Source organism: Pelobates fuscus, chromosome 4, assembly GCF_036172605.1.
Source record: "Pelobates fuscus isolate aPelFus1 chromosome 4, aPelFus1.pri, whole genome shotgun sequence".
Lineage (NCBI taxonomy): Eukaryota > Metazoa > Chordata > Amphibia > Anura > Pelobatidae > Pelobates > Pelobates fuscus.
This window is the reverse complement of record NC_086320.1, coordinates 135,731,411-135,803,499: the sequence shown is the minus strand read 5'-3', so window position 1 is coordinate 135,803,499 and position 72,089 is coordinate 135,731,411. Positions and strand designations below refer to the sequence as shown.

General features: G+C 40.7%; 1 protein-coding gene across 1 annotated transcript; it reads left to right on the top strand.

Annotated features, from left to right (window-relative positions):
- The first annotated feature begins 39,068 nt into the window (after positions 1 to 39,068).
- CBLN2 (cerebellin 2 precursor) lies at positions 39,069 to 44,420 on the top strand. The gene is made up of 4 exons (XM_063450475.1): positions 39,069 to 39,211; positions 40,017 to 40,497; positions 43,218 to 43,337; positions 43,524 to 44,420. Exons 2-4 carry the CDS (start codon positions 40,150 to 40,152, stop codon positions 43,719 to 43,721), a joined length of 666 nt encoding a protein of 221 aa, XP_063306545.1. The 5' UTR covers positions 39,069 to 39,211; positions 40,017 to 40,149; the 3' UTR covers positions 43,722 to 44,420.
- Positions 44,421 to 72,089: the final 27,669 nt, after the last annotated feature.

Sequence of the window (72,089 nt, the reverse complement as noted above, 5' to 3'; positions counted from 1 at the left end):
CTTAGCAGGGGTTTAATGTGGCACACTTTCCATAACTGCTGTGTGAGTAAGGCAGTGAATTGGGTTCCCTGATCGGATAGGATCTCCTTAGGGAACCCCACTCTGGTGAATATTTTAACCAACCCATCGGCTACCGTCTCAGCCTCAATATTCGACAGAGCTACTGCCTCCGGGTACCTGGTCCCATAGTCCACCACAGTAAGAATGTATTTCTTACTGGACGGACTAGGTCGAGCTAAGGGGCCTACAATGTCGACGGCGACTCTATAGAAGGGTTCCCCAATGATCGGCATCGACATCAATTTAGCCTTAAGGTGATCTCCTCTCTTACCTACCCGTTGACAGGTGTCACAGGTTCTGCAGTACTGCCGCACGTCCCGGTTAAACCCTGGCCAGAAGAAGTTCTGGGTGATCCTATGGGCCGTGCGATGTACTCCTAAATGGCCAGCTAGGGGTACATCATGGGCAATTCTCATGATTTCTTGCTGATACTTTTTGGGTAGCACTAATTGCTTCCTAGGTAAGGGGCCTTTACCCGCTGCGGGTTCCTGGGGAATCCTGTACAGCCCCCACCCACTCGTAGCTTTCCCCATCTACTCCTGGTTCCTTTTTATCAGCCCTATCCCTATACTTCCGTAGGGTGGGATCTTCCCGGGTCTCCCTTCCAAAGGTCTCAGGGGTATCCCAGTCTAAAGGGGTCTGTCCTAACGTCACAGTCAGAGGGTTGGTTCTTACCTGGGTCTCCGCGACAGGCTGGCCGATTCCAATGGCACGGGTCTGGGCACGGGTGGTGACTGGGCAAGCTCCAGCAGGACCCTGAGGGGCAAAAGCAGATAGCAGGGGGGCCAAATCATTCCCCAAGAGAACCTCAGCTGGTAATCCCTTCATCAGGCCCACATTCACCTGGCCGGCCCCCACCCCCCAATCCAAATGCACCCGGGCAGTGGGAAGGCAATGTACAGCACCCCCAGCAACTCTAACGGCCACCGTTTGTCCAGTGTGCTCCTTTTCCGGAACCAGGTCGTGCTGTATCAAAGTTAGTGTGGCACCAGTGTCTCGTAACCCACTGACAACTTGTCCATTTACTCGGACGGTTTGTCGGTGGTTTTGACGGTTGTCTACGGCAGCTGCATACAGGGGGTTAGCTTCATGCAAAATTTCCCATTGTTCTTCCCCCATGGGTCGGGCTTCAATGCAATGGGCCCCTGGGGTAAAGGGCCGGGTATTCCCCTCGGCGGGCTTTCTCCAGGAAGTTTGTCGAGCTGGATCCAGGGGGCATTTATCTCTCAGATGCCCAACCTGCTGGCACCTATGGCACCGACGGCGGTCCGTGGTGCTGGGCTGGGTGAAGCGAGAGGAGCTGTTGTAGGTAGGAGGGTTAGCAGGGGTGGTTGGAGTAGTACTTATTGGACGGCTCTCTACTCGTGGGGCTGCCTTTTGGACAGAGGGATCTGGTTTGCGGGCGTCCGCATACTCGTCTGCCAGACGGGCGGCTTCGGGTAGGGTAAGAGGTCTCCTATCCTGGATCCACTCTCGGATCCCTTTATCCACTTTCTCAAAAAAATTCTCCAGCAAAAACAGCTGCAGTACCTCCTCTGCGGTGGTAGCTTGGCACCCATCCATCCAGTGTGCAGCCGTGTGTTGTAATCGGCAGGCCCACTTGATGTAGGAATCACTGGTTTGCTTTTTAGATTCCCGGAAGCGTCTCCGGTATGCTTCAAGGGTTACAGCATAACGGGACAATAAGGCTTCTTTAACCAAACGATAATTCCCCACTTCATTATCAGGAATTGCCCGGAAAGCATCACTGGCTCACCCGGATAATTTGCCAGATAGGATTTTAACCCACTCCTCATGAGGTACTTTATGCAGGGCACATTGTCGCTCAAAATCAGCCAGGTACTGGTCAATCTCCCCCTCAGCTTCCACAAACTTTTAAAAGCCGCAAAGTGTACCTTTCTCCTTTCCTCTGGAGTTTGGAAATTCCCAGCAGTTGTATTATCCCTGGCTGGAGTCTGGCGCCGGTTCGCATCGACCGCTGCGATCACCTGGGTAACGATCTTAGGTGAGGGATTCGGTCCGTAATGAGCCAATCTTACCCTCACCTCATGGTCGAATAGCTCATCTACAGGGGTTCGGACCAACGTGGTCTCTGGTTCTGCGTTCAGTTCGACACTCGGTTCGCCATTTTGTTCGGCTAAATCCAATGCGACCAACTCTGCCAGAATGTCTCTTTTCTTTTTGTTGCTAGCCGAACGACCACGGCTCTCCAACAGGTCTTTAAGCGTAGATCGTTTCAGCCTTCCATAGTAGGCTTCCATCCTGATTGCTCTCGGTAGCTGTCCTTCTGGGGTGAAAGAACAATCCCGCCGCTGCCACCAATTGTAGCGGCACCCCGGTGTAGTAGGGGTTTACGCCGCCAAGAAGGAGTCCTTTCCCCCAAGGTGAAGTCAGCTGCAACAAACACGTCCCAAGAGAATACGAATCAGCTAATAAATATCCCCTCCAAGCACGAGACAAGACTCTGTGTTGAGGGTTGAAACAGGAATAATGTTTATTCTGCAGTTAGGGCTTTTATGCCGTACAAAACTCCTCCCCACATCCTGGGGAGATAATACATTTACAGTGGGAATCCCTCCCACTGTACTGGGCAGAATATTCTACAAGTTATTGCACTTTTAATAGCACACACAATATTTAACTAAAATGCACTGTACTTGGTGTATTAGAGAACGGAGATCTAGGGGAACAATATATGTGAAAATCACCTAGATCGGATGAACCGTTCGCTAGATACACGTTTGTACCATTTACACTAAAACCACATTACATAAACAAAATCTCTCTTGCGGATCTGGTGTCTCTGGTTCGGTACTCTGGACCTGTCGAACAGCATGGACGTAGTTTACCGGAAAGGTAGGAATTCACTGTGTGGAGAGTTCCATAGTGTTCGGCTATTAGTTCGTGCGGTCAAAATAGCCGCGACCCATTGTTCTCCCCACGTGGGGGCGCATACTGTACAGTTCCAGAAGTAACCGAAGTCCAACAACTACACGAGACAGAAAGCAATTCTCCAGGATAGTATCTCTCACTCCAAAGGGGTCTGTCACAATACGTATATATATCACTATATATATATACCTATATATTAATAAAAATATTTTTTAAAATTATATATATATATATATATATATATATATATATATATATATACATATATAAATTCTACATATATATTTATGTAATATTTTTATAATATAATTAATTACAATTAGCGGGACCTGCCTGACAACCCATGCCGAAAGTAAAGGGAATTTAATTTGCTAGCACTATATTTAACCCTATAACTTTCCAAGACACCATAAAACCTGTTGTAGCGGATTGGTACCGGGCTGTCCCACGACATGTATGAGAATAAGTGTATTTGGTCATATGGCTGGTTTAATGTGTATGTACATGTATAGAAAGCATGGTATCCGGGTATAATGACAGTTAAATGTATGTAAAGAATTGTATTCCTCTAGTTGTTCGGTAGAATCATTCAAATAAAACAAGGGAATGAAACTACCGAACAACCAGACCACCCAGGAATGAGTGTGCCTCCAATTACCGTTTGCAACAATGTTGCAAACAGGTAATTGGCAATCAGTGCAGTGTGGTCTTTGTCCTCTGGGTGGCCGCCATTCGGGAAACAAACACATGGCGGCGGCCATCTTAAACTACCGAACAGCGGTGTTTTGCCGTCGAGTGTCTGGAACTAAAATCGGACACTTGACTAGGCAAACACCGCTGAGACCTCCATACTGCCAGAAATTCGTATGGAAACTACCGAATGACCCTCCGTTCGGTAGAAAGAGCCCCATAAACAAGGGAATTCATTCAAACCCTCTCCAGGCTCTATAACACAGGCAATTCGCCTGTTTTCATTCCCTTGTTTGTGACCGACCGCAGGGCCAAAATGCATGGAACTGTTTTCGGATACTTTACCCATGCGGTCGGTCAAATCTTTGGAACCCCATATCTCACGAACCATTCATCCGAATGGGCTAATTTTTAAGTATGTTGGTCCCCCAGAATAGAGCTATCTGGGGATGTTGGATTTGTGGATGTACCCCAAGTATTTAGGGTACATCCAAAACTCGGGGAAAACTGTGTACACAATAAGGGGATTATGATGCTAGAGGAGGGGAGGAGATCTGTGGGAGGTTACTACTTAGAGATTGGATAATGTCTTAAGTGATAGAACCTCCTCCCTTGCATGGGAGAGGGCTTTATAAGGAACTGTGGAATAAAGCTTGTCAGTCTACTCCTGAAACTGTGTGTCGTCCAGTTATTGGGATTGCGATGGGGATACTGCTGTATTACTTTACCTGCTGGAAACCTTGCCTATGGACTTAACATCACCTTGTTCCTGAGCCTCACTGGAATCTCTAGTGGAGAATAGCTGTGCAAGATCGGCTCTCCGCTACATTGGTTGGCAGCGCTGGGATCCAAACTCACAGAGGAACAAGCGTAAATGGAGTACGGATGGAGATTTATTTTTCTGCGCTAAAACGCTCCACGCTAAAGGACCTCCTAGAGGCAAGGGGTATACAAGCCAGCAATAAGAAGAAAGCAGTACTTGTTACAGAACTCATGGCAGAGTACAGAATGGAGGGCGATTCAGTTCCGGCACAGAGGGAGCCGGGAGGAACACCACAAGGATCGGAATTCCAGAGGCAGGTTCAGTTCAGGCTATCCTTTTATGGGGAAAACCCCCCAACAGAAATTGTTACCAGGACAATGGCCGAGGTACAAGAATTCATCCTAAGGACACAGGCACCAGAACAAAGCTCTGCAATTAATGTGCCACAGGAAGGTAAGCCTAAAATACCATACCAGGCTTTTAAAACATATGTGGAGGCAGAGGAAGATATAGACGCTTTCCTGCAAGACTTTGAAAGACTGTGTGCACTGCATAAAATTAACGCAGAGGACTGGGTACCTATTTTGGCCGGAAGGTTAACCGGGAGGGCAGCAGAGGCATATCGGACTGTACCTAATGACGAAATAAGGAATTACAGTAAAGTGAAAGAAATTATACTCGCCAGGTATGCTATAACACCCGAGGCATACCGGCGGAGGTTCCGGGATCTAAAGAAAACAGAGAAGGACTCGCACGCAGAGTGGGCATGCCGATTACAGGGGGCAGCGCTCGGGTGGGTGCAAGCTAGCAAGGCATGTTCTATGGAGGATGTAATACAAATGTTGCTGATGGAGCAGTTCTATGAGGGAGTAACCAATGAGGTCCAGGAATGGGTAAGGGACAGAAACCCTACTTCCCTTACCGAGGCGGCTAGGAAAGCGGATGACTACCTGGATGCACGCAGGTCACAAAAACCTGCAGCTCCAAAAGCAACCTTTAAAACATTCGGGGGAAACAACTACACCCCAGCTCCACCGAGACCGCTACCACCACCTCCACCACCCGCTGCACAGCCCCGGTTCCGACAACCCACCGCTGGCCCCTGTCATCACTGCCAGAAGTGGGGACATTATAAAAGGGAATGCCCACAGCTACGGGACCGTTCCACCTGGATTCGTCCAGGCCCACCTCCACCCAGGGCGGCCGCAGCCCACCACTACCAGGACCTAGTCACCACCCCATATGGTTCCGCAGTCCCCATTACTACTGTGGAACAATGGGAGGTACTGCACGAGGCAGATCCGGTCCAGGCCAATGTGGATAATCTACGGCACCATCGACAGACGGTATATCTGAATGGTACAGCAGTCCGGGGATTACGAGATTCGGGAGCCACCATCACTTTGGTACAGAGCCACCTGATTTCAGATCAGGCAAAACTGAACAAAACTGTTGCCGTCCGGGTAGCTGGGGGAGCAGTGTACCGGCTACCTACAGCAAGGGTACATTTACATTGGGGAGCGGGGGCAGGGGAAGTGGAGGTGGGGTTGATGCCACATTTACCGGCAGAGGTTTTATTGGGGAACGATCTGGGGAGGCTCACTTCTGCTTTTGAGCCCCAGTCACCCACCACAGGAGAGGTCAACCCTGTAGTCACCCGACAACAGGCCCGCACCCAGGACCACAACACACTGCCGGAGGTCCAGGTAAGCAACCCTACCCCCCCTCTAGAATGTGTCCCCTGGGCTCCACCTAATGAATTTGTAGCTGAAGTCGCAACAGACCCCACGCTTCAGGTGTATAGGGACAAGGTTGGCACGGGTTCCCCCGGGGCGGAGGGAGAGAAGTTTATCTGGGATAAACAACTTTTATACAGGGAAACAACCAAACAGATTACGGGGTTAGACCCGATAGCGAGGAGACAATTAGTGGTACCACAGCGGTACCAGGCTGAATTACTCCGGATAGCGCATGATATTCCGCTATCCGGACATCTAGGGGTTAGTCGCACCAGGTACAGACTAACCCAGAGTTTCTTCTGGCCAGGGATTAGCCAGGAAGTACGCAGATATTGCACGACTTGCGATACCTGCCAGAGAGTGGGAAAAAGGGGGGATCGCAGGAAGGCTAAACTTCACCCCTTACCCATAATAGAGGAACCTTTTAGCCGAATAGCGGTGGATCTGATAGGCCCCCTCAATAAAGTTAGCCCGTCAGGAAAACGGTATATTTTAACGGTCGTAGATTATGCCACCAGGTATCCAGAAGCAGTGGCTCTGACCAACATCCACGCTGAGACGGTCGCGGATGCCCTCATGCGGATATTCTCCCGGATGGGATTACCCAGGGAGATTATCTCGGATCAGGGTACCCAGTTTACCGCAGAATTCACCCAACACCTCTGGAGGATCTGTGGCATTAAGCCTATTATCAGCGCCCCTTACCACCCCCAGACGAACGGGCTCTGCGAACGATTCAATGGTACCTTGAAGCAGATGCTCCGAACCTTCGCAGAGACCCACAAGGACTGGGAACGATTCCTGCCGCACCTCCTATTTGCATACCGGGAGGTGCCGCAGGAATCCACAGGGTTCTCCCCGTTTGAATTATTGTTTGGAAGGAGGGTCCGAGGCCCATTGGATCTTATTAGAGAGCATTGGGAGGGAGACCGGAGCACAGATGGCACTCCCATCCTACCATATGTGTTGGCCTTTCGGGACCGCCTAGAAGCGTTGACCAAGACGGTACGGGAAAACCTTCAGGAGGCCCAGACCCGCCAGCGTACATGGTATGATCGGGGAGCCAGGGACCGTAGCTTTCAGGTCGGGCAGAAGGTACTTATTTTAAAACCTGTCCGACATGATAAGTTACAGGCCGCCTGGCAGGGCCCATATAAGGTGGTGGAGCAAAGATGCGATACCACCTATATTATCGGCCCCTGCACAGGGACTGGGGGGCGACGCATGCTCCATGTGAACATGCTGAAGCCCTACCACGAGCGTACTGAGGAGGTAACCGCCATCTGTGCCCCTAACACGGAAGAGTTTGACAGCTTACCCCTCCCCGATTTGCTGGGGGATGGGCAGCTGTCCGGAGATTTAGGGGAGGTTACGCTGGGAGATCGGCTGAGCCCACAGGAGCGGATCGAGGTACAGCAACTATTGGAAGAGAAACGCGACACGTTCTCTAATGTACCTGGATACACGCCTCTGGCAACTCACCGGGTCGAGACCCCAGGGCAACTACCCATGCGCCAGACGCCATACCGCATTCCAGAAGCGGTACGGGCAAACATGCGTAAGGAGATCGACGAAATGCTCCAACTGGGGGTGATTGAACCCTCAGACAGTCCTTGGGCATCTCCTGTAGTCCTCGTACCAAAGCGAGACGGTACGACCCGCTTCTGCGTGGACTATAGGAGATTGAACGAGAAGACTGTATCTGACGCCTATCCGATGCCCCGGATAGACGAGTTACTGGACAGAATGGCCAGGGGCCAATACCTCACCACTATTGACTTGTGTAAAGGGTATTGGCAAATCCCCCTGGCCCCAGACGCCATCCCGAAGTCGGCCTTTGTCACCCCATTTGGCTTGTACCAGTTTAAGGTCATGCCATTTGGGATGAAAAACGCCCCAGCCACCTTCCAAAGGATGGTGGATCGACTCCTAGATGGATTCCAGGACTATACATGTGCCTACCTGGACGATATTGCTATTTTTAGCAATACGTGGCAGGAACACTTAGCTCACATCGGAGCTGTACTAGATAGGATAAGGGAAGCAGGTCTGACCTTGAAGCCGGCCAAGTGTAGTATCGGCATGGCTGAGGTACAATACCTGGGACATAGAGTAGGGTGCAGTAAACAAAAACCCGAACCCGCCAAAGTAGAGGCTGTAGCCCAGTGGCCCACCCCTAGGACTAAGACCCAGGTTTTAGCGTTTCTAGGGACAGCAGGGTATTACCGGAAGTTTGTTCCCAATTATAGCGCCCTGGCCAAACCCCTCACTGACCTGACCCGTAAGAACCTTCCCCGCCAAGTAAACTGGACCCCGGAGTGTGAGCAGGCATTCCAACAATTGAAAAATGCACTGATAAATGCCCCTGTCTTGGCAGCTCCCAATCCAACTAAACGTTTTCTTGTTCACACAGACGCTTCTATGTTTGGATTGGGGGCAGTACTGAGTCAAGTTGGGGCCGATGGCGGGGAACATCCAGTGGCTTACATCAGTCGCAAACTGTTACCTCGAGAAGTAAGCTACGCCGCCATCGAAAAGGAATGCCTGGCTGTGGTGTGGGCCCTAAAGAAGCTACAACCCTATTTATATGGACAGCCCTTTTCCTTGCTCACGGATCACAACCCGTTAGTCTGGCTGAACCGGGTGGCGGGAGACAACGCCAGGCTGCTGCGCTGGAGTTTGGCGCTACAGCCTTTTGACTTTAATATCCAGTACCGGCCGGGTAAGCAGAATGGAAATGCTGACGGGTTGTCAAGACAAACTGACTTAGAGAAATGATCCGTGAGCCCCCGGACATCCCCAAGCCGATCCGTGTTGGATCAGACTGTGTATGCCGGCTTGTGGGCAAGGGGGAGCAGTGTAGCGGATTGGTACCGGGCTGTCCCACGACATGTATGAGAATAAGTGTATTTGGTCATATGGCTGGTTTAATGTGTATGTACATGTATAGAAAGCATGGTATCCGGGTATAACGACAGTTAAATGTATGTAAAGAATTGTATTCCTCTAGTTGTTCGGTAGAATCATTCAAATAAAACAAGGGAATGAAACTACCGAACAACCAGACCACCCAGGAATGAGTGTGCCTCCAATTACCGTTTGCAACAATGTTGCAAACAGGTAATTGGCAATCAGTGCAGTGTGGTCTTTGTCCTCTGGGTGGCCGCCATTCGGGAAACAAACACGTGGCGGCGGCCATCTTAAACTACCGAACAGCGGTGTTTTGCCGTCGAGTGTCTGAAACTAAAATCGGACACTTGACTAGGCAAACACCGCTGAGACCTCCATACTGCCAGAAATTCGTATGGAAACTACCGAATGACCCTCCGTTCGGTAGAAAGAGCCCCATAAACAAGGGAATTCATTCAAACCCTCTCCAGGCTCTATAACACAGGCAATTCGCCTGTTTTCATTCCCTTGTTTGTGACCGACCGCAGGGCCAAAATGCATGGAACTGTTTTCGGATACTTTACCCATGCGGTCGGTCAAATCTTTGGAACCCCATATCTCACGAACCATTCATCCGAATGGGCTAATTTTTAAGTATGTTGGTCCCCCAGAATAGAGCTATCTGGGGATGTTGGATTTGTGGATGTACCCCAAGTATTTAGGGTACATCCAAAACTCGGGGAAAACTGTGTACACAATAAGGGGATTATGATGCTAGAGGAGGGGAGGAGATCTGTGGGAGGTTACTACTTAGAGATTGGATAATGTCTTAAGTGATAGAACCTCCTCCCTTGCATGGGAGAGGGCTTTATAAGGAACTGTGGAATAAAGCTTGTCAGTCTACTCCTGAAACTGTGTGTCGTCCAGTTATTGGGATTGCGATGGGGATACTGCTGTATTACTTTACCTGCTGGAAACCTTGCCTATGGACTTAACATCACCTTGTTCCTGAGCCTCACTGGAATCTCTAGTGGAGAATAGCTGTGCAAGATCGGCTCTCCGCTACACCTGTACATGGGGTGTACTGTGCTACTCGGGAGACTTCACCGAACACAAATATTAGTGTTTCAAAACAGTAAAATGTATTACAACGATGATATCGCCAGTAAAAGTGAAGGTTTTTTTGCATTTTTCACGCACAAACGGCACTTACACGGACAATATTATTGCTGCGATACTTTTTACTGTTTTAAAACACAAATATTTGTGTTCAGCGAAGTCTCCCGAGTACAACAGTACCCCTCATGTACAGGTTTTATGGTGTTTTCAAAAGTTACAGCGTCAAATATAAGGCTTGTGTTTCATTTTTTTCACATTAAAATTCGCCAGATTGGTTACGTTGCCTTTGAGACCCTATGGTAGCCCAAGAATGAAAATTACCCCTATGATGGCATACCATTTGCAATTGTAGACAACCCAAGGTATTGCAAATGGGGTATGTCCAGTCTTTTTTAGTAGCCACTTAGTCACAAACACTGGCCAAATATTAGTTTTTTGCTTTTTTCACACAAAAACAAATACTAACGTTAACTTTGGCCAGTGTTTGTGACCAAATGGCTACTAAAAAAGACTGGACATACCCCATTTGCAATACCTTGGGTTGTCTACTATTGCAAATGATATGCCATTATGGGTGTAAATGTTATTCCTGGGCTACTATACAGTCCCAAAGGCAACGTAACCAATCTGGCGAATTTCAATTTCAAATGTAACATGCTATATTTGACCCTGTAACTTCCCAAAACACCATAAAACCTGTACATAGGAGGTACTGTTTTACACGTGAGACTTTGCTGAATACAAATATGTGTATTTTATTGCAGTAAAAGCAAACAGTATTATGACATTGACAGTTAGAATGTCATGTAGAACTAAAAAAATAACAACATTTCTTATTTTCTCCCATTTTTTTCATATTAAATTATGTTTCATAGCTAAATATTTGATATTATATGAAAGCCCTGTTTTCCCTGAATAAAATTATATATAATAAGGGTGGGTGCATTTAATATGAAAGAGATGAATTACGGTTGGACAGACATATAGCGCAAATGCCAGGTTTTGTTTACGTTTTGTTTTGTTCACGTGTACATTTGGCTCAGTCCTTAAGGGGTTAAAAAGGGGGAAAGGAAAGTGCATTGTAATGTAGGAGTTATCGGACCACATATCAGGATCAATAGTGGTGGAGATCATATGTGTTAAATATTTCTTAGTCATCATAACAAAAAAAAATTGGAATGCTTTCTGTAAGTTATAATAAAAAGTATAGTTACAATCATCTGAATTAGACAAACTCCAGCATTTAAGTAAGCCAGCACTCCTAAGAATCCTATTCATTTTACATAACGTTTGTTTTGTTCACAATGTGTACATTTGGCTCAGTCCTTAAGTGGTTAAAGGACCAGTGACTGCACTACCTACATGTGTAAAAGATTCTGCTGGTGTGATTAACTGATTGAACAGCATGTCAATACCAACTATTGGGGTTTACCTAGTGAGGATGAATGTCTCACGTTTATACACCATCATCCCCAGGGCCGGTGCAAGGATTTCTGCTGCCCTAGGAAAATATCCATTTTGCCCCCCCCCTTATGTCACTCACTCACTGACAGACACACATGCTGACACACATACACTCACTCACTGACACACACACACACACACACACATAAATTCACTGACAGACATACACTCATTCACTGACAGACGCACACACAGACATACACTCACACAGACATTCACTGACAGACATACACACACACTCACTGACACACACACACACACACACACACAGAAACTCACTGACAGACATACACTCACTCACTGAAAGACACACACACATACACTCACTGACAGACATACACTCACTCACTGACAGACAGACATACACTCACTCACTGACAAACACACACACACACACACTCACTAACAGACATACACTCACTCAATGACAGACACACACTCACTGACAGACATATACTCACTCACTGACACACACACGCACACACACAGACACTCACTGACAGACATACACTCACTGACAGACACACACACAGACACTCACTGACAGACATACACTCACTCACTGACAGACACATACACTAACTCACTGACAGACACATACACACAGACACTCATTCACTGACATACATACACTCACTCACTGACAGACACATACAGACATTCACTCACTGACAGACACTTACTGAAAAACAGACACTAACTGACAGATATATACTCACTTACTTACAGACATACACACACACACACACACACAGACACTCACTCGCTGACAGACACTCACTGACAGACATACACTCAATGACAAACACACACAGACACTCACTCACTGACAGACACTCACTGACATACATACACTCACTGACAGACTCACAGACAGATGCACACACTCACAGACACTCCCTCACTGACACTGTCAAACACTCAAGCCCTCAACTCCCTGGGGTCCAGTGTGAGGCAGCTCCTCACTCCTCCCACCCGCTGTTTAGTATGCAGGGGCCGGAATTACATCATATTCCGGCTCCCAGCATCACAGAGGGCATGCAAGGGAGGAGTGAGAGACTGCAAGAACAGCCTCCCTTGCCGCCTGTATTCTCCTGGTGAAGCAGGTGTGGCGAAACCGACCTCGCCACGTGTCCTTGGAGGGGGCTGATTGCCCGCCTCTTGCCTTTGGACTATGGCCCTGGGAGATTGGGCCCTTTACAAACAGTATTCGGCCCTAACAGAGTGCATGTCACTCATTCTGGCCCTTTAAATACAGTGGGGCCATTCGGTACTTGCCCTGTGTGAGCAGTGATACTCCCCAGATAGCTATGCCATGGAGCCTATTCATATAATGAAAGACTATGGGAAAGACTTTGGCTCCATGGCAATTAAACTGTATTTGTGTGGTCTGCGTGCCATTCACCTAATAATGTGCACGCAGACCTGAGCTATCTGGGGATATGTTAAATGTCTGTGTTTAATGTATAAAATGTGACTTTATGTATTTTAAAGAGTTTTATGTTGTTTTGCAACCATGTGGTTAATGGAGTCTGCCTCTAGTCCTGGATAATTAGATTTCTTCTCCAATTATCTCCAGGGCAGAAGGGAGGAAGCCAGGATGCATTGTGGGGATGTTTTACTTTTACTGTTTGAGCCAGGGGGAATAAAAGATACTTTTACTAACTTTTTAACCCCTGGTCTGATTCATGCCATTTTGTAATATGTTGTTCCCCTGAATGGATTGATTGTGAATATGTATTTTTATGTGAATGTGATGTATGGTTTTAAAGTTATGAAAGTTGTGTAAAAGTATATTTTGAACTGTACACATAATGGGATTATGTGTCACACTAAGGGGAGGGGATGTGTGGAAGGTAACATCTATGTCATTGGTTCTTTTATGCCTCCCCCTGGGTGTGGCCTGTATGTGTGAGTTGGAAATAAAAGCCAGGCTGGATGAGCCAGTCCAGAGTTCCTGTTTTAACCTCAAAGTGATGTGTCGTCTCATTATTGGGGGAAGGATTGATTGTATGCTGTTCCAGTTGACTGCTAGGAGTACAGGCCTATTCGTATGGTTCCTATTCAATGGTCTACAGCATTCATACGCTTGGGAGAATTTAAAGGTTTCTCGGATTCGGTGATTATGGTGTCTGCCAGAGTGCTTGGAGTCCTCAGGAAGCACTAGGAGCATCCATTAACGGAGGTACCAAGTCGGGGTGCCAGGTGATCCGTTACATTGGTGGCAAGCGGTGGGATGGCGTCCTAGTGCGAGGTAAAGCAGCTCAGAGACACTGTTTGGATTTACAAATTGAGGGCAACGCTAGCACTCGTGCAGCGCCCCTGGGAGCAGACTAGTATGGAAGGTTCTGGCTCTGGAGATGATTGGCTGGCCGAGGTGAGGCAGCGAGTGGCCGAGTATGGGGATGATATACCCATGGAGACACGCCGAGTGATCTGGAACCAGGTCATGGCCGAGCGAAACACAAGGCTGGACCGAGAATTCCGGTTGGCGAAAGAGAGGAAGTATGCTCAGCAGCAGGAGCGTTACAGCAGCCGAGTAGAGGCTGCATCCGAGGAGGTTAGCCGTCTTTCCCTGAGGCGGCGGGAGGAACCCGAAGTGGGGGTCCTCATAGACTGGTCCTGTGAGGAACCACAACAGGCAGGTAGAGATGGGACCAAGGTCTCTCCACCGGGATGCTGGGCAGCCGGCCCAGATCCCCAGCAGCAGCCAGAGTTGCCAGGTGGGGAAGCAGGTGGCCCTTACTCACAAATGTTGAGGGGCCTCACGGATTGGTCCTGGGAAGACCCACAGATGGCAGGTGGAGATGGGACTGCGGTCTCTTTACCGGCCCTACAGGGATGCTGGGCAGTCGGCCCAGATCCCCAGCGGCAGTGTGCGTTACAGGGAGCTGAAGGTGCCGTTCTTGCTCCTCAGCGGCAGTCTACGGTGCAGGGAGAGGAGCCTGTTATCCCCTCTCCCCAGTGGTTGAAGGTGTGTAAGGGAGAGGAGTTTGTTATTCCCTCTCCCCAGCGGCAGCACAGCTCACCAAGGGGAGAAAGTAAGCCCCCCACCAGCGCAGATGGGACCGTGGTCTCTGCGCCCTGCCTACAGGGAGTACAGAGGGTCAGCCCTGCTCCCCAGCGGCTGAAAGTGTGTAAGGGAGAGGAGTTTGTTACCCCCTCTCCCCAGCGGCAGCTTAGCACACCAAGGGGAGACAGTAAGCCCCACACCAGCGCAGATGGGACCGTGGTCTCTGCGCCCAAGTTACAGGGAGCTGAAGGGGCCGTCCTCCCTCCCCAGCGGCAGTGTGATTTGTTGGGAATTGGGAGCCCAGTCTCCATTCCCCAGCGGCAGAGTATCCAGCAGGGAATGGAGAGCCCAGCCCCCTTTCCCCCTCAGCAGGACTCTGTGCTGGAAGGAGAGACAGTCGGTCTCCCTCCACAGAGACGGGAAGTATGTATGGGAGAGGATATTGTTACCACCTCTCCCCAGCGGCGGATCATTAATGTACAGGGAATAGAGAGCCCAGTCCTCATTCCCCAGCGGCAGAGTGTTCTAATGGGAGAGGAGCTGGTTACCACCTCTCCCCAGCGGCAGCTTAATGTACCAGGGGGAGACTGTAAGCCCCACACCTGTGCAGATGGGACAGTGGTCTCTGCACTTCCAGCACAGGGGGTAGGGACGGTCGGTCCTGCCCCCCCACGACAGGGCTGTTTAGCCAAAGGGGAGACAGTCTGTCTCCAGCAGCAGAGCTGTGTACCCAGAGGGGAGACGGTCGGTCTCCCCCTCCCACAACCAGGCTCCAATCAGGCTACTTCAGTGGTAGCGCTGGCACCAGGGCAGAGTACCGCTGGTCTCTGCCCACTCAGCAACCCACCAAGGCAGACTACCAGTCCCCCACACAGCCGTGGTGAGGCACCTGGACCTGGACAAAGTTCTCCTCTACCCAGGTGTAGTAACCAGTTATTGTGGGTGGGAGGTACTGCTGTTTGTGCTTCATGGGTGGGTTGCTGGACTAACCAGGGCACTGACCGGCAGGAGGTCAGATACCCTGTTAGTCTGGGGGGTAAAGGGGAGAAGTGTGGTGAAACCGACCTCGCCACGTGTCCTTGGAGGGGGCTGATTGCCCGCCTCTTGCCTTTGGACTATGGCCCTGGGAGATTGGGCCCTTTACAAACAGTATTCGGCCCTAACAGAGTGCATGTCACTCATTCTGGCCCTTTAAATACAGTGGGGCCATTCGGTACTTGCCCTGTGTGAGCAGTGATACCCCCCAGATAGCTATGCCATGGAGCCTATTCATATAATGAAAGACTATGGGAAAGACTTTGGCTCCATGGCAATTAAACTGTATTTGTGTGGTCTGCGTGCCATTCACCTAATAATGTGCACGCAGACCTGAGCTATCTGGGGATATGTTAAATGTCTGTGTTTAATGTATAAAATGTGACTTTATGTATTTTAAAGAGTTTTATGTTGTTTTGCAACCATGTGGTTAATGGAGTCTGCCTCTAGTCCTGGATAATTAGATTTCTTCTCCAATTATCTCCAGGGCAGAAGGGAGGAAGCCAGGATGCATTGTGGGGATGTTTTACTTTTACTGTTTGAGCCAGGGGGAATAAAAGATACTTTTACTAACTTTTTAACCCCTGGTCTGATTCATGCCATTTTTTAATATGTTGTTCCCCTGAATGGATTGATTGTGAATATGTATTTTTATGTGAATGTGATGTATGGTTTTAAAGTTATGAAAGTTGTGTAAAAGTATATTTTGAACTGTACACATAATGGGATTATGTGTCACACTAAGGGGAGGGGATGTGTGGGAGGTAACATCTATGTCATTGGTTCTTTTATGCCTCCCCCTGGGTGTGGCCTGTATGTGTGAGTTGGAAATAAAAGCCAGGCTGGATGAGCCAGTCCAGAGTTCCTGTTTTAACCTCAAAGTGATGTGTCGTCTCATTATTGGGGGAAGGATTGATTGTATGCTGTTCCAGTTGACTGCTAGGAGTACAGGCCTATTCGTATGGTTCCTATTCAATGGTCTACAGCATTCATACGCTTGGGAGAATTTAAAGGTTTCTCAGATTCGGTGATTATGGTGTCTGCCAGAGTGCTTGGAGTCCTCAGGAAGCACTAGGAGCATCCATTAACGGAGGTACCAAGTCGGGGTGCCAGGTGAGCCGTTACATTGGTGGCAAGCGGTGGGATGGCGTCCTAGTGCGAGGTAAAGCAGCTCAGAGACACTGTTTGGATTTACAAATTGAGGGCAACGCTAGCACTCGTGCAGCGCCCCTGGGAGCAGACTAGTATGGAAGGTTCTGGCTCTGGAGATGATTGGCTGGCCGAGGTGAGGCAGCGAGTGGCCGAGTATGGGGATGATATACCCATGGAGACACGCCGAGTGATCTGGAACCAGGTCATGGCCGAGCGAAACACAAGGCTGGACCGAGAATTCCGGTTGGCGAAAGAGAGGAAGTATGCTCAGCAGCAGGAGCGTTACAGCAGCCGAGTAGAGGCTGCATCCGAGGAGGTTAGCCGTCTTTCCCTGAGGCGGCGGGAGGAACCCGAAGTGGGGGTCCTCATAGACTGGTCCTGTGAGGAACCACAACAGGCAGGTAGAGATGGGACCAAGGTCTCTCCACCGGGATGCTGGGCAGCCGGCCCAGATCCCCAGCAGCAGCCAGAGTTGCCAGGTGGGGAAGCAGGTGGCCCTTACTCACAAATGTTGAGGGGCCTCACGGATTGGTCCTGGGAAGACCCACAGATGGCAGGTGGAGATGGGACTGCGGTCTCTTTACCGGCCCTACAGGGATGCTGGGCAGTCGGCCCAGATCCCCAGCGGCAGTGTGCGTTACAGGGAGCTGAAGGTGCCGTTCTTGCTCCTCAGCGGCAGTCTACGGTGCAGGGAGAGGAGCCTGTTATCCCCTCTCCCCAGTGGTTGAAGGTGTGTAAGGGAGAGGAGTTTGTTATTCCCTCTCCCCAGCGGCAGCACAGCTCACCAAGGGGAGAAAGTAAGCCCCCCACCAGCGCAGATGGGACCGTGGTCTCTGCGCCCTGCCTACAGGGAGTACAGAGGGTCAGCCCTGCTCCCCAGCGGCTGAAAGTGTGTAAGGGAGAGGAGTTTGTTACCCCCTCTCCCCAGCGGCAGCTTAGCACACCAAGGGGAGACAGTAAGCCCCACACCAGCGCAGATGGGACCGTGGTCTCTGCGCCCAAGTTACAGGGAGCTGAAGGGGCCGTCCTCCCTCCCCAGCGGCAGTGTGATTTGTTGGGAATTGGGAGCCCAGTCTCCATTCCCCAGCGGCAGAGTATCCAGCAGGGAATGGAGAGCCCAGCCCCCTTTCCCCCTCAGCAGGACTCTGTGCTGGAAGGAGAGACAGTCGGTCTCCCTCCACAGAGACGGGAAGTATGTATGGGAGAGGATATTGTTACCACCTCTCCCCAGCGGCGGATCATTAATGTACAGGGAATAGAGAGCCCAGTCCTCATTCCCCAGCGGCAGAGTGTTCTAATGGGAGAGGAGCTGGTTACCACCTCTCCCCAGCGGCAGCTTAATGTACCAGGGGGAGACTGTAAGCCCCACACCTGTGCAGATGGGACAGTGGTCTCTGCACTTCCAGCACAGGGGGTAGGGACGGTCGGTCCTGCCCCCCCACGACAGGGCTGTTTAGCCAAAGGGGAGACAGTCTGTCTCCAGCAGCAGAGCTGTGTACCCAGAGGGGAGACGGTCGGTCTCCCCCTCCCACAACCAGGCTCCAATCAGGCTACTTCAGTGGTAGCGCTGGCACCAGGGCAGAGTACCGCTGGTCTCTGCCCACTCAGCAACCCACCAAGGCAGACTACCAGTCCCCCACACAGCCGTGGTGAGGCACCTGGACCTGGACAAAGTTCTCCTCTACCCAGGTGTAGTAACCAGTTATTGTGGGTGGGAGGTACTGCTGTTTGTGCTTCATGGGTGGGTTGCTGGACTAACCAGGGCACTGACCGGCAGGAGGTCAGATACCCTGTTAGTCTGGGGGGTAAAGGGGAGAAGTGTGGCGAAACCGACCTCGCCACGTGTCCTTGGAGGGGGCTGATTGCCCGCCTCTTGCCTTTGGACTATGGCCCTGGGAGATTGGGCCCTTTACAAACAGTATTCGGCCCTAACAGAGTGCATGTCACTCATTCTGGCCCTTTAAATACAGTGGGGCCATTCGGTACTTGCCCTGTGTGAGCAGTGATACCCCCCAGATAGCTATGCCATGGAGCCTATTCATATAATGAAAGACTATGGGAAAGACTTTGGCTCCATGGCAATTAAACTGTATTTGTGTGGTCTGCGTGCCATTCACCTAATAATGTGCACGCAGACCTGAGCTATCTGGGGATATGTTAAATGTCTGTGTTTAATGTATAAAATGTGACTTTATGTATTTTAAAGAGTTTTATGTTGTTTTGCAACCATGTGGTTAATGGAGTCTGCCTCTAGTCCTGGATAATTAGATTTCTTCTCCAATTATCTCCAGGGCAGAAGGGAGGAAGCCAGGATGCATTGTGGGGATGTTTTACTTTTACTGTTTGAGCCAGGGGGAATAAAAGATACTTTTACTAACTTTTTAACCCCTGGTCTGATTCATGCCATTTTTTAATATGTTGTTCCCCTGAATGGATTGATTGTGAATATGTATTTTTATGTGAATGTGATGTATGGTTTTAAAGTTATGAAAGTTGTGTAAAAGTATATTTTGAACTGTACACATAATGGGATTATGTGTCACACTAAGGGGAGGGGATGTGTGGGAGGTAACATCTATGTCATTGGTTCTTTTATGCCTCCCCCTGGGTGTGGCCTGTATGTGTGAGTTGGAAATAAAAGCCAGGCTGGATGAGCCAGTCCAGAGTTCCTGTTTTAACCTCAAAGTGATGTGTCGTCTCATTATTGGGGGAAGGATTGATTGTATGCTGTTCCAGTTGACTGCTAGGAGTACAGGCCTATTCGTATGGTTCCTATTCAATGGTCTACAGCATTCATACGCTTGGGAGAATTTAAAGGTTTCTCGGATTCGGTGATTATGGTGTCTGCCAGAGTGCTTGGAGTCCTCAGGAAGCACTAGGAGCATCCATTAACGGAGGTACCAAGTCGGGGTGCCAGGTGATCCGTTACAGCAGGCACCTGTCATCAAGGTAAGAAGTGACAGGGCTCCTCTGGGCGTCCCCACCTTCGGGCACCTGGAGGAGTGGCCCAGAGCTGAGGGAGGGTGGCTCAAAAACCACTTGCCCAGCGCTGTGGTCCAAGACAGGGGGAGCTCATCACACTCTGAGGGTGTTGAAGCAATGAGGAAAGTCGTCACGGACTCACCGATACCGGTAGGGTACCCCATTGACTTTGTTTTGCAATAACTGCTACTAACTCTGACCTCTAACTATTTTTGTTTTGAGGACCAGTATTACATACAACTATTGTTCTTACTGTACAGGAACACAAACTGTCAGTTTGGGGGCTGAGTCAGGCATTTTTAACTATGCACTTATTACAGGGGTCCAAAGAGCCCATGTTAATCAGTACAATCCTTCTCATCATCTGAACACCCTATGTTGGCTAAGTTCTTGGTATTATGTAGCCATTAGATATTAAGTTAAATATCATTCACCTGGAAGTCCCTAGTTCTCATAACCAGAACTATATTAAGATTGCCTATGATGTCACCCTACTAGAGCCCTGGGCACTTTTTGTTACTGTTGTGTGTGGTTTAATGGTTGAATGTTATGTATGGGTGTGTGATACATTTATCGGAGATACATTCATACAATCTCCAAATCAATGTGGAGCTGTGTAATACTCAAACTCTGTATTTGACTGTAGCATTTTATAATACTTACTGCACATTAGTATGGGCTGTATAACACACATTTGTACTGCAGTGCACTTAGACAGTGGCATACATTTGCAGACACCCTCACCTGTATACCTGTTAGCATTCACACAGACACTCATGCACTGATTCACATAGAAACACTCACAGGTCCACCATTCCAAACACATATTACAAACATATATACAATGCCACACAAAGATACACACTGCCACACACATAAATACAGAACATATAAAAAGATACACAGTGGCACACATATACACAAACAGATACACACAACAGTCAAAGACATACTACCATACACACTGTCATACCTATACAAGGACTACCCAATCACAGATTGAGCTCTGTTTTAGCAATCCTCTTTTTTGCCTACTTTTGCACTGGGGAAGGGTGACTTCCCTGTGGCCCAGCAGTGCAGTGAGCTGATCCATGTTGCCGGGCTTTCTCTTCCCTCCTATGTGGCTTCCTTTTTGCATCTAGAGGAAGTGAGATGACTTTGCTTCCCCCCAGTGCTGCCATGAAGGAAGAAAACAGGGGGCATGTTATACTATGTTGCAGAGTCATGCCAAGATATCTATTGATCTCCCTGCCAGCCCAGTGATGGACCCCACATATGCAAAGCCAAGCCCAGTTACCTATCACCATGTTCCAACCGAGTTTGCAGAGGTATCAGATGTAGCCATAACTCAAGACTCAACCAAGTAGGGTGAAACCATTACAATGAAAAGCATTTGAAAACAATTCAACCAGTCTACACAAGCATCAACTTTTAGAATATGACTTGAAATTTTAAAGAAAAAAATTGAGTTTGAAGGCACTTTGTGTCTAGGAAGGTAGCAGACACAGCTACAATGTAAGATTTAGCTAAGTAGGGCAAACACACTGTAAATGAAAAAAGATGAGCAGGAACAGCAGCGGTAACAGCAGTAAGAGGAATACATTTTGAATGTGTATTGATTTATTTATTTTGTGAACAAGGGGAAGGCAAGACCCAATCTGGCATTACTGTGACTGAAAGTTTCTTTCATGCCCCTAAATATCATAAAAACTGACACTAGCTACTCTATTATTGTCCAGTCCTCACACCCCAGTGGTAAGTCAACACTAATAAAGTAGATATATATAGATTGCCCACTGCTGTTCCAAAATATTTTTTATCATTTCTGTAACAGATCCCCTCTGGGCTCATTCGCGGGATCTGTATTTTATATGAACTGTTCATTTGTTTGAAACCGCCGTATAACCGATTGCCATAGACTACAATACAGACTGTTCAAAAATCCTGAATTAACTACCGAACACCGGACCACCCTGATGCTTAATTGTGCTTCAATTTACATCCCTGCTCGGCGTATGTATTCCTATTGAAACCCTTGAACGCTTTGTTCAAGTCCCTGGATGGCCGCCATTTCAGGAGTTTTACACGTGGCGGCGACCATCTTAAACTCCTGAACAGTGGTGTTTTGCCGTCGAGTGTCTGGAACTAAAATCGGACACTCAACTAGGCAAACACCGCTGAGACCTCCAGACTTCCATAAATCCGTGCTGAAACTACCGAACGTCCCGCCGTTCGGTAGAACAACTAAGTTAATCATGGAGATTCATACGAACGCCAGGATATCCTAGATACCTAGGATACCATAGTACACTTTTGTTCTGCTTCTTCCCTGGGTAAAACATACTTGTGGTTTTGCAGATGTTGCTTTATACAGTCACTAATGAAATTAACTGTTACTTGCCTCCAACTCACTTTCTTGCTAGACAATTGCCATTTTGCAAGCCAGTCTTCTTAGATGTACTCAATGTGATTCCAAAGACTGCTTTGTTGGTGCAATACAGTACCCTCAATATTTTGCCTTGCATCTGTTGAAGTTGCAAGGTGGTTTACATTGGTGGTAGTGGAAGCTGTCACAAGACAAGGGTGTACATTACAACCTGGTTTATTAATGATAATGAAAATGTTGATGGTTGTAGAACTAGTATTGTTGGTGGTAGTGGTAGTGTTGGTGGTGGTAGTAATAGTCATGGTAACAATAAAAGTGAAGGAGCTACTTGTGTCACTAGTAACAGGTGCAGCTGATACTATAACTGTTCCTTTTGGATGACATGATCCCAAAGAAAATGCAGATGGACACAAGATAGTGGAGCAGACACATGAGGCAAGTGCACACTAAGTGTGGGAGAAAATACTTGGCTCCTGCCATATTCTCTTTTTCTAATTACTCTGGTTTATACTCATAGTCGAGTATCTCCTTGGCCAGAGGTAAAAATACTATTCTGCAGTGGTCGGGGAAACATAATTTTCATCACTACATTTATCACTCCCACTACCACAAAGACCAGACATTGGGGACATTACTTTGGTATTGTGCCCTAAAGCTTCATTGAGAGTTCTGATGACCCCAAAACCCTATACTTTGCTGCACTCTCCATTGTTAATCTATGGAATTGATTCAATACTGAGAAGACACCACTTTCATGGTCAAGACATTGATTCCATCTTGAATATCAGATGATCAGAAACTCATTCAGCTTGTGATCCAGATTAAGACACCATCCACTTGATGCTTTTGGATTGAGAAAATTCTGGAGTAAGGATTGGCCTTTTTAGTGAATAGGAACTCTCATAATGATCTCTTGTTTGAGAAAAGAAGAGGCAAAGGATTTCAATGCTGTATGCTTTTCTGGATCTTGAGGTAAAAGTTTGTAGGAATCTTAAAGAGGGGGAATGTGAAGAAATTCCAAGTAATACCATCTCTCAAAATGTGAAGGTCCCAGATGTCTTGAATGAGCCTGCTGCTCAAAACTAAATCTGAAAGTTCAGAAGGTCTGGCACTTTTACCAGTGTGGGTGTCTTTCACAGATACGGGATAGAAACTTATATTGCTGCCTGGACACATTTTGCCAATTGACATTTACCATCCAGTGCTTTACTATCACATGCCTCACAATAGCAAGATAAGCTTTTTACTTTTCCGAAATTAACTGAAGATTCATGCTTAGTGCTTAAAAAAACCAAAATGCCCTTAATAATGCACTATTTTAAACAGATGTTGAGGGATATAAAAATATTGGTTTACTTCAGACCTCTATGCTATGACCTATCTTTAAAGGAGGTGGAAAACTCATCATGAAATAATATGAAAATAATACAAACTTTGTGCTAAAATATAAGTTTCACCCCTAGTTGTAATTGTGGAGTGCTAAACAAGATAAATAGACACTTACCCCTAAGGGTTAACAGTAATACCACATTGTCTCCATTGTTTCCCTCCTTCTTTTTTATGTTTTATAACTTTTACAGCCCTGTATTGTTGGGTTTAGCACTCCACATTTACAACTAGTGGTGAAATATATATTCTTTCACATAGTTTGTATTATATTCTATTGTGTAAGGGTTGAGAGTTCTTTCTTCCAATGTGGTAGCTGCTATTATACATTTGCACTTTATCAAATGACAATCGCCTTTACACACACAACACTTTGTTTTTTTTAGCTGAAATAATAAAATTAAAATAAAATTCAATTAAAAATTAAAATGGAAGTAAAGAAAGGAAAATGAAAATAATTACCCAGAAAAAAAACAGAGCACAAATAAATAAAATGCACTAAAATATAAGAAACTCTATTTTAAGCATAAAAAAGAGACTGTGACTTTAAAACCAAGAGGAACATAACATTTCCCACCACTGACTTCACCAATGATGTAATCAGAACTGCCACACAAAAACACTACTAGACAGAGAGAACTATAAATAAGGAACATCTGAAAAGGTGAGCAAGAAAATGTTTCCCTCAGGAATTCAGGGAAAGGGATCTACCAACAAAGCTGCTACCAGACCAGATCACTGCGTCATCCACCCCTGGTGGCAAAGGGGGAGTTGAGGGGCCTAAAGGGGATCAACCTTCGCCCGAGTATAATATGCATCCAGATGGGAGAGAGGCTAAACTCTTCTGGTATATGGGCCGAAGGACCCAAATAAGTAAAAAAAAAGAGAAAAAAAAAAGCAAAAGAGTTAATGTCCTATTATGTGTACAGGACAAAATACATGGCCAGAGGAGAAGGGGATCAGCATTATTAATTTGGTTTAATTACCTTTTCAAAAGGTAAAGTAGGTATGCATTGTGTTACTTCCATGGTTATGGTCAGGGGAGGTGATTTTCAATATTTAACTTAATGGTGTAATATCCTGAGAAGTCACAATTCCTCTTTAAAGAATGTACAAAAGGAAGCAAAATCATGAACATACATATGTATGTATTGTACAATTTTTACTACCATGTTAGATTTGGCATTTGTTAAATTATGTATAACACCACCAAAATTGTTGGCATTATATAAAAATAAATCATGGTGATAGTATTATATTATTCCCATAATATTAAAATGCAAAGGGTCTAAAGGAAGCATAAGACAATATTATTTCTTTAAAGGCAGCTAATATGTTGGTAAGTCGATTGCTCTCTACAACTTTAAAAACAGTATTTTCTTAGGGCACTAAATAGATCCTGATCACTTGTAAATTGGCTTTAGTTTTCCAGTTATGATTATTTCCACAGTGTATTTTAGCAAGGAGGTATCTTTAACTCAGGACGAATACATTGATGACTGAGATCATTTAACTCGTTTCTACATCATGCATAGAAAATATATGGATTTTACTTCATTTTATTATTATAGGGAAATGGAGACTGTGTGACTAGTAATAAATTGATATTATAGTACAATTATAAGGCTTGTAAAAAAATGTTCTCTTCCTTTGAGGCCACTTAAGAACAGCTGGTTTCTGTCTGACAGGATTGTCAGATTAAGGGTCGCTAGCTCAGAATTTTGAGGCGGATAGATTATAATAAATAGACTGAATGGAAATGAACCACATGGTCAATTAAATATAAAAAGCCCATGAGATTGAGAGAACATATCTTACACATGTTTCCAGACTGTTCCAGTATGCCATTGTATAAAATGGGCATTACCCTCTAGGATCAACTTAAGTTAATGTCTGTGATAGATTTAAAGAATTAAATCATGGTGATTTATGTTTTTCTTGTGAAGTTAGACAATTTTATATAACAATCATGCTGGAAGTCAGAGATTTAAAAAGAGTTTTCATTTTTTTCCGGGTCTTTTCTTTACCCATGGCAACTGCATAGCTCTTTCTATTTCCATTTATAATTTCAGATAAAATTAAAAAAACATGTATTTTATTCACATTACTTTCCATAATAGATTTTAAAATGATTTGGATTAAACAAACATAAACATACTTTATAAAGGAAGAAGTGGATTGACAAATTAATGTTAATAGTTTTGGAGAGGTATTATTTGGGGGGAGTAATAAGCTTTAGTATAATAATATAGTATTATACTAAACTACTACTGTTCAGTGTTTGATACAAAGTCGATCTTGTGTCATACAAAATTCAATCAGTATTGATTGACAGGTAACTGCTTGGTACTTCTTGTTATGCTTCCACTTCTCTGCGGTATGTATGTGTAATTGAAAGACAGGTTCCTTCATGGAACATAAAATTACAAAGCACAACTTTGCAAGGTAAACGAATACTGTGTTCACAATAACAACTTCATCGAAACATCATCAGTTTTATCTCGAGCCACGCCTCCAAGCCCCTAGATATGAGATCTGCAATTGACACTTCCTACCCTCATACCCTAACACACTGTGACATCGCTGTGAATGCCACACATGCACCTATGGTTCCCAATGGGCACTTGATTTGTCTGTCACCATAGATGACATAAGAAAAGGAGGAGACTGTGGCAGTGCCCAAGGACACTTTACGCTTGTCAAAAGGGAAGTACTATATTTTTATTTTGTTTCATTTTGATTTAATTTCTTTTGATTTACATACATGGGGGCAGTGAGAACCATTGAGTGATTTCGAAGCTGCAGCTTTAGGAATACAGATATGTATTCCTAATGCTACAGTGTCCCTGTAAACTTTACTGTTTTTTAAAACTTAAAAAAGTGGATGAAACAAAAATACTATGGACATCTTAAATATAATACTCTTTCATGGCAGAGCAGCAATTTAGATTTACAAGCAACAGGTGTGCTAAAAGACTGTGGTCTTAACCAAATACTTTGGCCCAGGGCTGCCATTAGAATTTTTCGGGCCCCTGACACAGTTTAATGTCTGGGCCCGTGAGTCTGCCCACAGAGCTGCCTCTGAGTCCGCCCACAGGACCCATTCTAACTCTGCCCACAAGGATAAAGTGTGTGCATACTGTGGTGTGTGTATAGTGGAATGTGTAAAGTGGATGCGGTGTGCGTGTTATGGATGCAGTGTGTATAGTGGTGCAGATTGAAGAAAATTTCACCATACTTACCGTAATTTTCTTTTCCTGGATATATCCATGGCAGCATTACGATAGGGTTAGCTCCGCCCACTTGGCTGTTTAGGACAGGAAATAAAGGTATAAACAGTCCTCCTACCAGACCGGATCTCCAGTCTAGTTACAAGCTCCTTAAAACGAAATTTATACAGAAGGGAGGGATGCAATGCTGCCATGGATATATCCAGGAAAAGAAAATTACGGTAAGTATGGTGAAATTTTCTTCATTCCTGGCTAATCCATGGCAGCATTACGAAAGGGTAATACCCAAGCTCAACATCTGATGGGAGGGAAATAAACAAGCACCCACCAATAGGAGAGTCTGGGAAACTTCCCAAAAAGTCAAATAAGGCGTATCCAATTTGTGAAATCTGAATAGAGAACAGAAAAACTGTTACAGTCATCTGGCTAGTCATGTGACCATAAATGTTACATGACTATAACCACCCGTTTCTAGATTGCCAAATCATAATGAAATCAGCAATTTACAATATCCAGGAATCTAACACCTGTCCATTCTTGGACAACAGCATCGACTTATACAGATCTGAAAGATATACCAATAAATGAGCAGGAGAAATAAACCAGGCAACGGAATTAATCTTAGATTATCATGTACAGTAAGAAAACACACTTCCCCCAGTCAAAAACAACTGCAGAGGTACCCAAATTAGTGTTCGATAAGAGGAACAGGGAATCAGACCTCTACTCCAACTAAGCATTGGCATCCTGTTAATTGCAAAATGGGAGGAAAAGGTATTAGATATAAAATAGCAGAGGAACTGTGGCAGAAACCAACCGTGAGGGAATAGGCCAGGTTAAACAGGAATAGTTTCAAATCTGAGAACAACTACGGCATCAGGGAAGCTGCTAATTCTTCCACTTTCTCAGAGATCAGAGACTGTAACATAACCTCCAAAAAAAAATATGTAAAAATCACAGAATTTCATAGCCCCAAGTTTTACCCTCGACTTATCCACGAGGCATAGCATATCTCACAATTGTTGGTCACAAAACTGCACTCGACTTATACACGAGATCGACTTATACACGAGCATATACGGTAGGTAATCTTAAGAGAACAAAATTTCTATTTAATTCTAAAAAAAAACTTTCACACTCCTTTAAACCTGCTTGCCTACATGCTGAGTGTCACCACAACCAGTAATATAATACCTTATAAGATCATTCTCTTAATGAGCCTGAATTAGTTGTGACCACCACAAGTGAGAATAAATCAATCCACATAATGAATAAAAACCGAGGCAGCAGTGGACTTCGCATTGGATAGAAGTTCCAAAAATAAAGAATATTTTCCATTCTCTGAGGTATGGCAGGCTGGAAATCACTGCAACATGTCTTGTTGTAAACCAGGTCCAGTGTAGACAAAAAGGCCAGAGTTGATATTCTCTGAATTAAGGACTGCCGGAAATTACCCCCACAATCTTGTAATAACAAGGGCCATGAAAGACATTCTCTGAGTTAAGTCCTGCTGGACACCATACCTACACATCTTGAAAAAACAAGTACCAAGGTGGATTTTCTCTGTCCTGGAAAACACAGTCACCTTTCTTGTTACAGACAAGGCCAGGAGTGGACTCTCTTGTAATTAAGGCTTGATTGGAATCACTTGTCACACATCTTGTTAACACAAGGCCCAGTGTGGATAGGCTCTGTAATTAAGCCTGACGGAATTCACTGCCACATATCCTGTTATTATTATTATTATTATTTTATTATTTATATAGCGCCAACAAATTCCATAGCGCTGTACAATGGGTGGACTAACAGACACATAATTGAGATAAGACCACTGGACGTACAGGAACAGAGGGGGTTGAGGGCCCTGCTCGATGAGCTTACATGCCCTGTTAAAAACAAGGGCCAGTGTGGGCTTAGAATTAGGTTGAAATTTCATGAGAACATGCTCCATATAAACAGTGCTACCGCCAAGAGCATAGCAATATATGTTTCTCCTTGAGTACCATATTTTAAGGAGTTTCTCCTTTCCGAACACCAGAAATACATCCTTCATCCAGTGACTTATATGTTTACCAATATTTGCAGGTACCAATATTATACCGCTACCCCAAGGATCACAGCGGCCGATATCCAATACCATACATATGTACACTGCAGTTTTACCGCTACCCAGAGGGTCACTGCGGATTTATATCATTATGAAGTATGTGTAAACACCATGCACCGCTACCATTAGGATCACTGCGGCAATAGTCTGAATGTTAAAATGCATGTGTCACACATATTAACCGCTACCATTAGGATCACTGCAAAATAATCATAGTTAAAAAGTGTATACATCACGCACCGCTACCATAAGGATCACTGCGGTAATGTCATAATGCATGAGTCACTTATAAATAACCGCTACCCTTAGGATCACAGCGGATATAGTTTGCCATCACAATATACCCATATATTACCGCTATCCTTTGCTGCGGAATTCTTCAAATAGTAAGGATACAAGGCATATATTTACCACTATAGCTTACATTGGATAGGTTTTACCACTACCCAGTGGTCTGATCAGGAGAATCCTTATGTACTTTCCAAAGAGTACGGCTAAACCCTCCTTGGTAAGAAGAGGTAGTCCAAGTCCAAATCCAAGTCCAAGTCCAAATCCAAGTCCAAGTCCAAATCCAAATCCAAATCCAAATCCAAAAAAGGTAATGCAACTTACCTGAAACCATGTCCACAGCCAAGAGGACAAGAAAAAAGACTGGAGGAGTATATATACCTTTATTTCCTGTCCTAAACAGCCAAGTGGGCGGAGCTAACCCTATCGTAATGCTGCCATGGATTAGCCAGGAATGCACGTTTGTGGAAGGATGTAGTGTGTGTGTAGTGAGTACGTGTTTGTTTAAGTATGTAGTGTGTGTGTTTGTGTAAGGATGTAGTGTGTGTATAGTGACTGCAGAGTGTGTTTGTGTAAGGATGTAGTGTGTGTGTCATAACTGCAGAATGTGTATCTGTATAAGGATGTATTGTATATAGTGAATGCAGAGTGTGTGTTTATGTAAGGATGTAATTTGTGTGTTTGTGTAAGTATGTAGTGTGTGTGTTTATGTAAGGATGTAGTTTGTGTGTTTGTGTAAGGATGTAGTGTGTTTGTAGTGAATGCAGAGTGTGCATTTGTGGAAGGATGTTCTTTGTGTTTTGTGTAAGTATGTAGTGTGTGTATTTGTATAGTGGCTGCAGAGTGCATGTTTGTGTAAGGATGTAGTGTGTGTAGTGACTGCAGAGTGCGTGTTTGTGTAAGGATGTAGTGTGTATTATGACCTCAGAGTGTGTGCTTGTGTAAGCATGTAGTGTGTGTAGTGACTGCAGAGTGTATGTTTGTGTAAGGATGTAGTTTGTGTATAGTGAATGCAGAGTGTGTGTTTGTGCAAGGATGAAGTGTGCGTAACTGTTAGTGTGTAGAGTGTGTAAATGTTGTTGTGGGACTGTAGGGGGCGGGGAAAGAGCATATTTGTTTTTATAATTTATTTAAATTCTATTTTATTTCCCCCTCCCTGCGTCTTACCTGTGGCCAGGGAGGGGGGATCACCTTCCATGGTGGTCCGGTGGCATAGTGCGGGCACCCGGCTCTCTGTACACCGCAGAGGGGGCCCTGCACACTCCATCTCCACTTCCCAGCTGCTCTTCTCTCTCCGAGTCTCGTGAGTCATGCGGAGTGTTGCCTTAGTAACCTGTGGCAACGCTCGGACAGCAGCGCAGCTCGCAAGTCTTGGAGAGAGAGCAGCTGGGAAGTCGAGATGAAGTGTGCAGCGCCCCCTCTGCGGTGCACAGGGAATTGGAACCGAAAATCGCTATTTATATGTGCACATAAGGAATGTGGGCCCGGGACTCCCTGTGCAGGTTGGGCCCTCTAGGGCTGCAAGGCCCATGACAACTATCATGGCTGTCATGCCCTGATGACAGCCCTGCTTTGGCCACCATAACCACTAACAACAATTGTTGTTATGGTCCCTGGAGGTTCTGAAGGACATAAGAGGAGTTTAACCATTCATGAGAATTTTAACCCCAAAGTTGTGTCGACAGTGATTAACCGCTCTGCCACTCTTTTTCTCCCCAAATCAGCTTCAATGTGGAAGCCTCGGACAGAGCACCGCTGAGAGACTGAAAGGGTCATCTGATGCTCTCAGCCTATCACTTGCTTCCTATTGAGAAAACATGAGGTTTTTATGAAACCTATAAAAAAAAAATCACAGAGTAAATACAGAGGGCTTAATAAACAAAAAATAGAAATGGATTATTGGAATTGAACTGTAATCTTCAGACCAAAACACCAAAGCCATTAAATAATTTTCCATTTCATCGATCAGGGTTATTCACTAAAGTGAGAATTCAAAGTTAATTTCAAGCTTAAGGCCAGATCAGCAGAATAGCATAGCTAACTTAATTTAAATTAAATTTGAAATTCACTTTTAATTCACCCTGAACACTCACTTTAGTGAATAACCCGATTGCTAAAACTTTAGTGAATTTCCCTTTATGCTTCCAGACTGGTTAGTCTAAGCTAACATGTGCAATTCTTATTTTAATTGGAAATAATTTCCAAATGAGTTAACTTTCCAGTGCCAAAGTATGTTTAAACTCCTACACTCCACAGAAGTCAAAGTTCTATGAATCATGTTTAAACTTTTCAAACTATAAATGCCTTGGGAACATAACGTTTAATAAAATCTTTTGATTTATTAGTTACATTTAAAACAAAATTATATTGTGTTATTTCATTATGACCAATGTCATTATGGTCCATTTTAAAGCTTTGAAAAACATTTCTTCTGGTATGAGATATTGGTGTAAAAGAATAACCGGCCTTTACAGAAACATGCACTTTCTTTCCTATACTAATAATCTACAATGTTTCTCAGTTTCTCTGCTTTCTCCAGGCTTGGTTAGACTTGGTTCCACTGGTTTTCAATCTACAGGTGCCTAACAGAGGGGATGAAATCCTTTTCAAACAGCAGAGCAGGTATACCATGTATCCGCCTATTTGCACAAGTTATTGAACAGAATAGGATAGTTATATGAATTTATGGGAATACAGATTTTTTTTTGTGCAGATACATGTTTAACTAGTTTCTAATTGTCGAATGTGTTCTACAGAAGATCATGTAATAACCAAATCTATTTCAAAAAATGAATACAGTGATTTGGATGATAGATAGATAGATAGATAGATAGATAGATAGATAGATAGATAGATAGATAGATAGATAGATAGATAGACAGACAGATAGAGACAGAGAGAGAGAGAGAGAGAGAGATTTTTTGGCAGTGTCAATTTTTCTAAGCTTTTAACAATACTGCTCTGTTTATGCACAGTATAATTCCTTTAGGCTGTTTTCCAGCATTAGCTTTTTTTCAATGCTAATTATAAGTGAAGATTAACAAGGTTATTTACTAAAGTGAGAATTCAAGGTGAATTCAAAGTGAATCTCAAAATTAAGGCCAAAATAACCAATCTGAAAGCATGGCTGACTTAGAGATTTTTTCCACTTCTGCTACTTTGACCTTAAATGTGAAATTTACTTTGAATTCACCTTGATAATTTTGTGAATAATCATGAGGGTATCCGGTGCATCTAGCACAAGGTTCTCCAAACTTTGACCCTAAAGATGTTGCTGAACTACAACCCCCATGATCATTTGTCTATCTATTACATTCAATCATGGGAGTTGAAGTTCAGAAACATCTGGAGGGCCAGAGATTGGAGAACCCTGGTCTAGCATAATGATTTTACAAGATAATAGGCAAATATAATAATATGGTATGATAAGTATACACACACAGCATGCCCAGAAATGAATTGCTTTCACTGAAGCTTTGAACTTTGAAAACAGGTGAAAGTATTGTTGGGAGGGTTACGTAAATTGTATTGTTTCTAAGCATTAATTGCCGAGGTGTCAATTTATTCAGTATAATATTGCATTAAGGTCATTATATTTTAAGATATGCCATGGTATTACATGGTCATTAATAATCTATAAGCATTAACATGTGTCTACTGAACTCGTCATCATTAATATCAGAAAGGTGAGATATCACAGATACTGACACATTTAATGAATGACTATGTCTATGGGCAGCTGCTGCCCAGCTGTTGCAATTGTAATTTAATTTGTCCCCATTCCACAGCACTGTTTCAGTAACTCACGCACTTAAAGAATAAAAGACATGAGGGGGTTGTTATGCTAGTTATCTCAATTCAGCCAATTCTTCTCCCATACCACTGCCAAGGAAATGGAGACAGGGCTTGCTTTTTAACTTAATTAGACACCATCCCACAGTGCAGGGGAGAAGAGTTGGGATAAGACTGCCGTACTATTGCTGGACTGCTTCAGTGTATTAATCTCTTTCCGGCTTTATAGATGAGGGGCCTGTAGGAACTCATTGAGAATATCCTTTTTTCTCATAGCAGATGTAATGTGAGTTGGGAATGGCTACGAGTTTCACTACTATCCAACTACCAGTTATGGGTGAGAGTCATTGTTGTACGTTTTATGGGATTGCCCTTGTTTTAACATTTTAACTGCTATCCCACAGCCCAAGAGATCGGGGCTGGTGATCTACTGCCTATATATTAACCATCATCATCTAGTTGTCCATTTTGTTCATATGCACATCTCTAGTAACTGCTGTAAGATCAGTTCAAAGTATAACCAACTTTAGAGTGGTTGGGGTCCTAATAAATAAAAGACAGCTCAAATAATTTAAGATGCCAAATGTCTGTAAAAACAATACAATTCAGTACAGCCAGAAAACAGAGAATGATAACACATCAAAAAAAGTTAAACTCAAATAAACACCATGATACACTCATGACATACTCAAGACAAATATAATGAACAAAGAAAGGAAGACTTGCTTCCCCTGGTCCCAGAAACTGGGTATACGGAACAAAATATGGGCATGCAGCCAATTCTGTTAAGAACACAAAAGAAAGTTATAACATAGTAAGAAAATTATAAGAAAATAATTGTGTAATTACTATTATTACACTGGTCTAGTACATTATTATTTCCTTTTGTGTCCTTGATAGGATTAGCTGCATTCCCATATGTTGTTCTGTATACAGAGAATGGAAATACACTAGGAGTGCAGTAAAGGTAGCAAAAATACAAAATAAGCAAAAATAACATCCGTAAGAGATCAAACGACAAATATGCATTGATAGGAGATAAGGCTGTCTCTTTAAAGCTCTTACTCAGGTTTGTTCAATTAAAAAAAATGGAATCATGCTTTTTAGTGCATTAAATCAAGGATTGACACATAGCATCATGCCGTTTATGCAAATCACTGTAAAATATTGTTATATCAGCATGGTTTATTGGTAAATCGACTTTGGTTTGCGTGTTATATTTTGTTTACCTCTTCTTTATTAGCTTACATAAATGCTCTTATTGTAAACCATCCCTATCGCTTTTTTTCATTTACAGTGTGCATCTGGTAGGGTATAGATAGATGACACTAACCAACCAGTGATCCTGAGGCTTGGCTTTTTTCAGACACAATGGTTATTCACCAAAGTGTCAAATTACAAAAATTCTAAGTGAATATGAAATGTAAGGCCAAAATAACTGAATTGAAAACCAACAGGCTGTCAATGTATCTATTTTGGTCTAAAATGTGAAATTCACTCTAAATTCATGACATTTCACACTTAAGCCCAACATCCTTATCATATTGATAAAGGTGTTTTAGGTTAGATATCAAGCTAGCAGTATTCAAGACTTATTTTTGTACTCAGTTTTTTTTTTTTAGATCTATGTTGTTTTTTCATTAATCTTTAGAGCCATTTAATTGTGGGTTCTACTCACAAAAAACACACACAAAAAAAAACGCTTATCAATTCAGCTTTTAAAGGGAAATTCTAAGCACCAACACAAGATTAGCTCAGTGAAGCAGACATTGTGTTCAGATAATGCAATTGAAGTCTCACTTCTCTGCTATCTAAGAGTTAAATCACTTTATTTATGCACGCATATGCACACCTTCCCTGGTTGAGACTCACACAGTCTCTATGAAGAAAAGGTTTCATTTTCTATCAGATCTTACAGCACAGTGGGTTTACTTTAGAAATGTTCTGCTCTGAGGTAATAACTTCTAAATTAAATGTCATGTAATAAGGCAATTTAAATAATTTATACTTTTTCTTGTTAGTGTGGTCACAGTCAGGGGATGTTTTATGTCTGCATAAACAAAATAATTTAGCTTCTTAATGGCAGAGAATTTAGCAGTGATCTGCATGGGCATACTCTACACACCAAAACTACTAAATTAAAAAAAAGTTGTTTTGGTGCTTAGAGTGTCCCTTCAAAGAAAGTCGGTTGGAAAAATAAACTATAGATGACAGTTTCATATTGACTAATCCTGAGCTATCAACTAAAAATAGATATTAAAATAAATATCCATTTGAAAATTAGTTTACTTGAACTCACCCAAACTGCATTACTAATGCTAATTAAATATTAAGTAGTAAATGAAAACTGTTTAGAAAACAATCAGCATCAACAGTGCTATGAAATTGTTAACTAAACCAGACAATAAAACTCTTTAAAAGCCCTGAACAATAGTTTAAACATAATAACAGGGCATACCAAAAAACCTCATTACCAAAACTTTGGCTTTGACAATGATAGATGGACAGACAGTCAGACAGACAGACAGACGACAGGCAGTATTTTGTTTACTTTTTAACTTGTATTAGTTTTTAGTGCTTGCTTGTTAACTGCTTCATGGTGCCAATAGGGGTTTATCGTTTTTTTTCTCAGGACTCTTAAAAGTGATTGTCTGCTCCTTGACAGTCAACATTGTGAAGTAATTTGTCAAGGAGCAGTGGAGCGCCGCTTTACATCCAATCAGCATGAAGAGTGCATTTAGGGTCAGTTCAAGATGGTTTAGTCTATTGTTCAAGTCAGCTTGTCTGTAATTGTTTCTCCTGTCCTCACTCAGCTATTAGTGAATTGCTTGATTACAAACCAGCTTTAAAAATTAGTGGTCACAATACCAAAATAGTGGCTGTGATTGTACAAAATATTCTAATTTAAAAATACATTGATATATGAACATAGGCAGAAATATGGTAATTTGAGATAGCTGCTCTGTTTTCCATTATCCATGGATACAATGTAACTTTAATAAAATAAATTTTGGATATTTTGTCTCATTTACACCTGTAATTAGATACAACGCTGTTGCCAGTAAATAGCTTGATGTTTTTTCAGTGTTGAGGTATTGGAAAAAGTAATCGTTCTTAACTCTTAACTCTTAACTTTCACACTGCTGGATTGTTTAAACAGCAATCAACAAAAGCAATTACGTAGAGAAAAAACAAAGGCACAAAAATACAAATAATTCAGTTGTAAGTTATATTAAAGTTTACATCTGTCTGTGCATCATTTGAAACTAGTTATTCAAAATGAAATATCTTAAGTCTTTAACATACATTTTTTTTTATTATTTTTTTCTTTTGTTTTTAAAGTTATCTATCAATAAAACTTTAATAGGAAACCAACTATCTGCTTTGCACAAAAATGCACAGCAAATGTATAGCAACAATGCCTAGCAGAAGATTGAGCCATAATAAGTACCTCTCTTTGTTGTACAGTACAATATCATTCCATATATCATTTGTATCTGGTTCGTAAATGCACTTATGCATGTAAAAACAAGATGAACACAATCAATAATGCTACAGCAAGGCCTTCCTGGCAGTAATTAGTTAAGAAACCTCGTACAAGGATGAATATCCTGTTATGATGCCAATCAATGAAAATATAAGCAATATTCGATATAGAATAGAGAAGAAAAAAATATTAAAATTATTCTCAGGTTAAGGATTTGCGCAAAATGTTAAAATAATGTTTTTCTTGTTTATATCAGGATAAATGCTACTAAGCTGCCTCCCTTGATCTAGAACAGCTTTATTAAGTACATAATAGTTTTAGCTGACATTTGCTTTGGTGTATGTGAAACGAGAAAGCCCCATGGTATTTGTATAATAAGTACCCTTCTATATTAACAAACGTCCAAGAAGAGGGTTATTACTCACAATAGGAACAAAAGATCTGCATTCACCTTATATAAAAATACACCATGGAATAGAATTGTTTGATTCCAGTTTGTTGGGGAGGGGAATTGATACATCTACACAATGTTTTATTTGGAAACCATTAATCCATGCAAATTGATGCCGAGTTAGACTTTACTCATCCATGAAACATGTCTGTGTGATCACATCAAAAATCCCCAAGGGATTCTTATAGGATGTTTCCATGCTAACCAATCGTCAAGAGGCCTTTGAAATATCATCATACAGGTACATTCTGGAATGTTACCAGAATGACATCTCATCCAGCTATGCATAAGTTTATCAGATTTATTGTAAATGTTTCCAATGCGTTCTTTATCATACTGTCCCATTTGAGACAGAAATGTCATCAGTGAAGAAAATATACATACGTATGCCAGGGTATTCTGTATTGTCAAGTTCAGTGACAGATTTTACCCTTATGTTAGCATCAGCAGACAATAAAATGACAAATATGTAAAAGTAAAATTAGAAACACAGTGTTCATGTCCACCAATCCTTTCATTGTACTTGACATGATGTGAGAAATGCAATGCTGACAAAAAAAAAAAAACCTTGTGCTTCTATTAACACACAGAGATTCAGGAAATGTTACATACATAACGATTAACCTTATCAGTGCCAAAACATTGAGCAATATATTACATTAGCAGTATTTATAGCTCCTCAGGCAACCGACGACAGAAATACAATTGAATACAAAAAGAAATAGATGGAAATAGAGAAAATAATTTAGCCCTTAAAAATCTGCAGGTAACAACTAGCGTGTACATTTTTCATATAATTTCATTTGAGTAGTAGTAGACAATATTCTTCAAAGGATCAACAGTAAGGGAATACAAGAATTATGCAATAAAATCATAATTTTAATAAGTTGATTTAATTCATTAGAAAAATATTATATTTTAAAGTTATTGAGTGATAGCAAGAGGACATCTATTCTAGGGCATTCTATTTTATATTCATACACACATAGGCACACTAATGAAAGCACATTATATGCAATACTAGAGAAATAATTTAACCATTTAACCCAATTAAACATGGCCTTTATTACAACACGCTGTGGTAGGTAAAACACATGCACATTAATAACTGAAAATAACAGTGACGGCCACATGAATCATCATGCCACTTTTGTCTCTGTTAAGCAATACAGGTCTGCAAATGCAGTAGCCTCTTCGCTCCAGGGAAATGCTTAATTAGGGATTATAACAGTTTGGTCCTTTCCATACAAGAATAAAGAAAGGTTAAATTCGACATTAAGATTAGTCTCACTAGATGGCGCCACTAGCCTATCATTGAACCGTCCCTGTGTGCTTCTAATCCTAACATGAGTTTAATTGGGAATGTAACAGAAGGTACAATAGTCCTGATAAATAAGTCATTTGCCAAGGCGAACAATGAAGGATGGTGCTCGTGTGAGTTCGCTAGTGCAGTCCTTTCCAAGCCTTTAACCCCTTAAGGACACATGGCATGTGTGACATGTCATGATTCCCTTTTATTCCAGAAGTTTGGTCCTTAAGGGGTTAATAGCCCTTGCCAAAAATGAATTCTGAAGAATGTTAAATGAACTGATAGCATAGCTCCAAAATCCAAGTCTTTTCAATTAATTAGTTAGAGGTACTAAAGAAAAACAAAAATACAAAAGGCATCAAGTTACAATAATGCAATGCTACCTTTGTTTATGAAAGTGATGTATACCTGCTGATCATGTGAAAACAGCATTAACCCATGGCTGAGGGTTCTTCAATGTGCTGCAGATGGGTTTGGTACTCTAAGGGTTAAACCTTTAAATTACTATTCCTGCAGTATATTAAAGGGGATTTCCTTAGAGTCTATGGTCACCATTTTACAAATGATGACAGGGAGAGTGAGGCAGAGAGTGGTTGAGAGACCTTGAAATGGGGAGAGACAAAGACCGAAATGTAAAATAAGTCATGGGAGGGATAAAAAAAAGAGACAAGGTAGAAAAAGCAAAGAAGGGTGATAAATGAAGAACTAGATAGAGAGAGAAAGAAAGAGAGAGAGAGAGAGAGAGAGAGAGAGAGAGAGAGAGAGAGAGAGAGAGAGAGAGAGAGAGAGAGAGAGGAGAGGGGAAATAGAGAGAGGAGGGAGATAGAGGATATTGGCAATGGGCGGGAGAGAATTAGGCGACTCCTGTGCTACTGTGTTTTGCCAGCACAATCTCTGCTCGTTTTGTCTAAGCAATACAACTTCACAGTGTACTGAGAAACCAGCATCTTTGTATTCTCACACGATGGACCTTCCAGGTAACTATCTATTTCACTTGTATACATGATGTATTGTTGGTCTCTTTAACCCTTAAATTGGGGACAGTGACATTATGGCAATTCCTGACCAGGAAGTTCATCAAAGGGCTTCAGTTATTATTAACTTTACATGAAGATTTGCTGCAGGGATTCAGGTTAGAGATTGAAGAGAGAATTGGTTAATTTTACTTATTATTATTTTTTTTTTAAGGTATTGTGTTGATTTATTTATTGTCTGCATAATAATTATAACAGGCAGACGATCTAAGACACCGTAAATGGCCTTGAGTGAAGTTTAGAAATGAAAGGTTTTAGGGAACTTTAGAAAACGTGCTGCATGTCTTATATACAGAATATGTCTTTCATACGTCTTATCGCCGGGGTTTATTCTTAGATGTGGGTCATGTAATGCTGGAAGTATTAGCTGACAGACAGATAGATACATAGTTGGATGTGTTAGACACAGTATGTATTTACATGTGGAAACGTTGCAGTTATATGTGTATCTTCTACTGACTGTAAACCTCTGTCAGTGCCATATGGTTGAGCAAATCTTGTGAATGGGAAATTGCAAGAAATATCTGCATATTTCCACATCCGATAGAATGAAGCTATTTTAGCATTGAGTGAGCAGGCAGACTGAACTAAAATGTAATAAAGCAGAGTATTGAAGAGCCAGTTAATCGGAATGAAATTCACTAATTGAGTGTTCTGTTATAAATGGGCATTAGCTACGCATGTCTGTAAGTTACTTACATACTTTGATTACAATGATTCTTACACCATGGAGTTATTTTCTTTTAAGGTTCAAGTCAACAAGAAAACTGAAGAGTCTTCTCCAGGTAGGTCTTCAGAAAGCTATTAAGGAAGAGCCTGTGCGAGTCCATCTGCTGGAATCAGGGCTGCCCCCCACTCTGATTCCTGATTGCTGTAGCAGGATGCGTCTAGGGAAGAATGGTACAAGAGACAGAACCAGGGCAGCACCGAGGATTCTCAAATGGGAACAGTGCTGGGGCTTCCTGCGACTTGCTAAAGTGGTGTTGTCCGTGGTGCTGATGTGTGCGCCACCTAGAGTGAGTGCTCAGAATGACACGGAGCCTATCGTACTGGAAGGAAAGTGCCTGGTGGTTTGTGATTCCAATCCTTCCTCTGATGGAGCCATCACCTCATCCCTGGGTATCTCAGTGCGCTCTGGAAGTGCCAAGGTGGCATTCTCAGCTATTAGGAGCACCAACCACGAACCCTCTGAGATGAGCAATCGCACCATGACTATTTATTTCGATCAGGTATATGATAATATTTCTCTATGTGGTTGAACGAAAACTCATGATAAGATTCTTTACGCAGAGCTACCAGTGTGCACGAACTCGCTGTGCTTAGTAGAACATCTGGATACAGACCAGCAAACAACTGGTGTGTCTGTATATCTGTAGACATGTTTATGTAAGCGTGTTTGCGTGTGGATGTGTTTTTGTGGCTGTGTAAGTGGTTGTCATTGTGTTAGTAACGCTGTGGGTGAGTGGCTTTGTGTGTGATTTTAGCTGTATATGTGACTGGACTTCTATGTCTGTAACTGTGCGTGTGTCTGTGTGTGTGTGGCTGTGTATGTGACTTTGTGTGTCTGTGTGTGGCTGTGCAAAGGTCTACTTAACTGGGAGTAAGCCTCGGAGTAAGAAGTCATGTGTATGGGACTCCCAATGTATGGGACTCCCAATTCACACGTAGGAAAAGGTGGTGTAACTTCACCCTAGATCTGTATGTATTCCGTATCTAGCCCTTCACTTGAAACCTGTCAGCAATCTGATAGTAGAACAACATGCGATTTTGGAGAAGATTATCTAAAATTATTTTGGTTCATACCTAGAGTGGTGTCGTGGGAGGAAAGATAGATTTGCGCAAGTAAAAAAAGTCACACATGCAGATGATGTCAGAAGCTGAACATCTGGTACATATGCGATTTAACCCTTTCAGAGTGAATGAGTCCGAGTTTATGTTTGCCAAGAGCTACTGGACTTTCTGACATTAAACTATAAAACAAAAAGCAAAGGGATTTATTGTAGCATTATGTATTGATTCCTTTTTCCCAATTGTATTAATGAGCTCATCCCTCATTCTAGTATCTTTCTGTTTTTTAATAAAACAATAATTAAGAGAATGCGACCTTCAATCCATCTGAATACATATTGATCATTCTAAACGTTTAACCCAATGTTTTACTGATACATGATACATGTTAGCTTAACTGTCATCTCAGGATATGCACACTTGCTGTTATGTGAACAAACTCCTAAGAACTGACTTAAATATTGAAAGCGACACTAAATCTATATGCATGTATCATAGCATGAAAGAGCGTCAGGAAGGTGCTAAAATACAACCCCGGTGGATTTTTGACTCATTGTCATTGGCTTAATGATGACACAACCTGGGTATATGGAGCCTGCGGTTTTAGATTAATTAACGTTGAGCTGTGCCATATCCAGACAGATCTCTGCTGTCAGATACTCTACAAATGCTCTGAGACTATGATATTCAGGCTTCAAAACTATAAGACTGGATTTGTTTTCAAATAAAAGCTTGCAACCTCTCACTGTTGGATACATATTTAATACAGATCATACATTTTGATATAACCTTAAATGCTTCTTACAATGGAATGTAAACAATAAACAATACATTGTAATACATTTAAATCAGAATTGTAACATTTACACACACACACACACACACACAACAACAAAATGTCTCCAAATCAGCAATATTCACTGCTAGATTATTTTAGACTTTATGTTGCAATTATGTGTCTACGTCACTGTTTAGTAAATAAATACAAAAACGTCCAATTCACTAAACAGCAAACCATAGACATTTAAGAAGAAAATTGCAATCTTTACATCGAAAATGAAGGTTTAATGAACAAGAAAAATGAGTCTTCTAAAACGGAATTTTTTTTTTTGTAAGTTGATTCTGAATAAGGTCAATACATGATTCTGTATTACTTTTGTGATATTAAAATTAGGTAATTAAGTATCCATATTATATAGAGAACATTTAATACACGTACAGTATAGTGAAACCTCACAGAGATAAGGTATAAATGTGTACATCAAAATTAACCTTATTGTGTACACAGACACACACACAGACACACACACACACACACCACTCTGTCAGAGACACACACATACCATACACAACATGAGTCTATTTAATAAACTGAAGTTGTGGTCAGCCTGTTTGCACAATGTGGACTAATTAAGAGTTAAGTCAAGACATCTACTCTACTGAGATTGCTGTGCACTTACGTACTTTTTGCCTAAAATCTCCAACTCATTTGCCAACACGATGTTTAAACTTTATTAGAATCTATTCATCAAACTCCGAGTTGTGTAGAATGAGATCCGACGAGCACAGTTTGAGGAAACTTAACAAAAAGCTAATTTTATTAGACTATAGGAGATTTTTTTTTTCCCCCAGCTAAGCTAAATGTTCTTAATTTTGCTTACAGGTTTTTAAATCACCCAATTTCGCTTAGTGAATAGGCAGGATGGAAACATTTCAAATGAGCTGGTCTTTTGTTTTTAACCCATTCCTCCCCCAACCACATTAAAAAAAATCTGAAAAAATAAATGCAGTTTTCACTAATTGACATATTTTTTAAAGAACGTTTATTTCAACAATTGCAGCGATATTCTACCAATTTTGCAGTGAATTTGTAGCTTGAGAGGCTCATTAAACACGATTTGAGTGCTTCCTTTAGAGAAAGCCATACGTTATCTTAAAAGCTTGCACTCAAATCCACCTCTGCTGATCAATAGCTAACTTGTATACGGTTAATAATCTTAACTGTACATAAGTACTAAATCAATAAAGGCATTATAAACTTCATTGAGTAAAATTGTTTTTGTACATCCAATAAATGTTCTGCTAATTCATCATGATATCCATTGTTTAGACAATAGGTGCTGGATATTTATGTATGTGTCTATTCTTTTTTTTTTTTTAGGTCTTAGTAAACGTTGGAAATCACTTTGACCTTGCATCCAGTGCATTTGTAGCCCCCAGAAAAGGGATATACAGTTTCAGTTTCCACGTGGTTAAAGTGTACAACAGACAGACTATCCAGGTGAGTTGGTACAGAAATACCATTAATGCAATTATTTTCTAAGGATCAGATCAGTCATAATGTTCAATCTGGCATTGCGACAGAACCTGGTGGAGGACAAAATATAATTGTAACCACATCTCAATTTAGACACCGACTCACCATGTACATTAATAATGAGTTCTATAACATTTCTTTCTCTTACAGGTAAGTCTAATGCAAAATAACTACCCAGTGATTTCAGCCTTTGCTGGAGATCAGGATGTTACAAGGGAAGCAGCCAGCAATGGTGTCCTTCTGCACATGGAGAGAGCTGACAAAGTCCACCTAAGACTGGAGAGGGGCAACCTCATGGGTGGGTGGAAGTATTCAACCTTTTCTGGCTTTTTAGTTTTTCCACTATAAAGAGGAGATGGAGGGGTCAAGTTCTGGAGAAGTAGCAAAAAGGATTCAGCTGTCAATGTAGCCATTAACCTGGTGGGACAAGATTTTATTCTCCAACCATCCCTCCCAGAGTGTCTCTGTAGAAGAATGAATTATCTTCTAGGTAAAATATTTTCTTTGATATCGACATTTCCTTGGGAAAACTGCGCCTCTAATTAGTTTTAGACGACAGTGATCTTTAGGATAAATGAAATTATCGACCTGAGCAATTTGTACCCGTGATTGTAAAGTCAATATCGGAATTTATTGTTGGGATCATTGACTTTTTTTTTTGTTGTTGTTCTGAGACAAATACTCGGACCACACAGTTGATGTCAAGAAACACAAACAGAAGATCACAAAAAAAAATATATCGAAAATTAATAATAATAATTCTGAATAAGTGTTCTCGCAATGCTTTCTTTAGTGTTTGTATAGCCTTAAGAAAAGAATGGCTTCAGTCTCAGCAATGTATATTTTTGGGGGGATTTCTGGACATGACTGTGTCAAGAAGTGCTTTATACACAGAAGCAAATTTTGCACGATTGGAATTGACCTATTTCGTTTTGTGTTGTTGATGTATTTCTTGATATTTTCTTTCAGGGTGCTGAAAATGTACATTAGGTTGACCAATACGATAAATGATATAGCTGTAAATCAAAGTAAAAGCTTCTAAATGTCTTTTTCTTTGAAATGTGTTTGCATTAGTGCATATACTTCCATTAACAATCATGTTTAGGGATGGACGATACCAAGATGAAAATTCTAGTCATACGGGAAAGGCATATGCAGAGACCACTATCTTTCACTGAAGGTTAAAGATGGACCATACCGAGTTGAATTTTCTGTATAGGAGAGAATAACACGGAAGGCAGATTTTTGGAGACAACTGCCTATCATGTGCTTAATGCCTCTCTCGTGTAGTTCACCATCTGTGACCAGATGCTCATATTCCATTTTTCAGTAACTGTGGGGAATATATGTGAGACTACACCTCAAAGCACTTTTATTTTATTTTACTAAATTCAAATAAAATATTTGATATTCTTATACACCATATTATGTTAAAGAAATGGCAGGTATTAAGCATATTTTTGGCGACATTAATGTTTTTACCTTAGGCTCTAAATTATCAGTGTAAGCAGACAATACATTAAGCAGTAAGACCACACATAAATTGGCTCACCACTAGGGGGAAGTGCAGAAGCTGATTCAAAGGAGGTGAAAGTCATCTGACTGTGGTATGTGTGCTTTCTGCAATGTGTGAGGCATTGGATGGTATATTCCCAAAAGTATTGACAGTCAGGGCTTTTGTTTGGAGATGAAATGTGTTTTATGGTTCTCCAGAAGAGAGAGACTATATTCAAAAGCATAAAGGATGTAAATAAATAAATAATGTTTTCTTTAACACAGAGGACTCTTCTAAAAAAAAAAAAAAACGTTCTCATTTTTTTCATTTTCAATTCCTCAGTATCTAAAACAAAAAAGTATAAATGAACTGAAATTGTAGGTTTCTAAGTTTTTAATCAGATTAGAAATAAGCTATTTTATAAAACTGTATTACACAGATGTGGTCTGGACAAGGAAGCACAAAGAATCTCAATATTCAGCAATTCAAATAATTTGCATACTTAAAAAAGTTAAAAACAAGTCACAAAGGTATGTCAATAACAGTGTCCTTGTAAAAATGACCTTCTTAGATGAAATTTCCTTCCATATTAAGAATAGATGGATTAGGGAGCTTCTAAGTCTTTCTTACTGGTTCTTTCTTTATCTCAGAACAACTGTGTTTATAATGTGCTTCACAACCATATGTTTGGCATTTTTGTGATATTTATCAGTGGGTACCTAAATTCATATTTATATTGCAGAAAACCAATGTTTGTATTTGACAGTTTCTCTGATTAGTATAATATACATTCATACACACACACAAACACACACACATATTTAGTGACATATATATATATATATATATATATATATATATATATATATATATATATATATATACACACACACACACACACACAAACACATACACACAATATTTTCCCATTAAGTATTACAGGTTTCATAGCTTTCGGTTTTTCAAAATCTTGTTAGGAATTAGCACTGGATTTAGGAAATAAAATAACCAGATGTAATTTAACTTTGTCCCCTTAAAGCAAATTGTGTGTACATCAAATGGTCAAATGGTGTTCTACACAGAATATACAATTCGCCTATACATTACTAGATCACAATATACATTTTATACATTGTTTTGAGTATGCTATTAATTGATAGTATGTTGCTACCAGAAAAGGGATTGGAAATTTAACATTGAGGTGTCAATCTCAATGCAGCAATAATTTTTCAACCATGGGGTGAAGTGACTTTATTAAGACATCAATAAATATTGTGTGCCACTTATTGCTGAAGTATATTGCAGTTTTACTTCCATTTTGACACTTCACCTTGAGTAAATTTAATGCACTTGTTTGTCTTAGTTTTACACTAGCTTTGCAGCTGGGGCACTGCACTTATTTTCATTATATTTCGCAAGCCATTCTTTTGAGTTATTCCAGTGTCTTCTCTGTTATATGTTTTTTGTTGGTTTTATTTTTTTATTTTTTTATTGTTTTTGTATTGTGATGGATATACTATTTGCTTGTTACAGGTTATATAGTCTGTATAACAAGGTATGACCAACACACTAAAAGTATTTAAAAATTAATTAATTCATGAAATACAATTCATAGGTTCACATATATTTAAACTTTGTCACATAAATAATATTAAAAAAGGAGTGTAGAGAGAATATATTTTTTCATTTAATTAGAACATATTTTATCTAAATTACCTGTGATATTTACAAATTGAAACATTGTTTTTTGTTTGTAATTATGTTTCTATATCATTGTGAATCTAAAAAGTAATTTTATTTGCACGCTAATGTATTTTACTGTCTAATGAGAACATTTGCTATATAGTGAAAATAATAAAATTCCAAAATGTGGTAAAACAAGTAATTGTTCCCCAAAATAGTACTTGGGCCTACTTTGCAGTGTAAATTATTTTTGTTAATGCTTAAAACAATCATCTGAATATAGGATTAATTAGTTGTTAAATTAGTTGCAGATATTTGGTTTTGTATTATGCATGTAAAAAAAAATGTTGCAAAAAGCATATATATATATATTTTTAGGGTTTTATGTTTTAGTTCTGTTTAATTCATCCTGGTCTGCATTAATTATTCCACTGTAATATGGCTTATAGGTCTGGCTTTACATAGATTTGTTGCCAAAGTCGCCTTGCTTGCAGATATATCTCATATTGGTAATTTTAACACCTAATTAGCACATCTGTCTGACGCCCCCAGAATACATTTCTTCGTGCACTAAAAATGTAATTATGTTATGCACCTTTTTTTTTAATATCATCATCCACCTACAAACTCACTCCAGATCGCTTTATTCGCTAATATAAAATCAAGATAATAATGGGAATAGTTCATTTGGCATTTAATGTCTTCATTTGTAATTATTATTGTCATTATTATAATGATGTTTTTATTTGTTTTTCAGTGGTATTTAACTGTTAGACACATTATAACAATAGTAAATGGTGATAGTGCATGTTTTGACAAACTGCAATAAAAAAAGTAAGAAGGCTCAAGTTTAAAGGAAGACATTGATGCATTTTCTGCTTGACTTCATACATAATCTATACAGTGAGCATACATGATGTATACAAGTATACAAGTTAAGCCAGGCACGGAATAGCTAAAAATCAACACACAGTACTTAACAAACCGCCAAAGTCTCGGAATATGTCAGTCCGTAAGTGTGGATGTTTAATATACAATATAGATAGATGCTTTCATTATTATCAGTTATATTGTGTTACTATTAACAGTACTGGAAATCAGTTTGTTTACATCCATCCTCCTGTTTTCAATCACATTCCTCAAAATATTTTTCATTTTCATCCTCAACCAAGACTTATGATTGGAATCTGAGAAGTTGTAATTCTAATTATTAGGTGAATCACACATTTGGATAGTCATAGGAAAAAGAAATGAATTGAAGGATCAAACTGGGCTAACTTGAGAGGTAAACTTGGAAGGTAGCTATAGAACTTTGAACATTTTCCACCCAAAAAAGAGGTAGAAGTTAAATCGGATACAGAAAATACTTACACAATTTTTTGATATTTTTTTTCTGTTTGTAAAACAGATCATAGGAAAACAAAGCAACAATAGAATTATGTTAAAAAGTGATATTTTTGAAGGAAGATGTCCTATCACAGTCACTTTGTGCATAGCTTCTCAGCATGTCCTCCATTGTATGTACCTAGAATAGAAATGGAATTCCTGACGCATACGTTAGGTCTAAGAACAAAATATTAATTAAGTTACACACTTTTCTGTATTAGCCTTAAATTTGTGTCTGCATTAAAGCCAATAAAACCTCAACTCAGGAAAATTGAATACTGCATAATAAAAAGTACATTTACTGTGCAATTTCACACAAACAAGGCCCGAGTGCACTCTAGTCGTTAACCACTCATTCTGAGTTTGAAGTCAGTAGCTTATTTACTAAAACTCAATGAACTTAATGAATACACTGTGAGTTTATATTCAGAGTAAAGTTTTACTTTGGTTACTGAAGAACAATTTCTTATTTAAGGTCTAGGGGAAAATTGCTTTTCAGTAAGCTGAGTAAATATCGGGTTATTGATAAAAGTGAGAATTGTCAGGAATTCGCAAACAATTCAAATGGAATATGAAATTGAAATGGAATATGAAATTGAAGGCCAAAGTAGCAGAACAGGAAGCATGACTCACATGGAGAACATTTCAAATGTATCCATGTTGGCCTTAAATTTGAAATTCAGTTTGAGAATTCATTTTGAATTTCTGACTCTTACTGTAGTGAATAACTTTGATCCCATTGTAAAGCGCTATGGAATTTGTTGGCGCTATGTAAATATAATGATAAAAATGGTAAATAATGTACCAAGTGAGATTTGTTTTCATGCCATATGAGATTTTTAGAAAAGAAATGAACTATTGGTGTATAAATCAGTCTTTTTTATGTAGCAGTTAAATTTTTTTATGTACAAACAAATATTTTGCACAATTGTGAAATGATGTGCAACTCAAAATATAGAATTTTTTTTAAATACAAATATGTAGGTATACACGGAACGGGTTATTCACTACAGTGAGAATTGCTGCGAGTTCAAAATTAATTCATATTGAATTTTAAAATATAGGCCAAAATAGCTATATTAGAAAAAATCTCCAAGTCAATTTTGCTTTCAGTTTGGATAATTTTACATGTCCAACAATTCTAACTTTAGTAAATAACTATGACTGATACATGCTTAATAATGTAGCCCATTGTTAATACTGTTCAGGTTTAAAACCTTTAATTTGGATATTGCACTCAGGGACTTTGGGCATACATTTGAACATACATTTTAAGTGAATACAATATATATGATATTTTTCTTGAAATAACCACTGTAAAATCCAGTTGTTGCACCGATTTGGTTTGCTGCTATCAATATTGTACATTATCACTACATATGTACATCTTAGCTATAGAGCCGCCACATGTGTACTTAGAGTTTACAGGTTATGCTACAATGATTGACTGGAATTAACCCAGCTGTATAATATGGGGTGCTGTCAGGGTCGGCGCTATCATAAGGCGAATAAGGCATTCGTCTGGGGCGCTGACCTGCTGGGGCGCCCACAGGGAAGATTCCTGGTGCCATACATATGGATCTGTTACTTTTGGGGATATATGCACTATAGAGGCTACAGTCTGGGAATAAATGTATTTTTGTATAAATACAATTAGGAAAAATGAAAAGAACAGTCAGAAGTTTTTGATAAATACAAAGTAAAATGACTGTGTTTAATAATGTTCTTCATTTCAAAATGTTGTTTTAATGCAGAAATGACTTTTTAAAGTGTTGAAACTTGTGAATGTTAAATAGCAGGTCATTTAAGAGATAGCTAGAATGCACCGATATAGCTAAAGGGATAACTAAATGCACAAGAAATCAAAAGTTGTTAAGCTAAAAGAGATCTGGATTATATTTAGATAAATATGAAAAAGAAATAGATGCATTAATTAATTAATTAATTAATTAATTAAAAGAAAATGAGAACATCTTATTAATACCAGTTACCAGTCGCCAGTTATAAAACCCAGAGAAGCTATGTATTTTTAATGTTTTTCTGCAAACAACAAATTTTTTTGCAAGATAACAATTCAAAAAAAATATTAAAAATACATGGACTCTCTGGGCTTCTCTAAATGTTCGCTGTTCTTTTTCACTGTTAGAGTGACATTTCCCTTTTAAGAAAATATGAAAGACAATGCTTATGGTTAACCCAGTGAACATAGATTTAGAAGCAGCCATGGAGGAAAAGATCAGTACATTCCATAAAAATAGTACATGTAAAATTAGAATATGGTTTAAATTGTGAAATGGAAATGTTGGAAATATTGATAAGTAAAGGGTCATTGTATAAGCCATTTATGTGAAGACATGGGTGACTCCATATTTACATTGAGTTGGTATAAAATGGTATAGGGCCATATATAACAGTAAAAATAAAAAAACTCAGTTTTTGCCCTAGTATGTTTTATTTGGTGATGGGCCATACAGGAAGATCTATTTGAGGTAATTCTGACTCATAAAACATCACATGAACATTTATATTCCCATCAACTACATATAGATACACCTGGTGATGAAGGTTATTTTAATCACTAAACACCAAGTACTGAAAGCAAAATTGCTAAATATATGCAACAACAAAACTTGATTTGAAAAAAAAAAAATTCCAACTCACTTATAATTTCAGCTTGACTATTTTAGTTGAAATTTTAAAATTCATTTTCAGTTCACTAAAATTTGTGGTGATTTAGATGTCAAACAAATATATGACCTAGTAGGGAAGTCTATAGGCAACTGTAACAGGATCCTTTTTAGACTTGCGCATAGTGAGAAAATTTGGCTTGGTCAAACTGTTTTTATGGAAAACAAAACATTTTCAGGACACCAGAAATTCGGATTCAAATTACGCCCAAAACTCTGTACTGAAAGCTGATTTAGGAACTAAATCAGACAAACAAAAGAGTGTGAACATGGTCTGATCAATGCACTGCAAAATATATACATAATATATACATATATTTTGCAGAACACTGATTGGTGCATTTTCCTTAGATTTAGTTCACAGATCAAGCAAGAAAAAGTTATTAATAGAGGGGAAAACAGGAAGAGCACCCATAAAAAGGTTTATTCATTTGTTTATATATTATACATGTATTAAATATATAATACTTAAATAGATAATTTTTTACTGCTTCTTATTTTTTCTGGCTCACTTGATCTATTACTAAAATCAATATTTAGTGACTATCTCCAGTCAATCAATATTTTTTTCCCCATCCATCATCTCTTTTCTGGTGCCACAGTGTAGAGGCATGACCCTAAATGACCATGCTCGACCACCGTGCACTTGGGATGATTTATGATTTATTTATATTTCTGCTCAGAGTAAGAGAAATTTGACCAATCACCAGATCGGAACAAATTCAGATAAAACATAGAAACATTAAATGAGATGGCAGATAAGAACCATTTGGCCCATCTAGTATGCCCAAAAATGATTTGCAGATGAATTGCAATTTGGACCAAACCGAATCTCCAAGTCTAGTTCCTTTTTTAGAATGGCAGATTTAGAAGAAAATAGGAGAAAAAAAAACATTGATACCCATGATACCCATGGAGAAGTAAGACAAATAAATCTATACCCTGAGTTTACGTGTCTCTTAGTATCAGTTTAAGTAAATTTAATATTTGTTGTAATGTGCATATGGTGGCAGTTTTGTGGATGGAAAAAGGTCCTTCAAATGTCATTTAAATATATTTCTAGCAAAAAAAAATAGTATTGCAACGGGAAAACGTGTTAATGCTTTCTAACCTAATTTCTTAAAGAATAAGAGAAATAGAAATTACATGGTTTTAAAATTAAAAGCATGATCTATCTCTCAATTTTTGACATTGGTCCAGTTATACATGGTTTGATATATTGTAAAACCCATTTATTTAAATAGAACAAAACAATCATATACATATTGCATTTGACCTAACTTAAAACAAAGTCATTAGAATATTTTTAAATGCTACATCGTAAACCTTTTTATGTACAGTTTTAAGTGCTCCTGTCTGCTAGAGTTGTTTCAAAATAATACTGCTGGATAAAATGTGTATGTTCAGTATAAGAGCAATTAATTTTTATAATATTAACGTTTTTAAAATATTAACAGTAATATCATGATGACTACTAACTTCATAATCTTGCTTATTGTATATGGGTCTATAAACTGATGTGTAAGTACACTCCAGATTTTTAAATTACCTTAACCCTTTCAAAAATCCAACAGAATATAAACATTTTAATTTTTTTTTTTTTTTTGAATTCTTTATTTTTGCGTGCATGAAGGTTACAAGACAGCTTACCTCGCCACAACAGCGTTTGTAAGCCTAAGCATATCATCGTTATGGTACAGTTATGGCATTGAAACAGTGCACAATTTTTATGTATCCAGTATTGGATACTTATAACATCGATATTTACTGGTTTGTTCTGCGCTTTTTAATGAGGGTTATGCCTGTGAATTTAGTTCCATGCTTGCAAGAGAATTATGTGTAGTGTGGCGTGTGATCGCTGCAATGGGTACTAGGGTACAGTATAGGCCATTGTGATCTGTGTCGCTGTGTTGTATGTTACTTGCTAAGATGGTTGTACCGGTAAACATAGCGCTACTGAAGTGCTCGGTGCATGTGTGGGCCGTGCAAGGTGGGTGTTCTAGTGTAGCATGAGACATCATAAAAATATATAAAACATAACACATAAACCATCATTGCTAACATTTTCAATTAAAACGAGTGTCGCGCTAACAGGATTAATGATCAAAGCTTTAGATATTGTGAAGTCATGCTTAGTAAAGGTGTTCTGCACAGTTGAATATGTCATATTCTAGTCACAGTATGCATTGCCTCGGTCTGTTTTCTTTCTTGACTAGTGTGATTTAAAATCAAGAATTAAAGTAGTACAATCGTATGGCCTAACGTTACTAACGCACATTATCTATAATGGTAGCAAGAGAAGAGATATGGTGCTTGGCGCCAAAATCCCAGATGAGTGAACCAGGTGAAGCATATGCACTGAGTAGCTTAGAAACAACATAAGGTGCCCCCAGATAGGGTGGTTATTAAATTACTATATGCAGTAAAGAAAACACGCTAGGGGAGGCTTTATCAAAGTAATGTGCACATAGGAGATGTTGCTTACTTGGTGAATATTATGGAAGAATAAACAAGCTGCAGCAAATGGTCTATTAAGCAGACGAAACAACTCTATGAATCAAGCTAAAACATTCTAGACATGTATGTAACATGTTGGAGGGATAGGAACATATTGAGTACAGGCTAATGGACAGGTTGGGTGACTACTGACCAGCCAATGTCCCACTCCGCAGGACCCTATAGGTGAATGACAACAACAATGCTCAGTATTAAATAGCCCACTGTGTCCTCTGCCAGGAGGTAAAAAAGAAAAAGAAAAACATGCATGTATCAAATAGAGTGGAAATCGATCACTAAACTAAACAATCCGGCCATGTTTGGGCCAAAGTCATCCAATACCTGCTACAGGCAAGGCAGAGTCCCATAAGGCAGGGTGGGTTTGTCGGTCCGGTAGTTTGGGAGCAGTGGGTGTGAAGATGGATAAGGATGGTGTGAGTCAGAGTCCTCTTCGGCTGCGTGGGTTTGGTGGTGTGGTAGCTGTCCTAGCCGTATAGTGGCAGTTGGAGTCAGCCTACTCCTGTCGTCGGTGCTAACAAAGCACACAGAAAGTCCAGCAGGGTTTCGGCATCGCGGGTCGAGTAGGCTGGAGGGATTCCGCCGCTGCCTCCCGGTCCTCCGTGAGTACCTGGAGTGGTGGGGGTATTGCTTTGGCGGTTTGGCCATTTCTCCGCTCCCCTTGTTGTTTTGCAGGCCGGTGTCTCTGTGTGTCCCTGTGGTATGGGAGCGTAGCCCTTCTGGGTGCTGTTTGCGGCTCTGTGTCGCTGCTTCTGGGTGATGCGCTGGCAGGCCTTGGTTTTGCTTGGTGCCGGCCGTGTCCCAGCCCCTCGAGTGCACCAGTTTGTTGAATTGAGTGGCGGTCCTAGTTTGGGAGCCCTCCGAGTCGGTCGGGATCCATGTCCGCGGTGTTGGATGCGCGGTCTGTGGTTTTTATGTCCGAGCATATTTCTTGTTTCCCCCTGCTGCTTCGTGCCGGTCGGTAGCTTATCTGTGCGCTTCAGGGCCGGTCGCCATTCGGGTGAGGTGGTGGGCAGTCGGGGGGCCACTGCAGTCGCTTGGGTCTGTGCCAGTATGGCCTGCCACTTTGTCCAAAAAAGGTTGAAGGCTGCTGTTATGCGGTCTTCATGGGGGGAGTCGCTTACCCGCTGTGCTGATATAGGTTGGGCGGGTGGAGGCCCGGGGGCCCAGTCGGCGGCCGCCATCTTGGCCACTGGATGTAGGTGGTTTGCGTTCTCTGAGGCTTTTAGGGTCTTGAAGCCCTGTGGAGTGTGGACCGGGATAACCCCCGCCGGTCCGTGAGGGGGGGGGGGGGCAAAACAGAGGTCTTTGATCGACGAGGTGGCTAGTCTAGGCGGTGGGAGAGTGGCCGCCCCTCCTGCGCTCGCCATGTGGATAGGCCTCGGATGCCCGACCGGTGAGGATAGCTTGTATTGCCGCTTGTAGGGTATGATTCTACTCTGCTTGATGGCCTCTTTCGGATGCTGGCCGTTGTGGCCCGTTTAGTTGCTTTTTGAGTCGTGGTATTAGGTTTTGATTGGAGCTTATTCAGGAGCTCTGGAGATTCGCGTCCTCACAGCTCTGTGGTCAGGCCCCGCCCCCCCATAAACATTTTAATTTTAAGTATTTAACAGTATGAAATCTAGTTCATAAAGCCTCACTCAACTTTATTTATACATTTATTATGATTACCAGCCTGTAGAGGGACACATTTCTTTGCCATAAGCCACTAGACACTGGTATAATAACTTTATATTTGCGGAACATGTAAGCTCACCCCCTGCCTTCAAACAGTAAATGAAGTTTTAATTGGTCATATCATTTCTACAGTACGGGTGGGGGAGAAGTGAATGGACTGTAATATTTCACTGTTAGCATTAGATTAAGCTATAGCAATCTTTATATACCTTTACCTTACATATATATGATTTAACTGCATTTACTGCACGTCGGCATTATGTTCAAATGCAGACATTCTTTTAACATCCTGTTATAATTTTCAGTAAGCTGAACCATTAGTAATAACTTCAGGATCCTTACATATACCTATAGGCAAGGTACATGCCTATTTTGGAAAGTTATATGACTATACATATAATGATCATTTTTTAAAATTCTTTATTTTGGAAAGTCATATGACTATTCATATAATGTTGCAACATATGCAATTAAAATAACAGAAAGATATACCATCTTGAGTTTGCTGTGTGGCTACCATCACATAACAGTGCATTAAACGTCATATAACAAAAAACATGCTAGCCCCTGGTATTTGACCAATTTTATTGATATATTTTTGTCACACCTACTATATGCGAAAAAAATTGCATTACTGCTTTTATACTTACATCTCAGACCCTGTATAATTGTTTTTCAAAATAAATGAAGCTGTATTCTATCTAAAGCTTTTCATTTACAAAATATTTTTATATAGGATCAACACAATAAAAATTGTGTAAACTGACATAATTCATTTTTTTTAAGTTTGTCTGCAAAGCAATCTATACACAAAATTGATGTGCTTTGATGTGTTTAAATGCTAGCTATGCATCCATTGCTTCAAATACACCTGATGCTAAAAATTTTCAATCAAAAAAATGCTTGGTAGTGAAGGAGGTAATTGATACTAAAATGTTTATTGACTAAACACTGAATTGTAATGAATTGAAAATTTGACTGTAGAAAAAAGTGGTGACTTATAAGACTATAGCCACAATTTGTTTTCAATTACAATTTAGTTTTTAGTGAGTAAACCCTACAGTTTATCAAGTGCTGCCAAGTTCAGCTGAAACTTTAAACTCTCAGGTGGACGTAATTTAAATGGTGTCCATATAGTTTACAAATGAATGATTCTACTAAAGCATTACATCTTATTTTGGCCTAATTTTAGGGGCCACATAAATTGCAATCTGATCAATGTAGCTTCATAAAAGAGCTTTCAAATTAATTCACATTGGTAACTTCAAGCTTGCCAGTACTGCGAAAATGTCAGTATGAAATAAACTGACACTGTGAGCCCTCTCTTAATGCTGATTGAATTCTTAAGAACAACAATGTCAAAGGCAGCTGTTAAAAATACGCTCTGGGCACACACACCTTTACCAGCTGGTTATGCTGATTGGTTTATTATATTTTAGTATTCAATTGTTATAAATGCTTCTGCTCCACTGGTCCCCAATCCTGCTGCATTTCACTTTTTGGTCCATCTGTACATTATGTCACATATAGCTGTATTATCCTGGCTACTCATTGCTACTATTATCAGCTACTAATTGCACCTCTGTAATTAATTAGACCGCTCTTAGCATGTTGTAATGGAAGAGGAACTGGATTGCGGATGCCTCTCAAATACAAAACCTAGAATCATTGACTAAACCAAGTGTTATGTGAAAATAATGCCATTGAAGTGTTCTAGATCTTTACCTGGTGACATTGCTGTCTCATTAAAAAAAATATTGTTTTTCACTTTTTATTACACATTTATTGAATATTTATGAAAAAAAACAAGCTCTATGATAAATTGTACGACATATATGTACTACAAACTTCTTTTATATTAGAGCACAAATAACCCGAGGAGGAGTTATTTTCAGAATGCATTGGCTGCATATTTTCCACCCCTCTCTCTAATCAGTCAGAAGTCTTCTGAATTTAAACTCTAGTGAGCCAGTGGTGTTCATTTGTGAGCTAGGAAGAATGTCCACAAGTCAAACTCAACCAGTTCATAAAAAAAATTAAATATAAAAAGTGAAACATATAAAAAAAGTAGTCTCCTTTTCTGCTTTCCTTGTTCTAAATCAACCAGTTTGAGATTGGTAGGAGTCACCTCTAATACTCCTCTTCCCATTTTGCTGTATCAAATCAGACCACATCACTACAAACATGCTGAGAGATTACTGTACTTATACTATTCTACTCTCATATTCAAAATCTGTTATTTAGCATCTAAAGACTGCCACAAAACCTCTCTTGTGCTAGGAAAACCAGAGAGTCTTCTCAAAATGTAGCATAAAATACTTGTGCAATAATTTAGTATTTTTTCCTTCATGGTCAGTTGTTTTTCCTGGTCTTAAGTGCAATACCAGGAGCGGACATCAACAACAGGGAGCAACTAGCAAGTCACAGGGAAAGACGGGTATTAGTGAGTATATAATTATTTTTTTGTATGTTGGAAAGCTATGCTTATAAAAACGTAAATCAGGAAAGGCAACTGTAAATTTCAATCTAAATAGAGATTTGACTTCACAGATGTGTATGTTTTCCTTTATTACCTTTTCAGTGATTTAGAAGATTGTGTTATGCATTCTATTTCCCTTCTCTGCAGATTTGAAGCAAATCTTTCTAGTATGCTAATTAAAGGGACATTAACTCCAAAATAACCTTTGTTCTTTATTATAATGTATCACTTTTATGGGTATTCAGGGAACAATAAACACAGACAAGTGGCTGACCCAGTGACATCAAGAAAAGGAGATGACTTGCAAAACATAATAGTTTATATCTTTGGGTCTTTTATGGTTTTATTAACTTTGCAGATTCAATTTAACAGATTAAAAAATCATATATCTGAAATGATAATATAATTTTCAGGTTTACAATGTGAACATTTATGGCTGTATAACACAAAGCCTCAGACATAGATTTAATTGAACTCTAAACTGTATAAAAAGTAGATGTAATTCTTTTTGAGTGCACCATCCATTTATCTTAATGTAAACAGAAACCTAAGGCATAGCTCTACGGGATTTATTTACGATACACTACTTAGTTCTCAATACTACCATTATTTCCTCAGGGAAGAAGAATAGCAAAGGTTTATGTTTGGATAATTATGGTAATCATATCCGGTATTTCTTGAAGTGTTTTGAAGACATTATATACTGCATGTAAGCAAAAAATAAAATGAGAAATACTTTTATTAGATATAAATTGCTGACTTTTGAAAGTGTCTTATAGATGTCTAGTGTTAAAGAAAATAGGGAAGCCCATATTATTTATTAAGTTTAATCAAATAATTTCCTGCAATTAAATCATCTATTTTGCTTACAGAGAAACAATCATATAAAAATATAAAAAAATATATTATATACTAAAAAGCTATATGAAGTTTCTTTCTTTCGTGCTTCTTAACAATTTCCTTATTTACCAAGTATTACAGGGAAAATGTCCACTTTAGAACAAAAGAAGACTTTTTTTCAGAACATTTGCTTCGAAGACAACATCTAATGAGAAATTTTGTTTTTCCACCCTTCTGCCACTAATGAAATATAGATATGCACATATGATAAAATTAGGCATCATTAATGTATTTGTTTATCAATAAAATGTTTTTAGTTTCTATTTTGGTTTGATACTACATTTATCCATGCATTATTTTTTATTATCTATGAAAGCATCCATGATTGTGCTTTTCTCTTTTTAATTGGCCATTACCGTCCAACTGTACTAATTTCCTTGTTATTCTTCTCCATCTTTGTTGTGCCTTATTTAAATTTAACGCACATAAGGGTACGGTTGAGAAGCCAGATTGAATAAATGTTTTCAAATTACTAAAATAATAGCAAAATAAAACTCTAAATATGACTGTAAATGGATACATTCTCTTTCATATGTGTATATAGAGGGAAATCTATTCATACTTACTGTAATTTTCTTTTCGTGGCTATTATTCATGGCAGAATATACATATGGGTTAGCTCCTCCCCTTACAGCCGATAGGACAGTAATAAAACAAATTCCATTAAAAGGAGTATATATATATATATATATATATATATATATATATATACATTCCCTGGCTAATCATGGCAGCATATATATATATATATATATATATATATATATATATATATATATATATGGGTTAGCTCCTCCCCTTACAGCCGATAGGACAGGATTAAAACAAATTCCTTTAAAATGAGTATCCCTGCATAGGCCCCTTAGGCAATAACAAGCTCCTACAGAAAAAGCAAAATCAACACTGGGTGGGTAGTATATGCTGTCATGAATAATAGCCAGGAAAAGAAAATTATGGAAAGTATGAATACATTTTCCTCTTTTCTGGCTAAACATGACAGCATATACATATGGGAATACCCAAGCTCACAGAAACATAAATAACTGCGAATCAAATAATCAGAACAATTCAACATAGATTAGAAGATTTAACTGAGCAAAGGACTAGACATCCAAATTGCACCTCATTGATAGCTTTAATGTCCAGTATGTAATGCTGGACAAATGAGTTCAAAGAGGTCCAAATGCCAACTTTACAAAAGTTTCAGGAGAGAATTGCCATGGAAGCCCACAATGCTGCAACTGTAAGAGAGTAGAGTGCCCCGAAACCCTTTAGTACAGGAAGAGAATGGCATTGATAAGCTTTCACTTTCACCAAATCCCTGGTGCTAAATGCAAGACAACCATATCCTGTTGAAAATCAGTGAATGGGGGTTCACAGGACCAAGCCTGGAGTACTGAGGTACTAGCCACCAGCAACAGCACCTTCTGTGCTAACATCATGGAAACTCGAATTATGGTTTAGTCAGAGCCTATAAGACCACTGGTAGGTCACAAATTGGCTTCAACACCCTCAGTGAAGGCTTGAGTTCAATCACAGCTTAATGACCGTCTCAGGGATGCCTATACTTCTAGAGACTCCCGCATCAACACCAGAGCTTAAGGATCTTGGTGTGTCAAGGGACCTTGTAACAATAGGTCTGGATGTACTGGACTTTCCTTTGGAGGTTCCAGATTCATCTAGCTCAACATAGGTATTTAGAGTCTTTGTGGCCTTCCACTGTCTCCTTTTGAATTTCCTTTAGGAAAGTTGAAAATGGGAAAAATATATATACATCAGACTGAAATTCCAAATTTGAGTCAGGGTATCCTGACCTTGAGCATTCTGGTGTTAAAATGCTTCTGGACCTGGTAGTTCCGAGAAGTGGCCATCAGATCTACATAGGGTCTCAGCCAATCTGAGTCAACCCTGAGGATACATCGGGACAAAGTTGTCATTCCACCTTGTCAACTGTTACTCGGCTCAGGTAACAGCCATTATATTCCGAGCCCCTGGTTGTTTTTCTGTGTCCTGATCATTATGGGCTGTAATTCCCTCATCAATAAGTGGCTGTGAAACCCACCTTGATGATTGATATAGGATACAGTTGCATTGCTATTTGAAGAGATTCGGACCCACTTGTTCTTCAGCAACCTTCTGAAGTGAAGAAGAGCCCATAAAATTGGATGAAAATATGATTCCTTCCCTTATTCACAGACCTCATGTAACATGGTCCAGACAATGTGTATCCAATCCTTGAAAACTGGAATCCGAGCTTATAATTGCCCAATGAGGTTCTTTTCATTGGAAACCCAGAGATATATTCTCTCTTTTCAGCTACCAGGTAAGGTGTACCTCCACTGATGGTGACATCGTCATCAGTGGCTGGTTCCAATTCATCTTTCTCTTGTTGAACTGAGATAGGAAGGACCTTTGAGGAGTCCTGAGAAGACATTAAGCCCATCTGACAAGTCTGATGGTGGAAGCCAGGATTCCTAGTAGTTGCATCTACTTTCTTACTGTTACCAAGCAAAAATGAAGAAACTGGAAGAGAAAATTTGTGAAATCTGTGGAACTGTTCCTGAGATAGGAAAAAAGCAGAATATAGAATTCTCCAATCAGAAATGTCATCCTCTAAGCTGGTGGGAGACTGCTTTCTTGGTATTCACCAAGCAGCCAAACTTCAGGAGTTCTGAAAGAACTATATCCCTTCATGTGCCTGCCTTCTGTGGGTAAGAGGCTGTCAGGATTACAGTATGATCCAGCACGTAGAATTGTGTAACACAGGAGACTAATACATAACGTATTACCAGGCCTTAGAATGGCCAGACTAATGTACCAAAGAATAGTCAGAGTAATAGCCGAGGTCAGGGGACACAGAAAGGGACACAACGATAAAGGAAAGTCAGAGGTGAGGGATACCAGAATACAGGGAAGTCAAAATCAAAGCCAAAGTAAAAAACAGAATAACTAGAATAAGGAAAACGCTCTCGGACAACCACTAGAGAAACCATGACAGGGCAATGAGGAAAGGTAATTTTAGGCTTTTATACCTGCTTTACCTTTCTGATTGGCCAGGATCGCTCTTTGACCCCAAAACGAGCGCGCGCAGTGCGTGCATGACGTCACATGTATGCTGACGTCCTCAATCACGGGAGCGAGCGTGGGGGTATAATTAGCCTTGAATCCACAAGGTGAGGATGAATATGTTACAGAGGCTACCAGAAGTAGATCATCCAGATAATGGAACTGGACTCTCAATATCACTATAAGCACATAAAAGGTTCTTGGGTCTGCAATGAGGCCAAATGGTAGGGCACTAAATTGGAAGTTCTCTTCTGAGATAATGCAGAAGATCTAGGGTAATTGGGATGATAGTAAGCATCCTTGATATATATAGAGACAAGGAAATTGTCCTACCAAATTGCTGGGGATATGGATCTGATAGATTCAATACTGAAGACTGACATTCAGCCTATTGTTGGCCCTTCTTAGGTCCAGTATAGGCTTCCATGTGCCTTTACTCTTAGCACCAGAAGAGAGGTGAAATTGCCCCAGGAACCAAACTTGCTATGGGACCTAAGAAATCACATCTTCGTCCATAGTTCTGTTAGAACCTTGAAAGACAGGTTTATCAACTGCCACAAGTTACCTCTGGAGTATTCTCTGCAGAGTCGGTAACTCCTTGTATTTCAGAAATGCTGGTCACTAGAGGTTCTCCTATCTGACCATGAGGAGCTGGGATTCTTGGATCTTCAGTCCTGAGGTACAAATACCTTGCAACCCTCAGCTGTCTCTTTAATGGATTTTTCCAATGTTTTCCCAAACAGCAGATCCCCTTCAAATAGAATTGTGTAGAGGGCAGACTTGGAGGATAAGTCATCATCCCAGAAGCAGTAGATAAAGCCATTTGTTTGAGAGAATATCCTAGTTACATCTAGGTAAGCTTCTGTGAGGAAATCGCTTGTAACCTGTAGACTCCAGACTGCATCTGCAATCTTGGTTCTTAATATCTCTCTCCATAGCAGCATTTAGATCCTCAATCACACTTTACATGGTTCTAGAAACAGCAGTGAAAACTATAGCTGGAGGACATCCTCTATCGTCGAGCTATGAATTTGGACAGGTCTGCATCCACTTTTGATCCATAGGCTTGCGTAACAAAGCCAAGTTGTCAAGCGGTAGCATCGTCCCACAGGCTGCCCTGGAAATCGGTGTATCCACCTTAGGTGGTGTAGTCCAGGGGGTGGAAGTAACCTCCTCCACAGGGTAAAGTTTGGCCTCTTCTCCTTACCTCTAAGGCCTTTGAGATACCTTGTGGCAGCGCTGGTATAGGTGATGCTGAAGCGGCTACCTAATGGAGACAGTCAGTGCATAACTTTTTTCCTACCACTGAATTCCCATCACAATCAGAACATGGTGTAGAAGACATCAAATAAACAAATTCTATTACCAAGAAAACAGTCAAAAAGATTTTTAAAAAATGGCTGAAAATAGCACTTACCCATGTCTGGAGAACCTGCAAATAATTTCCAAATTAATTTGGGATGTTTACAGTAATTTCCCTAGATTTTAGATACTTTCTGGCAATTGCCCTTAACCAAGATGGCTGCCACAACTAGTATTCCCATAATGCAAGTCATAGTTATTGAGCCCTTAAGGCACAAACTGCACATGCGCGGGCGTCTTCCAAGTGCATTAGCTGTTTAGAGACCGGGGAGAGAGCTCAGTCTGCAGTATACATGGCCCCTGAACACACAGGGAACCAGGAATAAATCTCTGGGACCAAGGGGAAGCATAAGTAAAAGTGCCTGCAAGGTGATTAAAAGGCAATAAGGTGCAAAACTCACCAAAGTTAAAGGCATCACAGTATAAAAGGCACCACAGTGCAAAAGGCCTCACAGTGTAAAAGCCTCACAGTGTAAAGGCCTTACAATGTAAAATGCCTTACAATGTAAAAAGGCCTCACAGTGTAAAAGGCATCACAGTGTAAAAAGCCTCACAGTGTGAAAAGCCTCACAGTGCGAAAAGCCTCACAGTGTAAAAGGCATCACAGTGTAAAAGCATCACAGCATAAGGCACAGCTGCATAATGCACCACAGTTTAAAGACATCATAGTTTAAAGGAATCACATAGTATAAACACATCGCAGTATAAAGGCACCATACAATAAAGGCATCACAGCATAAAGGCCCTAAATAGCAAAAACAAATAAAGGAATAAAGAGAAAAAAACATACATGTCCAAAAGTAAAGGGAAATAAATGCTCACATCCTAAGGACTGTAGGACAGGAAAAAGACTGAGAGACCTATGCAGGGATACTCCTTTTAAAGGAATTTGTTTTATTCATGCCCTGTAAGGGGAGGAACTAACCCATATGTATATTCTGCCAAGATTAGCCAGGTAATATATATATATAGCGTATTGTATATATACATTAAGCAAGGAGGTGCACTCATAGGTCTTGTTCCAAAGTGAAATTTATTCAATGTTATTCAAATGAAGTCCTGTTCAACATTTCATATTATTTAATTTACACAACTTTTATATTACACAATGTATTTGATCTTGAAAAAGACCCTGAAGGGTCAAAACGTGGATCGGGACTTCTTTGAATAACATTAAATACATTTCACTTTGGAATCAGACCTATGAGTGCACCTCCTTGCTTAATGTATATATATATATATATATATATATATATATATCAATCAATGTATTATTATATATCATTTTGTTCAGGAGAAACAGGGCTTTCATTTCACATCAAAAATTCATATATGAAACATAATTTAATATGAATAAAATCTAAAACCTTTTGAGAAATTAAGAAATGTTATTTTTCAAGTTCTGTATGACATTTTAATTGTGAATGCTGTTAGCTTTTACTGCAATTGGTGTTCAGCAATGTCTCACGAGTACAACAGTACATGCACAGGTTTTATAGAGTTTTGGAAAGTTACAGGGTCAAATGTAGGGATTTCCCTTTTCAGTTTTACACATTGAAATTTGCCAGATTGGTTTGCTGGGCCTTTGAGTCCCTATGGCAGCCCGGGAATCATGGCATACCATTTGCAAAAAAAGTGACATGTCCAGTCTTCTTTAGTAGCCACCTAGTCACAAACCCTGGCCAAAGTTAGCATTCATATTTGTCTTTTGCATTTTTTACAAAACAAAAATGCCCTTTCACAGATTATATCATCAGCATTATATTACTTTTTTATTCTTTATTTTAGTTAGTGCACACCATAACGTACAGAAGTTAATTTTTTTCAAGAGTATTAATGGCATTGTTCCAATTTATGGATAACATGACAGTTTTTGTTTTAAAGGAAAAGTAAGAATAAAATAACATCAGAAAAGAAAACCATGCCTATGGATAAACCTGAATAGTTACATTAATAAGAAAGGATACATGGGAATTAAACTGGGCTACTGTAAGACTTAAGAAACATAGATTAAACTGTTAGCTGGGCAATAACCAGGAGAGAGAAGAACAGAAGCTGTCCCCATGACACTTGAGATTATTAAGATAAGGCTTTCCGCGCAGTCTGGGATGACTGACCTGCAGTGCCACTGAAGTTGCACCCGAGAGTCCATGTAGACCGAGACCAGGGCCTAGCTATTTCTTTCCGTGGGCATCCTGTCTGCACCAACATGATGTCGCCATCGAGACAGAGGACAGGTGAGTAGTTGGGTAATGCAAAGCCCCCGGCCTGGCGATCCACCACAGCGGTCCTTGGCCTAGAGGATGGAATATCATGCCTGTCCGTTGGTCTCGCAGCATCACCTAGGAATGGTGACACTGCTTAAGATTCCAACTGCTCTTTGCTGCAGCCATCGACGGCTCAAGAGGAACTCCCTCACATTCATCAGCAGATGAGGGATGTTGTGAAGGCAATGAGTTGCCTGCTGTCTCTATGCCATGCATTTCAGGAAGGCTGAAAAGATTTTGTGGCGCCATTGGAGTGTAGTTTGTGGCTGAGCCACTTCAAATGGCCTGACTGCAGTCGCCGCCATTTTAGGGGCTAACAGCCTCTGGTGGTGAAGCTGCCACGGAACGTGGGGACAGGTTCCACGGACCAAGGGTTACCCCCACAGATCCATGGGGAGGGGATAAGGGCCCATAAGTGTGTTTTCAGCTTGTTTTGGCAGCGGGAGAGCAGCACCAACCAAGCTTGAAGACCACGGACGCCGGTCGGGTGAATCCTGAAAAAGTGTCAGCTTATTTAGTGTCAACATAGACCTCTGTTGTCACCTCTCACCAATTGGCCTTAATATGCTGAATTGTATGCAGATTTGGATAAGGTAGCAGCGTTGGCTTCTAGCATCTCATTAGGTAAGTGTTCCAAATCTGTAGCGGAGGAAAAGAGTGTTACCAGTTGTGGGGAGAGGATGGAGGAGAACCTTTGATAGTATATGTTCAGTAGCCCACCTGGGCTGGGAGATTTATTAGAGGGCAGTTTGCCCATTACTTTCTCTACCTCGCCTAGAGTTATTGGTTTAGCCAGTTTCATAGTCTGGGCTGGGCATAAGGTGGATAGGTCTATTGTGGATAGGAATTTAGAGATTTTGTCGTTTGTAGGTTGGTGGACATGAGGGTACTCTGCTTGGGAATTTATAATTGTCTTAACATCATCTGATACTAAGTAGGCTATTTTAGATTGGGTGTTCATGTCCCATAGTCTTCTTGCTAGCATTAAGCCCTACCCTGTGTGTCTGAGATTTTCTGGAGTAATCAATTGCTGCACCTGAAAAACCCTTGTATTTAAGCCAAACTTTCAATAGCGAAACCTTCTGAAAGAGGAGAGTAGCACTGGACCTGGTGGTAGAGGGAAGAACTCTTTTGGGAGATCCCATGGAGGTACTGAAGAATATACACAGAAGTGAAAACCATGTTGATATTGATGCAACCTATGCAGAAAAGAGGTATTGGATGTTAAGAATGCCCCTTTCATGAACATATTCAATTTTGGAAAAAAGTTCCTCAATCCCAGTGGATGGTATTGGTAGTTTTCATTGTCCAAGGAATTTCTATAGGAAAGTTAACATCCTCTCTTGTGCCATCACCGGCCCCTTAGATCTATGGTGGGGGACCTGGATCAAAACTTCCTCTGCTGGGTTAATAGGACAGTCAACATCCTTACTTGATAACTCGTGCTGCACTTTCTGAAGAGAGCTGTACCGTTCCTTGGACTGTGTCAAACTGTGTTTCTGGCTATACCCTGGACTGTGAGGGATCAAGGTGATTTCAGCTGACATTTATCTTTCACCATGAAAATGTAAAAATGAAAGTGTTCTTCCACTGCAATCTGAGAAACCTCTGGTAATGTGGGGCAATGGGTACATGGGAATAAGCATCCTGCAAATCTGTAGAAATTATCCAATGTACTAGAAATATTGCCTTTATGATGATGAATGATCAAACTTATGTAGACCTAGAATGGATACCTGGGTCCTGGAAGAAAGGGAATGAGAGGCTTTGGATCGAAATGGTCTCCTGAACCATCTTGCAGTAGACACATTTTCCTCTGCCATTTTCTTAATCCATTCATCTCGGAGGATGCATAAATGGACCAGGTACTGAACCAAAGAGCCCGAATAGTAGACAAAGAGAGTCATATTTCTGGTATAACACAAGCTATGGAAGCTTCTTAGCTGAAGACTATTTCTGACTTAATGACTTGTAATGTCAACAGACAAAAGGAAGATTATCTATCCATACCAATCTTAGATCCTTATAGATTGAGGTAAGAGTTTGCAGTAGGATGAAAGCATGTACCAGCTGCTACATAAGTTATTAGAGAGGATCTAGACCATCTTTGCTCCATGGAGTCTCAGAGAGATCCCACATTGTTGAACAGGCAGAGTTGAACATTTAGCCAGTTTAAGTACTTCATCGTCCACTTAGGAGCAGAGTCCCAGGTACAAACATCTGATATCCCAATGGATAAAGACGCGAGATACTCCCTTGTGTCGAAAACTTCAGTGTAGAACCATTTCTCCAAATTAAGGATCTTAATGGTACTGGGAACTTGAACAGATGCTCTTCTTTCTGACACCTGAAAGAAAGACTAGAGGTAGAAGGCTCGACCTTAGAAAATTCTTTCAGATATAAGGACTCTGGAAATCATTTGGTCCACTTGAGCGGATTCTGGAGGCACTGAAATAGGCTGAATATCCTTATCCAAAGATGATACCATATCTCTGAATGTATGAATGTATCCATCTCCAAGGATTCCTCAAAGTATACATCTATCAATTGCCCAGAGGATCTGCGCTGAAGATCTGCGATCTTCAGATACCACCTGTTTGATATTTCATAATATACGGCTAATAGACTAAGTCTGTCCTAGGAATAGCACAGGAACAAAAAGACTGAGTGTGGGAGGGGCAGGAGGAGTTACTTATACCTTCTGTTTTAATTAAGTTCCTGTCTAATTAGGGATAGGAAGGAGCTACCCATTGTTGTGCTGCCAGTAAATATATATATATATATATATATATATATATATATATATATATATATATATATATACACACACATATAAAACATACAAGATCCAGTGCACTCGCTCATTCACTAAACAGAAATTTAAAGTCCCACAGAATGTAATCATTTTATTTAAAAACACATCACCTACACAAAGAATAATGGTGGCTTAGTTACAGTATATGATCATACAGAGCATAAACCTGCCACAGCATTATGGAGAGCAAAAAAACAGGTTGCAAGAGAATACTGAGAACGGGCAGCAGCTGAAATAGCCTGCCCTTCGGTCGGTCCCTGCTCAGTTCTCAAGCTGGCTTTAGCTCATCTTGTGCCATTACAGAGGGAACATCTCTGAAACATATCAGACTAGTCCCACCCATACGGGCAGTCCAGATCCGAAATGCCAGCAAGTTCCCTCTGCATGAGAGATACAGCAACCGCAGATGATCGTTTCAGCCTTGTTAGACATCATCAGTGAGGCATAGCTGATATCTATCTAGGCACCGTGAGCAAGGGGTCCACGTCTGGATTACCCTTTAAACTTATGGAGAGCAAAAAACAGGTTGCAAGAGAATACTGAGAATGGTCAGCAGCTAATAGAGAGATATCAGCTATGCCTTACTGATGATGCCTAAGAAGGCTGAAATGATCATCTGGGGTTGCTGTATCTCTCGTGCAGAGAGAATTTGCTGGCATTTCGGATCTGGACTACCCGTATGGGTGGGACCAGTCTGATATGTTTCAGAGATGTTCTCTCTGTAATGGCACAAGATGAGCTAAAACCAGCTTGAGAACTGAGCAGGGACCGACCGAAGGGCAGGCTATTTCAGCTGTTGCCCGTTCTCAGTATTCTCTTGTGCCCTGATTTTTTGCTCTCCACAAGTTTAAAGGGTAATCCAGACATGGACCCCTTGTTCACGGTGCCTAGAGAGATATCAGCTATGCCTTACTGATGATGCTTAACAAGGCTGAAACAATCGTCTGGGGTTGCTTTATCTCTCGTGCAGAGAGAATTTGCTGGCATTTTGGATCTGGACTACCCGTATGGGTGGGACTAGTCTGATATGTTTCAGAGATGTTCTTTCTGTAATGGCACAAGATGAGCTAAAACCAGCTTGAGATCTGAGTGGGGACTCACCGAAGGGCAGGCTATTTCAGCTGCTGCCCGTTCTCAGTATTCTCTTGCGCCCTGTTTTTTTGCCCTGCCACAGTGTTAATTTACCCAGTTCTTGGCAGGTCCTACTCTAGCCACCTAATGCCTGTTCTTATGATATTAATTCACTTTGGAAATGCTTCCTCCTGGGACTCTCTGCAGGGCAAGATTATATATTATATATAATTTCCTTCTAACTGTATTTTGATACATATATATATATATATATATATATATATATATAACTTTCCACGTGCCCCGCACTCACTGCTCCCGGTCTTATTAATGCCTCGCTGCAAACTTCGACCAGAAGTATATATAGGTTCTTGTTGAAATGCACTCACAGGACTCAATAATATTTCTAATCGTGCTGTTTATTCAGGCATCAAGTAATACAAAGAAGTGTTTTATTCCTTGCAGGTCTTGAAAAAAGTCCGGCAAGGACTGAAACGTCGACACTTCTTTGCATTACTTGATGCTTGAATAAACAGCATGATTAGAAATATTATTGAGTCCTGTGAGTGCACTTCAACAAGAACATATATATATTTTTTTATATATATTTTTTTTTTGTATGCTGAATTGATCCTGATGAAAGCCACAGAAGTGGCTGAAACGTTGATGATGGCAGCAATCATATTTTAAATGAATTGAAATAAACAAGAAAATTTTTTACTTATCTACAGACCGTGAGTGCAAGCCTTCATTTATTACTTATTATATTTTTGGCTTTGGCTTTTTAAGCACCCGGCATTTTTTCATAATTTTGAGTGTGTGTGCTGGGTAACACTGTATACTATATATATATATATATATATATATATATATATATATATATATATAGGAAACATGGGGGGATGGTTGCACTCACCTAAACATGCTTAAATGGGGTGCTGCTGGGGGCCATATTATAAAATAAATACACAAGATCCAGCGCACTCTCCTATCTACTAAACAGCAACTTCAATGTTGACAGATTTTATTAGTTTGTAAAAGTTTTTTTTAAAAACACCTAATCTAGGCAAAAAAATGGGGATTTAGTTACATTATATGATCATACATTGCATAAGCCTGCCACAACGTCAATGTACCCCATCTTTGGCAGGTCCTACTCTCACAGTCTAATGTCTGCTCTTATGAGATTAACCACTTACTTGGGAAAAAATTCCATCTGAGGCTCTCTGCAGTACAAGGCTAAATAGGGACCTGAGTTGAGGCACCTGTAACAGGGAGGGGTGCAGAACCAAGGAGTTGGCTAGACTCCCAAATATATATAGGAAACATGGGGGGATGGTTGCACTCACCTAAACATGCTTAAATGGGGTGCTGCTGGGGGCCATATTATAAAATAAATACACAAGATCCAGCGCACTCTCCTATCTACTAAACAGCAACTTCAATGTTGACAGATTTTATTAGTTTGTAAAAGTTTTTTTTAAAAACACCTAATCTAGGCAAAAAAATGGGGATTTAGTTACATTATATGATCATACATTGCATAAGCCTGCCACAACGTCAATGTACCCCATCTTTGGCAGGTCCTACTCTCACAGTCTAATGTCTGCTCTTATGAGATTAACCACTTACTTGGGAAAAAATTCCATCTGAGGCTCTCTGCAGTACAAGGCTAAATAGGGACCTGAGTTGAGGCACCTGTAACAGGGAGGGGTGCAGAACCAAGGAGTTGGCTAGACTCCCAAATATATATAGGAAACATGGGGGGATGGTTGCACTCACCTAAACATGCTTAAATGGGGTGCTGCTGGGGGCCATATTATAAAATAAATACACAAGATCCAGCGCACTCTCCTATCTACTAAACAGCAACTTCAATGTTGACAGATTTTATTAGTTTGTAAAAGTTTTTTTTAAAAACACCTAATCTAGGCAAAAAAATGGGGATTTAGTTACATTATATGATCATACATTGCATAAGCCTGCCACAACGTCAATGTACCCCATCTTTGGCAGGTCCTACTCTCACAGTCTAATGTCTGCTCTTATGAGATTAACCACTTACTTGGGAAAAAATTCCATCTGAGGCTCTCTGCAGTACAAGGCTAAATAGGGACCTGAGATGAGGCACCTGTAACAGGGAGGGGTGCAGAACCAAGGAGTTGGCTAGACTCCCAAATATATATAGGAAACATGGGGGGATGGTTGCACTCACCTAAACATGCTTAGCAGCACCCCATTTAAGCATGTTTAGGTGAGTGCAACCATCCCCCCATGTTTCCTATATATATTTGGGAGTCTAGCCAACTCCTTGGTTCTGCACCCCTCCCTGTTACAGGTGCCTCATCTCAGGTCCCTATTTAGCCTTGTACTGCAGAGAGCCTCAGATGGAATTTTTTCCCAAGTAAGTGGTTAATCTCATAAGAGCAGACATTAGACTGTGAGAGTAGGACCTGCCAAAGATGGGGTACATTGACGTTGTGGCAGGCTTATGCAATGTATGATCATATAATGTAACTAAATCCCCATTTTTTTGCCTAGATTAGGTGTTTTTAAAAAAAACTTTTACAAACTAATAAAATCTGTCAACATTGAAGTTGCTGTTTAGTAGATAGGAGAGTGCGCTGGATCTTGTGTATTTATTTTATAATATGGCCCCCAGCAGCACCCCATTTAAGCATGTTTAGGTGAGTGCAACCATCCCCCCATGTTTCCTATATATATTTGGGAGTCTAGCCAACTCCTTGGTTCTGCACCCCTCCCTGTTACAGGTGCCTCATCTCAGGTCCCTATTTAGCCTTGTACTGCAGAGAGCCTCAGATGGAATTTTTTCCCAAGTAAGTGGTTAATCTCATAAGAGCAGACATTAGACTGTGAGAGTAGGACCTGCCAAAGATGGGGTACATTGACGTTGTGGCAGGCTTATGCAATGTATGATCATATAATGTAACTAAATCCCCATTTTTTTGCCTAGATTAGGTGTTTTTAAAAAAAACTTTTACAAACTAATAAAATCTGTCAACATTGAAGTTGCTGTTTAGTAGATAGGAGAGTGCGCTGGATCTTGTGTATTTATTATATATATATATATATATATATATTAATATCGAAATACAGAGTGAAATAACACACATATATAAATATATATATATATATATATATATATATATTAAAAACCAAAGAAAAGAAAAAGTTACCTGTGCTCTGTCCTTAATCCCTATGTATATTTAGACAAATGGAGGTCATTTAGTTGCTCCAATGGCCATTGGAGGGAATGCCCGCCTGCCAACGTCAAGGCAGACCCCCCCTAAGCG

Excerpts from the sequence above, each read along its gene's own strand:
- CBLN2 (XM_063450475.1), top strand. The coding sequence starts at position 40,150 with ATGCGTCTAGGGAAGAATGGTACAAGAGACAGAACCAGGGCAGCACCG. Across the intron at positions 40,498-43,217 it reads TGACTATTTATTTCGATCAG|GTCTTAGTAAACGTTGGAAA; the intron begins GTATATGATAAT and ends TTTTTTTTTTAG. Across the intron at positions 43,338-43,523 it reads ACAACAGACAGACTATCCAG|GTAAGTCTAATGCAAAATAA; the intron begins GTGAGTTGGTAC and ends TTTCTCTTACAG.